Genomic DNA, 68,482 nt, shown 5'->3' with positions numbered 1-68,482 from the left:
AAACATAAATTTTGGTTTTTCAAAAAAAAACAAAAAATTAACCGTCGGTTATTGCTTCGGTTCGGTTTTTTTGGTGCGGTTTTTTCGATTAATTCGGTTTTCTGCTCAACCCTACTACAAATGGATAGGCGTGCTCTTTTGGATCTGAAGCAAGGTTACCAAGTGTTGACTTCATTTGCAGATCCAAAAAAGCACGCCCATCCACTTGCAGAACAGTAGCAATGTTTTATATTATTTAATCTTAAAAAAATAGATAGACAGGTAATAAAAGTGGTTGTTTAATATGAATACTTATAGAAAAATAATGGAAAATTAAAAGTGATGAAAAACTAATTTTAAAGAGAATTGGAAAAACTATATTTAGTAGTCATGAATGAAAGGAAAATTTTAGGAAGGAATAATAAAAGGTTAAATATGGTAGTTATTACAAGATCAATGTAATTAATATACAATTGTAATTTCAACAAAAATATTCAATAATAAATGTTTCTTACATGTGCCCTTAGGGACATGTTAGAAAATTCCAAAATAATATTAACTAAAAACAAACAAACTTCACTAACATTAGTTTGGAAAGCAAGCAAATCAGAAAATAAGCATCTAGAAAAGATTCCCGATAAATATCATATAGGAAGGCTTCCCGATAAATATCCAAGAATGATTCGGGCTTCATTTCTTCCTGGACTAGGAACACAGTTGATGACACAAACATTCATATACCAATCTAACAAACATAGTGACTAACTAACTAAAAAATTGTTTGTACATTTCATGTGAAAAGTCTTACACCATTATAAACTAACTAAAGCGCGTTTAAAGCGTATTTAAGAACCATAACAAAATCGAAACTTTTTTAAAATGATATGTTTTGACCAGAATCAAAGCGATATGTTTTTAGAATGACCCATTTTAAGTTGAACCAAATCAATATCTTCTAAAACTGACCCATTATGACCTGAACAAAATCGATACGATTTTAAAAAGACCCGTTGAAATCCAAACGAAATCAATACCTTTTTATGTTGACTCGTTGACCAGAACTAAACTAAACTGATACTCTATTAAAATGACCTATTTTGACCTAAGCCAAAGCAAATAAAAACATTTCTAAAATGACTCATTATCATAAATGAAAATTGAAATAACACACTTGAAGATTAAGAAGAAAAATGAAGGGTAACACATACTACATTCTTAGCTTTTGAAATCCTTTCTACCAAGTGCAAATTAATTATTACTGGTTTTGAAGATCCAAAAAAGAATATAAAGCTTCAATGACTTTAACCTACTTGAAAGTTGAAACTCATGTGAACCTTTCACTTAATTTGTGAATCCTCTATATTCTTTCATTTTTCAATATACACTAAAACCAAACACCAAATAAACTAAATACAAATTAAAACGAAACTAAATTGAAAACATAAAACAAAACCAAAACCAAAACCAAAACCAAAACCGAAAACCTAAATAAAACCAAATACCAATAAAACTAAAACAAAAACCAAAATGAAACTTAAAAACTAAAACCGATAAATATGAAATGAACCAAAAACAAAAAATGTAAAAACCAAAAAAGAAAAACTGAATAAATTTAAACCCATCTAAAATGAAACTAATAAACAACAAAAGAAAATCGAACTCGAATGAAACTGAAACGAAACAAATTTATAAAAACTAAAACCGAACAAAAACCAACAAATCGAAATGAAGCTTTAAAAAATAACTATCATGAAACTTTGAAAAGAAAAACCCGAACTCATTAAGGAACACATGTATTATTAATATTATAGTAGATTAAAATATTTATTATGGGGCAACTTCATAGAATAGTAACCAACTTTCAAAAGTGTTCCAATTAGGTCACTTAACTCTAAAAAGTGTTCCAATTAAGTCACTTAACTTTCATGTTTGATTAAATTAAAGGCTTTAACATGTTTTTTTTAGCTTTTTCTTTTTTATTTCAGAATGGAATCTTTTTATCTTTTTTTTTTTAAGTTGGCGTTGAGTAACGACGTGAATTTTATTTTTTATTTTTAAATTTTAATATAATTAACGTTTTTTAAAATTTTTTAAATTTAACTGCATATATTGTAAATTCCGACCCACACGTCTTATCCTTCATTTCTTTCTTGATGCACAAAAAAATCGGTGAGATTTGATTTGAAGATTTAGTGATCCGATTGGGGAAAATATACATCAATGACCTAATTGGAACACTTTTGAAAATTAGTTACTATTCTATGAATTTTTCCATTTATTAATAGTATAGTAGATTAAAATATGTTGAATATAATTTAATTTAATTTTGAATTATTTTATTAGCAAGAAATTATAAGAATACATGTTATTTATTGAAAGAGCTATTGTTTTAATAGTATAATAGATCGGTTGTAAAGTAACTATATTTGCAGTTACATTAATCGTGTGTTTATGTTAAATAATTAACAAGGCTATCATAAATTAGTACTCTGTTTTGATTATATTTGGTCCTTAGAAGCCTATACACTTTTTGGTGAAATAATCATACACACGGACACTTTGATTTGTGATCTGCTGCCGCAACAAGGAAAAAGAGGGATTTGAATAAGAAAAAAAAGTATGGGGTGCGGATTAATGGTTTTGGTGTGTTTAGAATGAATTATAACCCTTATTTAATAGGTGATTGTATTCCAATAATCAACCAAACGCCCATTATTTTCATTCCATCAAAATTGATGTGTTTTTGCATCCAGTTGGTGTTTTTCTTTCCTTCGGTTTTCATAATCTGAATGTATTTGTTTTTGCATCTATTAATTGATGTGCCCCTTTTGGTTGTTTCTTAAGATTGATCGTTGTGAATATTTTTTAGAATCAATTGAAGGCAACGATGTTGTTTGAGCTTTTTTAATAAATTAGTTTATGACTGAGAAACATTCACGTCTTTTTGACAGAGAAAGAAATAGAGAAAACGGTTGTTGCCCGATCTCGTAGGCTGTCATTGAAGTAGTTGGTTTATGTCTAATAGAATACTAAACCAAGTGTTTTATGGATTATACATATGTGCTTGGTTTGCAGTGATATTCGTTATTAGACAGTTAATGACATAACTTAATATTAGATTGATACAAAGTGTAAATATGAATTCTATATATATCCCATGAATATGCAGCCTTGATTAGGAATGCCACATGGTCCCTTGTTCCACCAGTTTCTAATGCAAATGTGGTTGATTGTAAATGGGTTTACAAACTAAAACGGGATCAAACATGTGCCATTACTCGCTACAAAGAACGCCTAGTGGCCAAAGGGTTTAAACAACAACAAGGAGTGGACTATCATAAAACATTTAGTCCAATTATTAAGTCCACCACCATTCGCACGGTTCTATCTCTTGCCGTGACACAACGGTAGACACTTCGACAATTGGATGTTCAAAATGCATTTTTGCAAGGAGACCTTACTGAGACAGTTTATTTAAGACAGTCACAAGGCTTTATTGATCCACAGAGACCAAATCGTGTGTGTTTGCTTCATAAAGCCCTTTATGGACTCAAGCAAGCTCCACGTGCATGGTTCAATTGTCTAACCCGGACCTTAGATTCTATTGGGTTCGGAGGATCTAAAACAAATCCCTCTCTTTTTATTTATTCCTCTCATGGAAGTCTCCTATACATGTTGGTTTACGTTGATGACATAATTCTTATGGGCAACAATCCTTATGTGATTAATCAGATCATTCAATGTTTGGGCCAAACATTTGCCATACAGGATTTGGGATATCTTTCATATTTTTGGGGGTTGAAGTTGTTCCTCGGGGTTCGAATATTATTCTATCTCAAAAGAAATACATTTTGGAATTACTGCATCGGGCCGGTCTTTCACAGACAAGACCGGTCACATCCCTGATTACTCCCACTGCTAATTTGTCTCTTGGTGACAGCCCTTTGTTTGACAATCCAGTTCGCTATCGTTAGATTGTTGGTGCCCTACAATATGTCACCTTGTCTCACCTGGACATTACTTTTTCAGTTAATAAGGTTTGTCAGTTTATGCATGCTCCAACTGAAAACCATTGGTCCGCAGTCAAAAGAATTCTTCGGTATCTCCAAGGAACGTTTAATTATGGCCTCCTAATTATCCAACAAGCCTTAGGTTCCATTCTTCACCTATACTGATGCTCATAATTCCTCTCTGAATGCCTTCTCGGATGCGGACTAGGCTTGTTGTCCTGATGACTGACGATCCACCGGGGGATTTGCAATCTATCTTAGTTCCAATCTTATTTCATGGTCAGCCAAGAAACAACAAGCGGTCTCTCGGTCATCAACAGGATCTGAGTACAAAGCCTTAGCTGATACAGTAGCCGAGCTCACCTGGCTTGAGGCTTTTCTTCGAGAACCTAAGGTTCATAGGTCATCGGTTCCGGTTCTATGGTGTGATAACTTGGGTGCTACATATTTATCTAAGAATCCTGTATTTCATGCTCGCACGAAACATGCTGAGGTTGATTTCCACTTTGTCCGAGAAAAGGTTGCTGAAGGAAAACTCGTCGTGTAATTCATTTCCACACATGACCAGATTGCAGACGTCTTTACCAAGCCGTTGTCATCACAACGATTTTCCGAGTTACGTTCCAAGCTACAGGTCGTTACCCGGCCTTAGCTTGCGAGGGAATATTAGACAGTTAATGACATAACTTAATATTAGATGGATACAAAGTGTAAGAATGTATTTTATATATATCCCATGTAATCATCATATTATTATATACAATATACGTACAATTACTTTGTTCAACTTTCGTCATCAAGAGGTAATGATGACTAAAGTCAAGATCGTTTCTTGGAGTGGCATAATCGGAGGATGGAAAGTGCGAGGCTCTCCACTTGCAACCCCTGTTGCAGCCATGATGATTTAATAGACATTGCTGAGCCAGACTGGTAATAATTTGCAGGCAGGGTTAGAAGCTAAACCTACTCTTATGGCCCTTGGATTTGTTATTTGTATGTACTGATGCTCAATAATCATTAGCCTACGCTCATTTAAGACATGCCTTACTTTGTTACATTGGCTCAACAGATTTTTCAATGTTAATATGTGTAAACCCAAGTATGTGTTCAAGGTATGCCTCATTGGAAATGAAAAGATACCTGGAAATATATGACGTCAGCCTCAGTTACCGAGTTCAACGGTTAGTAGTTCACATCATATGTTAGTCATTTACTTTAGTAATATACTAATATATAAAAATAAGATTAGAATAGCATAACCTTGAAAAGTACATATTTTCATAAGCCATATATTTTGCTAAAACTAAAATATTAAGTCATCATTGCCACTGAATTTTTACTCGTTGTTAAAGTGCATTTGTTAGAATTGGAAAATCAAATGAAACCCTTTGGTAAATAAACTAAAACACAATTCTGTCCACAAAGTATATATTCTTTGAATTAACTGATTTAAGGTTATACACATTAAGAGTACAACTCGGTTAAATTTCAACCTATAACCAATTTGACCTGTTAGAGATAATATGTTGTTCCTTAAATGGTATATATATGGTGTGTCCTGATTCAACGCGTCATTACTGTTTTACAAATATTAATCTGAGTTTCTCTTATGAGGACTTGGACTTTCATACAAGATTTGAAATAAAGCTAACGTGGCTTCTAACCCAGCCACTTAGGCTGCAATATATGTGCGACCCAATGATCTGCAGCATCGTTAAAACTAATCTTATTAATCTTCATCAAGCAAGTTTGCATTAAAACTACATCAAACTTGACGTGTTTTCAATACATTCAACCAAGACAAAAACACGTACATGACAACTAGTATCAAGAGGCATGCTCTTAACGAAATCACTAATTCTATTCCTCAACATATCTAAAGCAGCTGGAATCCACATATGCAACTCACAATTTTGTCAACCCAATGTTCCCCGACATCATCATTGCATACAACCCAAGACAAAAGGGTCAAGCGGTTGAACACCTTTAGTAGCAACCATGTTTTTTGGCATCACAATGTGCAGGTAAACACACAATCCCACATAAAAGACTCCAACAAGCATACAATTATTTGCCACTGCAGGTACATGCTCTTAGACAACATGTGTTTGCATCTAATATTGAAGACCATCACCAGATGTACAAGACACATTCCTATTGTATTTTGTAAAAAAGAGATGGCTAAATGTATAAGAACTTTGTAGGTAAAAAGAACACAATGAATTGCTACATTTATGGAAAATAGTAGCAAAATAAGCTGGTAATAAGTTTTGTATCATATTATACAAGATCAAATACTAACAGTCAGTCACATAGTTGCAAGCATCCATACACAAAGAAATACAACAAAATTACACCAAACCTCACCGCATCGCGGCGGGTCATCCAACTAGTTTCTTATTAAATTAAACCATGATTAATGAAAATAAGTTCAATGGTTCTCGACTCACCACATAAAATCCCCCAAGCAATCAATCTAAAACGATTACAAAGTATTTCTAACAGAGATCTAAAGATACTATAGAACTGATAACTTAGTCCTTAACTTATTAGACTATATAGTCCATGTTGTCCTAAAATCCCACAAGCAGTAACTCCTCATCAGCACAAAGTCTTTCTTAGCATAAGGTCATACTAACACCTATTAGCTACAAAGAATTTCAGTTATTATGGAACAACATTCCACGTAAACTATTTGTTAATTTATGTTTTGAGTCTTAGCAATACATTTCAACCTACCTTAAGCTTAGTTCAAGCCATGTTGAGTTCTAATCCATAGATAAATAAATAATGCAAAATACAGTTGACTCGTGTAGCTTCTGTTGGTGTGTTAAGAAATCTATGAATCTCGCTTCACTCTTGTATGCAAAAGATGAAAAATAAGAATCCAAGATTAACCGTATGAGCATGAATAAACACACATAAAAGGGTTCAACGATTCTTAAGAGTAAAATGACAAAATCATCCTCAAGGTTTGCTCAATTATGCGACTTTCATTCAAAAAGTTTCTTTTTTGCAACCGAACAATCGAGGTTTCTTAATTGTTGCCAATATCGTCCAAATCACTAACTCCGTTAGTATTTTAACATTAAGTGAAGGGTAAAGCCGTCTATTTAGTTCTTTGGTTATTTTAATGGATGAATGATAACATTATATGTCATTATCATCATCATCTAGTCATCACCATCCTCTCTATTGTCCACAAACACCACCCACCACAAACACCACCCACCACAATCTAATCAGGCTATATGCTATGGTGAGGAGCATCGAAGCCCCTCCATGGTGCCACGTCAACGCCTCGTAAAAGACGGGGCATCGAAGCCCGTCCCGCTATGGTTTAATGCCCCTTGGGCGCCCCAATATATACATATATGCATATATATATGTGTGTGTGTGTGTGAGGAGAGAGAGAGCCCCCTTTCCGCGCCCATCTTCACGACCACCGTTCCCCCTTCCGCGCCCCCACCGACGGCGCCCCGCGGTCGGCGCCCCATTCCTCCCCCTTCCGCGCCCCATAGCGACCAGACTCAATAGTTCAGCACTCATCTCCAGTTCTCCACCAATAGTTTAACACCACTCAGCCACTCACTACTACAATATTACCGCCGACAACAAGCCACCCTGCCCACCCATCACTACTCATCTTCATTTTCATCAATCTACCACCGCATCCACTCCTTCGCTTCTTTACAACCTTTCTTCTTCCCCTAATTTCAAAATCCCTAATTTCAAAATCCAAAAATCGATTCAAGAGACCGACAATTACACCCGATCAGAATTGTTTCAATCGTTTATCTGGAGATGGTGTGAATACAAATCAATCACGAAATCTTGCCACTCGTTTTTCCGGCAATGGTGTATCATGTGTGTGTCGGAGATGATGATGGCGGTGCACTAACCGTTGAAGCGAAGAGAAACCGGAGATGGAGATGGTGATGGCAATGCATAGCAGGACGATGGTAGGGTACGGCGGCAACCTTAGATCTAATGGTGGTGGTAAGGTACGACGGCGGTGGTGCAGATTCTTTCGTGGTGGTGGTGGTCTTTAACGGTGGACTGAGATTGGTCAGGTATATAAGGGATATAGTGGGATGGGTTATTATCTTTTTTTGTGTTTTGTTTTTTTTATTTGTTAGTAGTTTTATAAGGTTTGTTAAGATTTTAATATATTTAAAAAATAAAGATATTTTGGTCTTTTTATAAAAAGTTAACGGAAATTTTGAATGGAGTTAGTGATTTGGACGTAATTGGCAAAAAGTAAGAAACATCGATGGTCTAGACGCACAAAAAATGTTTTTTGGATGAAAATCGCATCATTTACCAAACCTCAGGGACGATTTTGTCACTTTACTCGATTCTTAATGTATTATCATAAAACATGGTACAAACAAAGTTGTTGGTACACGTCATATATTATATATACAATAGTTTGACCGGTAGTTAGTGATGATCAGTAGTTAAAATTTTTATTTTAACTGCCAAACTAACTTACCTAATCCTTCAACAAATATTACGAAATAAGGCCATATGTTACGTAAATACATGAAATACAAACAACAACAACCCTAATAATAAGAAACCCTAGTAAAGTTTAGTTTAAATAAATAAGTTTATTAATCAGATAACCCCCCCCCCCCCCCCCCCCCTCCTCTTCCAAAGTGAACTTTAGACAGGGTCTTCTGGTAATGTATCATTTGTTTTATTCAATGCCTTTGTTGCTATTTGAAAGTTAAAACGTTTGCTTTTTAATAACATATTTGCCCTTATACGATCATTTCCATCATAAAGTGTGTAGTCTACATTAAAAAAAAAGAAAAAAAAGTTGCTTTGTATTATAGAACACATTTCCAAAATTACCTCTGGGAAAATGGAATACATCACGGATTAACTACTAGTTACACGCTTACACCCCAACATAACGGAGTGCCCAAAAGAAAGAATAGAACCTTATTGGCATTCAGTCAAAGTATGCCGAAAAGTAAAATTCTTTCAAATCAATATTAGACCACAGCAGTCTCATGTGCTGCATATGTGATAAATTGAACCTCCACAGTAGCTATGGAGTGGAGTAAAACCAAATGTGCTTCATTTGAGTATGTTCAGGTGCCTGGCTTATGTTACATGTTCAGATCATAAACGAAGCAAGCTACACAACAAATCCAAGAAGGCCTGTTAGAAATAATGAAAATAGCAAGGCATATAAATTATGAAGTCCAATTACTAAGACAATTATTAGTCTTGATGCTTTGTTTGTACCAGGATTTCATTGGTTATTTAACTTAAATTGTTAAATCGGTCTTTAGTTTGCTTTTTCGGTCGGTTTCTTTAAAGGCTTTGTCATTTTTTATAGTTCTCTTATTGTATTGGCTAGAGATGTTCACGGTTTAGTTGGACCGGTTTTAACGGAATTTTTTTATCAAACCGGTATATAAAGCGTTTAGAAAAACTAAACCGAACCAGCCAAACCAGTCAACACAGTTCCATTTTAGCACAGGTTAATAAAAAGTAGTTAAAAACATGTTTTAAAAAAGATCAAACGCGAAAATAATGAAATTCTTGTATTGTGATCGATCACAACCCACAATAATATCATCATCAAATAATATACAATAGATCCCAAAAGATTCTTGCTATATTCACATCTATAACTCAACCAATTTTTCTTCCAGACGAAGGATATCATTAAAGACACTTTCCACAAAATATTAAAACACTGCTAAAAACGCTTTTCACTCATCAACAAGTGACCGGTTAAACTCGACGACTCAAAAGTCCAAAACACGCGTTGTGTATACAAATCAAACCCGTGTTGACCGGCTACAGCCGGTAACCAAACCTATAATCTCCCTGGTTTCCGTTTCAAAATCTCAAAACCTCAAAAGTGCTCGCTCGCTCGCGTATTCTTCTTCTTCTTCTTCTTCTTCACAGATTCAACTCTTTTCTCTCTCGTCAACACACACAAATTGATTAATAATATCCAATGGCTTTACTTTAATCCACACTGACTTCGTTTTGAGTTCGTGAATCCAGATCTGCAAGTTTCACATATTCAATTCGGTTAGTTTTCGGTTTATGCTTCTGCTTATTATTGGTGTTTGTAGTTTGTGTGTGTGAATTTGATCTAATTGTTAGGTTTACTCGAGCTCGTATGTGCTGCTTAGGGTTTTAGTGTGTGAATTGGTTCAGTTTTTGTACGGCGTGATTTTGAATCGCACGCATTTACGTTTGAATTGAGCCGAGTTTGATGATTAGACATTAGGTTTAGGAGATGTAGTGTGTTAAATTAATTCATGATATTATAAGATTACTATATGCCAGTGTGTTCTTATTGGCTTGGGTTTGTTATGAATAGATAGAACTAAATTACGGCTGCTTTCTAGGCTTGAGCTCCGCTATCAAGCTCTATTTCTAGAGCTCGAGCTCAGCTAGCTGAGGTCGTGAGTAGGGACACCGAGCTTGTTTCAGTACCGGTGCCGAAAATACAAAATCCTCAAAAATGGGTACAGGTGCCAGTAACGAAAATACTTGGTACGTTACCGGTATCGAAGGCAAAAATTCGGTTAAATACAGTACCGAATCGTATTGGTATCGGTACCGTACCGATCTCGAAACCTCAAAAAGTGGGTACCGAATCGGTACCAATGGTACCATTTGCTCATCCCTAGTTGTGAGTGGTTTTTCAAGTGTCGACTTGTTTATTAGTTATTCATTATTTTACTTATAGTTATACTTATTATTTTTGTACTTATTATTTTTATATATAACATGATGTATGCTATCTACTTATTTTTTCATAATTTTTTATATAATAATTATCATAAATATATATTAAATAAAAGTTATATAAATAACGGCCTTGTTTAGGCTCACGAGCCGGCGTGAGCTTGACAAGTGAAGCTTGGGCTTGTTTTTTCAAACAAGCTTATTTCTAGGCTTGAGCTTGTTTAAGCTTTTAACGTCCCTATCTCGAGTAGCTCACTAGTGGCTTGGCTCATATGCCCCCCCAATTGTTCAGACTTTCCCGGTTAGTAATTTTTGAGGAGATAATAACATCCAGATGGCATACTTATTGTTGTTGCATGGAGTTAGTTATTTTATTTTATTATTCTTTTTTTTTTGGGGGGGGGGGTGGGGTTGGTGCTTCTGTGTTTATATGGGATTTAATTTGTCACTTTTGAGTTTGATATTTTGGCTTACATAATAAGAAAATATTGGGGCATATATGTCCCTTTTATATGTTTCTTGCTTTCTGCTTGTAGAGTGTATTGAAAGGCTATATGTCTTACGCATACAGGGGCATAAATGTCTAACGTGGGGCCACTTTGGGAGCGTTTGGTTCGTGCTGCACTTCGAAGGGAAAGGACAGGAGTTGATGCTTATGGGCGACCAGCTGGCGGCATTGCTGGCAATGTTCCATCTTCACTTTCAAACAGTCGAGACATCGATCCCATTTTAAGAGCAGCTGATGAAATTCAAGATGAAGATCCTAATATCTCTAGAATTCGTATGTATTTCAATCTACTTGATTTTGTATGTTTTGCATTATCAATAAATAATAATCGTTTGCTCTGTTATTTTGTTTCAGTATGTGAGCATGCTTATACACTTGCTCAAAGTCTTGATCCCAACAGTGAAGGTAGAGGCGTGCTACAGTTCAAAACCGGTTTGATGTCAGTAATCAAGGTATGGTTTCATATCAATTAGAAAACGTTCTTTACTTTGTTGACTGATTGTGCAAAATGACATGTTTGCCCTTTTGTTCATTAACAGCAAAAACTAGCAAAGAGAGAAGGTGCTGATTTTGACCGAAGTCAAGATATAGCTCGCTTACGTGAGTTTTATAAGCTTTATAGAGAAAAGAATAACGTAGACAAACTCCGGGAGGAGGAAATGGAGTTGAGAGAATCCGGTGCTTTTAGCGGAAATTTCCAAGAGTATAATTTTTTTTCTTCATATATTAATATCTTATCTCTATTTGTTTCAAATCACCTCTTCGTATTAAAGGTGTCAATTGTGTTTGGTTACGGATTGAATTGTGGAATCTGTTCACGACCCATATTTTTACTCGTGTCAGAGATTGTAACTTAATCTGGATCTACATAAATTCGGGTCAACCCGAATTTAAACTTTTTATTCAAACCCAAGATAAGTTACTCTGATAATATCTAATATTTGGATAATAACTTCGATAATAAATCAATTCAGTTACAATAGTTGTTGGACTTAATTGTGCTGTTCACATGTAAAACGGGCCGGTGCACTGAAAGAACCGAATTTGGTCAGGGGCATATAGTCTTTTGGTGTTTTCGGTCTGTTGGTTAAATACAGAGCCGTTTAGTCTATTATTTAAATAGTTAAGCTATTTATTTTTATACTCTTTTTGTTATATAAAACAGACTAGAACGTAAAACCCTTAAGAGAAAAAGGGTTTTTGCAACTCTTAAAGTCTTGGGAACTGTGTTAGAGCAGCTTTCTAAGGAAGTTTCTTCCGAGGAAGCAGAAGGATTAATTCCTGAAGAGGTCTGTCTACTTATAACAACTTTTATAATATAATTTTTTAGAAATTTTAATTCACGCATAAACAGGATTCTAATGGTTTGGTCCAATTTTTCAGTTAAAACGGGTGATGGAATCTGATGCAGCTATGACAGAAGACCTAATTGCTTATAATATTATTCCTCTTGATGCTCCTGCTACCACCAATGCGATCACCTCGTTCCCCGAGGTGAATTTGGTTTATTTTATATCTTCGTTTGATTATTATGTACATTCTTTTATTATTATGATTGTTACTGTTACATAATTTTTAATGAATTTATGCGTAGGTACGCGCGGCAGTTGCATCGTTGAAGTACTTTAGAGGTCTCCCACCACTGCCGGGAAATTTTCCGATACCTGCTACTCGGAGTGCTGATGTTCTTGACTTTCTGCACTATGTTTTTGGATTCCAGGTTAGTAGTTGATGATAATCTTATTAATATGGATACTAGAGTTGTGTTTAAGAATTAGAAAATGGTATTTCTGAGAATTACCTTTTCAATATTTTTGTGCAAGTGAGTCAAAACAGAGTTCTACACTCTTAAGATTTGTAATTTCGGTATTCCTAGAACGTGAGTAAATTACACGGATGGTTTATATGGTATGTTCAGATTTCATATGTTATGCATAAACATAACATAAAATGGTCACTGACGTGGATGAAGGTTAACTTTTTCTGTTAAGTGGGTGAGAAATGACTAAAATGCCCTTTGCAGTTTAAAATATAAAATAAAAAATAAGTAAAATTAAAGTTGTATATTATAACATATAAGTTAGTGGGCCCCACTATTAAACATGCTAACAGGCCAACCCAAACACAACCCGTTTGTGGAAGTTCATGATGATATATAGTTATTGACCCTGTTAATATATTTTTTTTGTTATTGGCAGCAAGGTAACGTGTCGAATCAACGGGAGAATATAGTCAATCTTCTTTCAAACGAGCAAAGTCGACTCGGTACTCCTGACTTACATGACCCGGTATACAGTTAAGTTAACAAAAAAAATTCAATAAGATATCGATACTAAGGTGTTTGTATTTTTTTTCTAGAAACTGGATGGGACTGCTGTGGATAATGTTTTTTTGAAGACTCTTGATAACTACATCAAGTGGTGCAACTACTTGGGTATCCCACCAATGTGGAGCAAGTATGTCATTTAAAACCATTTTAAATAATAATAATATAATAATTAATTAAACTCTTTTTTAAGTTTTTAAATCCCTTTGTTTTTTGCAGTATGGATGTTAACAAGGAAAGGAAATTACTTTTTATCTCATTATACTTTTTGATATGGGGTGAAGCTGCAAATGTTAGATTCCTTCCGGAATGTTTATGCTACATATTCCATCGTGTAAGAATCTTTTCTGTTTGGATTTAATTATTGGCTTATGTTTTGGATTGGCATAAAAAGTTTAATAATAAGCAGATGGTGGAAGAAATGGAACGTGATATATTGGGGCAGCAACTTGCAAAACCAGCAGCCAGCTGTGTTGCTGAAAACGGTGTTTCGTTTCTGGAACAAGTTATTTGCCTTATTTATAATGTTATTGCTATGGTATGTTATGTGTATTTTCTATTATTTTAATTGTCACCTGGCAATATTCAGATCTGTGTTTATACTAAGGGTGCTAAACCGGTCGTGTTTGCGGGTTGGTGGGTCCATCCCAACACGAACCCAAAAATTTGACACAAGCTTGAAATCGTACACGATTTTTTGAGCGTTTAACCCGAAACTGACCCGAGTCCGTTTATACTTAACCTGAACCTGCAAATTTTGTTATAGGTTTGTGTCGGAATGTCACACCCCTAGTTTATACTAGTATGTATTTGGACTTTGGAGCACCTTATACCATTTTCTTGTTTTTACTTGCTTTTAAGTGAAAATTTGAGATTTTGGTGAATTGTTAAAGTCACTGTTGCCATTTTAAGATTTTAGTTTTGTAGCTTGTGAAGAATTTTATTGAAGTTGGTAATTCAACACCTTCTTTTACAAATAGGTTGATTTGGGTTATGACTAAGGCGAAAAAGGCTGAATGTTGCTCAAATTGTATCATTGTAGTTTTTAAACCTTTGAAATCATTGTTTTTGAAAAAGGTTATTCTTGTATTAATATTTGACACACTAATTCTTTAAAACTGAATTTTTAGACAAAGGGTGTTTTTGGTCTGCCCAAACTGACCCATACTCAACAATTGATCTTTGTGATGTCAACCCTTTTTACTCAATTTCACAGGAGGCTAATAACAATGAAAACGGAAAGGCTCCCCATTCCGCATGGAGAAATTATGATGATTTTAATGAATACTTCTGGTGAGCTTTACGTTTTTACATATATTCAGCATAACGGTTTATATTATTTTTTCCAATTTCATGCTGTTTTACATCCTTTTTCAGGTCCCAAACTTGTCTTAAGCTTGGTTGGCCATTAGACACGACTTCATCATTTCTTTTGAAGCCTACACCAAGGTCAAAGGTATTTTGAACAATAAAACATATTTTCTTTCAAAAAGCACATGTTGTGACTTTTTTTGACCGCCTTTGACTTTCTCTGTTGCAGAATATATTGAAAACAAATGTTACTAAGCGACGTGGAAAAACCTCGTTTGTTGAACACCGGACATTTTTTCATCTTTACCATAGTTTTCACCGTTTGTGGATCTTCCTTTTCATGATGTTTCAGGTTGACCCCATTATCAAAACATTTTATTTGACTTTTCAAATACTTGACTTTCTTCTTCTTCACAGGCACTTACCATAATAGCATTCAATGACGGAAACATCGACTCCAAGGCAATACGCTTATTGCTTAGTCTCGGCCCTACATTTTTTGTTATGAAACTTTTTCAAAGTAGGTTTTTGTGTTTATATTTTTCTATCTTTAATAAATGATGTATCATTAATTCTTATTATCTAATTTTAGGTGCATTGGATATTGTGATAATGTATGGCGCCTATTCAACAACACGGGTTTTAGCGGTTTCAAGGATATTTGTTCGGTTTATTTGGTTTAGCTTTGTTACTATCTTCGTATGCTTCCTTTACGTGTAAGTACTAAGTACTTATTTTGTTCATTTTTATTTGAGGTTTTAATCATAACAAGATTTCCTATATGCTGTCTTATATCAGGAAAGGTCTTCAAGATACAACTAATTCAATTTCGGGATCGATTGTTTTCAAAGTATACATAATTATTTTAGGCATCTATGCTGGAATTCAGTTCTGTTGGAGCTCTTTGGCACGGTTGCCAGCATGTCACCATTTGTTCAACCGGTGTGATAATTCATCTGTGGTTCGTTTAGTCAAGTGGATTCATCAGGTTGACATTATGTATTTTATTATTTTATCTGATTCTGTTTTATAATCTGTTACTGAAAATGATAATGTTTCTTATCTGATTTGTAATTGAAGGAACATTATTATGTTGGACGTGGCATGTACGAAGCAACAACTGATTATATCATGTAATGATGTCATAAATTCTTATTTATCCCTTTGTTTCTGTTCTAACCCTTGCTTTTTATAACTAATAATCGTATTGGCAATGTATTGTAATTTTTAAATTCAGGTATATGCTTTTTTGGCTTGTTGTATTGGGAGGCAAGTTTGCATTTGCCTATTTTCTTCAAGTAAGTAATAAAGTAAATAGTTTTAATCTTCTACATGTAATAATATTTTTGCTTTATTGATTTTTATATATGTGTCATTGAATGATTATGCAGGTCAAACCTTTGGTCGAACCAACAAGAACTATCATTGATATTAAAGATGTGCGTTACTCTTGGCATGATTTTGTATCGAAAAGTAAGTCATTTTGTGGAACATTTAAGATATAATTGAAATTATCAACTTGAACCCCTTTTGAAGATTCGTGACTTAATGATATGATGTACAGACAACCATAATGCTCTGACTATTGCTAGCTTGTGGGCTCCGGTGTTTAGTGTAAGTTGGCATCCTGCTGTTATTTATGAAAGATGCAACACTATTAGTTGTTAATTATAATAACTTCAATATTGTGTTTACTGCAGATCTATCTTTTAGACATCCACATCTTTTACACCATCATATCTGCTGTTGTTGGTTTCTTGCTAGGAGCTAGAGATCGTCTTGGAGAGGTAGGCATGATGAAAGAAATGACGTGTTTACCCTTTTTTTGTATGTGTTTGTTGACTTAATGTTTGACTTTATCTTTGTTTTTTAATGCTTTCAGATTAGGTCTCTGGAGGCTGTACACAAACTCTTTGAGAGGTTCCCTGATGCATTTATGAATAATCTTCACATTCCTTTATCTAAAAGGTGCTCTTGATAGTTCTCTCTGTTACTAATATATTTTATTTCTGATGATGTTTTGTGGTATTAATATTCAATTATGTTTTACAGGAATTCCCATGTGATAACTGGTCAGGTAAGTTTACCATGATCATCTGATTATCCTTATCACTTTGATTGTATGGACATTAATTTATTTATTACATTTTTAAGGTTCAGGAGAAAGATAAGTTTGACGCTGCTCGGTTCTCACCCTTTTGGAATGAGATAGTGAATAATCTGCGAGAAGAAGATTATATAACTAATTTGTGAGTACATTATATTCTTATTTTCAGTCTCATTAAATGTTTCTTTCTTTTCACATTACGTTACAATGCATTTTGTTTTCAGGGAAATGGAATTGCTTCAAATGCCAAAAAACACTGACTTTGTTCCCATGGTTCAATGGCCTCTTTTTCTCTTAGCCAGCAAGGTTATTAAAATTTTTGAATTTTCAGTCCATATCCTTTTCCCTTATATTATGTGAGTTTCATCATTGAAGTCATATATTTTTTATTATTATGTTTAGATATTCATAGCTAAAGATATGGCAGCTGAGAGTGACTCGCAAGAAGAACTGTGGGACCGGATTTCACGAGATGATTACATGAAATATGCAGTTATTGAGTGTTTTTACACCATCAAGATGATTTTGACCTCGGTTTTTGACAAAGATGGCAAGGCGTGGTAAGTGCATAGATAATGTGTTAAAAATGATTAAACATCACTATATTTCTACATTGATAATCTCAATTTTGAAATAAAATGATTAAGGAGGTAATTATGCATTTTGAATGCAGGGTTGAAAGAATATATGAAGATATTTCAGCAAGTATTGGGAAGGGAACCATTCAATTTGACTTTCAACTGAAAAAACTGGCTCTTATTATTCAAAAAGTTACTGCACTTACGGGAATTTTGGTTAGCATTTATCTATCTCCTTTTCATTTTAGACAATATATATTCTCACTTGTATCTTAATATTTAATTTTTACTGTAATAATGTGGTTTGGATGCGCATACGCAGAAAGAAGTCGGGACACCTGAACTGGAGACAGGTGCAATTAATGCTGCTCTAGATCTTTATGATGTCATCATGCTTGATTTTTGTAGTGTGAATATGAGGTGTGTACCATGTGTGTCAATAATAAGTTTTAATTTCTTATATGTTTTAAACTCTGAAGTTACTTTGTTAACATTGCTTGATGGAATTTTTGTATTGTGTAACAGAGGAAATTATGCCCAATGGAGTAGGTTGATAAAAGCACGGAAAGAGGGTCTGTTGTTTGCAAAAATTAAGTGGCCAAGAGACCCTGAACTGGTACGTTTGACTTTTGTACAAGTCAAACTTAAATTTTTTCATATTAAATTCTGTTTTATCTTAAAATTTGTTTAAATTTATGAAGCGGTTACAAATTCGGAGGTTACATTCACTTTTCACTATTAAAGATTCAGCAGTAAACGTTCCTAGAAACCTCGAGGCGAGACGTCGGTTGGAGTTTTTCACAAATTCTCTTTTCATGTCTATGCCCAAAGCCAAACCGGTTAGGGAAATGTTGTCTTTCTGGTAAAATCTTTCTTTTGTTTTTGTTTTTAATTTATAATATATATATATATATACACGTATACATATATATACTCATTGGAGCTGATTAAGTTTTTTAATGTTTCCAGTGTTTTTACTCCATATTATTCGGAGACAGTTCTATATAGCATCAACGAGCTTCTTAAAAAAAATGAAGACGGGATTTCGATTTTGTTTTACCTCCAAAAGATTTATCCAGGTGTCCATTATGATTATTAAAAATAATTAGTAGATAGACTTGAAGTAACATTATTGTATGGAAATCGATGTCTAATTATGTCAAACACTAACGTTAATCCTTTTTACCTTCTGAAAATCAGTTTACACAATTTAGGTTAATTATTCCTTGATTTTGTTACCAAAATGCCAATGTTGTATTTTGCAGACGAATGGAAAAACTTTCTTGCTCGAATCGGGCGTGAGGAAAATACGCATGAGTCGGTTCTTATTGATAATGAAGATGATAACCTTGAACTTAGGTTTTGGGCATCATATCGTGGACAAACGTTATCAAGAACTGGTATAAATCATTATTTATTACATAATTATAAAACCCACATCGTTATTAATAACTTTCATCTTTAACTTATGTTTAATAATGTATCCAGTTAGAGGAATGATGTACTATCGAAAAGCCCTAATGCTTCAAGCTTATTTGGAAAGAAAGACTGTTGGAGGTTAGGGTTTTTTTTTCTCTCTTTTTTAAATAATTTTGCTGTACATATTCTTTTTTTAATTTTATATTTTTATTAATCTAGATATCGAAGAGGTAGGTCCTGCTAATGAAACGACTGATACTGAAGGATTTGAGTTTTCACCCGAAGCACGAGCTCATGCTGACCTAAAGTTTACTTATGTTGTCACGTGTCAAATATACGGGAAACAAAAAGAAGAGCAAAAACCTGAGGCTGCTGATATTGCATTATTAATGCAAAGGTTTAATAAGTTCTTATATGTTATTCATTATTAATGCAAAGGTTTAATAAGTTCTTATATGTTATTCTTAATGTGTTGATATTATAAATTTTCTAATGTTAAGAGTGTATTTTTTAGAAATGAAGCGCTTCGAGTTGCTTTTATTGATGAGGTGGAGACTATGAAGGCTGGTGAAGTGCACAAAGAATATCATTCCAAACTTGTGAAAGGCGATATTAACGGAAAAGACAAGGTCAAGATTTATCATTTTCTTTTTAGATTTTTTGTTGGTGTGGACTGTTTTGGTCTTAAACCGAACCGAAGACCAAAAAATTGGTTTTATGTTTTTAAAAACCATTTGGTTTCGTTTTTTTTTTCAGTTTTCGCAGTGGGGTTTGTTTTACTTTTCCCATTTGGGTTTGAAATTTTGGAGCAAATAAATGGCCAAAATAACGAATTTGGGCCCAAAACTTTGAGCCTAAAGTTTTTATTTTGCAAATATTGCTTGATTATTACCCATTTGGGCCTAAAAAGTTTTTTTTTATTATTATTTATTATTTGATCATTACACATTTTGGCCTAAAATTTTTGGGCTACATCATTTATTAATTTTTTCTATAAGTTACTCAATATTCAAAAATAAAATTTATAGTCCATAAATTCAATAACAAACTTTTTTTTTTGTTTGTACACGTTTGGTTCAAGTATTAAAGTCAGTTTGATTTTTGTTTTTGTTTTTGGTACATGCAAAACCAAAACCGAACCAGAAATTTGGTTTTTGAATAGCAGAAAACCAAATCGTTGGTTTTGGGTTGGGTTAGGTTATTTTTTGGTTCGGTTATTTTGGTCACGGGTCGGTTTACTTTGGTTTCATTTTTTCTGCTAGTTGTGGGTCTGATAAATGTTGTGCAGGAAGTTTATTCTATAAAATTGCCCGGGAATCCCAAACTTGGTGAAGGAAAACCTGAAAATCAAAACCATGCGGTTATCTTTACCCGGGGAAATGCGGTCCAAACAATTGATATGAATCAGGTATGCAACTAAAATAACGAATTTATAATACTAATAATAAAATTTCTGAATATATAAATTGAATATATAAATATTAATTATAAAATTTCCTATCAACTTTTGTAATATACATCAGGATAATTATTTTGAGGAAGCTTTAAAGATGAGAAACCTTCTAGAAGAATTCCATGGTAATCATGGTATCCGTCTTCCTACCATTCTTGGTGTTCGGGAGCATGTATTTACCGGAAGGTATATTTATATTGTATATTATAAATCAGTTATCAAAAAAGTTACTTTTTTATTTTACTATTTTCATGTCATTTGTGCAGTGTTTCTTCCTTAGCATCTTTCATGTCCAATCAAGAAACTAGTTTTGTAACTCTTGGCCAGCGTGTTCTTGCAAGTCCATTAAAGTAAGTTTTTTTATGTAAATAATATTATCTTGTTTAAAAAATATAATATTTGGTTAACCTCTTATGTGATGATGCCACTTTAATATATGTTCAGAGTTCGCATGCATTATGGTCATCCTGATGTGTTTGATCGCGTGTTCCACATAACACGCGGTGGTATTAGCAAAGCCTCGCGTGTCATCAACATTAGTGAAGATATTTTTGCTGGTATGCCTTCTTTGAAGATATTTTTATCTGTGACTTTTATTAATGGTTATAAATATTAATTTGTGTTTAAATGCAGGATTTAATTCAACTTTGAGGCAAGGAAATATCACTCATCATGAATATATTCAAGTTGGAAAGGGACGAGATGTCGGGTTGAATCAAATTGCTTTATTTGAAGGAAAAGTGGCTGGCGGAAACGGTGAGCAGGTCTTAAGTAGAGACATTTACAGACTTGGTCAACTGTTTGACTTCTTCCGAATGCTTTCATTCTACTTTACAACCGTCGGATTCTATTTCTGTACCATGGTATGCCCTTTTTTGATAGTTATAATTTTTAATATAAAAAAGCTAATTTTTGATTTGTGGGCAGTTAACTGTGATGACGGTGTGGCTTTTTCTATACGGAAAGTTGTATTTGGTAAGATTTGAGATTATATTAGAAAATTCTTATTAGGGCTTTGTAAACGTTTTGAGATTGTTATATTTTTAATTGTATCAGGCGCTATCTGGAGTTGGTGAAGATATTCAAGATCGAGCTACGGTGTTAGACAACAAGGCGTTAAATACAGCTTTAAATACACAGTTTCTGTTTCAAATTGGTGTGTTTACAGCTATACCCATGGTTTTGGGTTTTATTTTAGAGCAAGGGTTCTTAAGGGTATGTCTATACTTTTTTAATCATTTATCATCATATATCATCATCATCAACGTACTCAGTATATCCCACCAATAGCAAAGCTATAGTAGGGTCTGAGGAGGGTAAGATGTAGACAGCCTTACCTCTACCCCATAGGAATAGAGAGGCTACTTCCGGTGAGACCCCCGGCTCGAAAGTAGTTTTGTATCAAGCCTTAGACATAAGGCACATACACTCAGCCACTGGCACACCGGCCGATTGGTGCATGTACCCTTGTCTTTCAGCTATCAACGCCACTACATGATGCCTGATTAACCTTCCGCCACTTTTAACGTTATTTTCACGAGATTAGTAAAATAACGTCAAAATTAGTGCAATTTCACTTTTGCCCACCCGAGGGTTCACACATATATACGTTATATGCGCGCACCGCAAGTAGGGCTTTTTTTTTAATCATTTATATAATATTTAAATATATCATTTTTTATAGTTTTTTTTTAAATCTTGAATGATGTGTTTGCAGGCGGTTGTTAGTTTCATCACAATGCAATTTCAACTCTGTACTGTTTTCTTCACATTTTCTTTGGGCACAAGAACACATTACTTTGGACGGACAATTCTTCACGGTGGTGCCAAGGTTTGATCTTACTTTCTCTTCTAAATGGGGTCATACGGGTGGATAAAGGGTCAAGTTTTATAAATATAGGCTAGGCAAGCCAGCTTGAGCTCGGTCTCAAGTTTGTTTAAGCTCAGCTCAGTTTGAGATTTTGTCGAACCAATTTTGAGTAGCTCTGGTGCGGTTTGGCTTGTTTATATCTCTACCTGTTTGAGAGATTAAACATTACCTGAATCAACCCATTCATAGCCAAACGGGTCAAAGTTTTTGTGTGTACTGTGTACTCTATTCAATTGATGTAATGAAATCTAACAAAACTTGATTCCACAACAGTATCATGCAACTGGACGGGGATTTGTTGTGCGCCACATCAGATTTGCAGAGAATTACAGGCTTTATTCACGCAGTCATTTCGTCAAAGGGTTCGTCTCTCTCTCTCACACACACACGCGTGTGCGTGCATTTGTGTGTTAATCTGTTTGATATTTTTATGTATTGAAACAGATTGGAAGTGGTTCTTTTGTTAGTGGTGTACCTTTCTTACGGGTACAACGATGGCATGATAGGATACATACTTCTTAGTGTTAGCAGTTGGTTCATGGCACTCTCATGGCTTTTTGCTCCATATTTGTTCAATCCATCTGGTTTCGAGTGGCAAAAGTAAGTTTTCATTTCATAGAAATCAATCCTTTTCATAAAAACCTTTGATATTTATCTTCACTTTATGATATTTTAGGACGGTTGAGGACTTTCGGGATTGGACAAATTGGCTCTTTTATAGAGGAGGTATTGGTGTCAAAGGAGAAGAAAGTTGGGAAACATGGTGGGATGAGGAACTGGTATGCTGCGTGTCCCATTTTGTTTTTCCATTTATAAGAATTCACTTTTTTCCGCTAAGTATTGTGAAACATAATTTGCAGTCTCATATCCGCACACTTGGAGGAAGGGTTATGGAGACTATTTTGAGCCTTCGGTTTTTCATTTTCCAGTACGGCATTGTTTACAAATTGGATGTGCAGGGAACAAATACGTCTTTATCGGTATAGTACTAATTATTAATTGTATCTATTTTAATATATATCTTCAGAGTGCTAAATAGTGTATATTTATATTTGTCCAGGTGTATGGATTTTCATGGGCAGTGCTTGTGGTGCTCATATTACTCTTTAAGGTATAACATTCATTAAATCCTAAATTTGCAAAGATTAAATATTAAAATAATGCTGCTTATTAATATTATCTTTTTTGTTTATAGATTTTTACATTCAGCCAGAAGGTATCAGTGAACTTTCAACTGATCTTGCGGTTCATACAAGGCGTTGCTTTCATGCTAGCGATTGCTGGTATAGCCGTTGCTGTTGTACTTACTTCCCTTACTATGACCGACATATTTGCTGCCATATTGGCTTTCATACCCACCGGCTGGGGTATACTTTCGGTATATATTCTTGGTCCCACCTTGGATTAAAAACACTTGGTTATGATTTAGGTATAATTGACTAACTGGTATGATTTTGTTCCAGATCTGTGTGGCTTGGAAACCCGTGTTGAAAAAGACAGGATTATGGAAATCAGTGAGGTCGCTTGCTCGGTTATTCGATGCTGGAATGGGCATGCTCATATTCATTCCCATTGCCTTCTGTTCATGGTTCCCTTTCATCTCGACATTCCAAACTCGGTTAATGTTCAATCAGGCTTTCAGCAGAGGTTTGGAAATTTCCCTTATCCTTGCAGGAAACAACCCGAATTCTGGTTTGTAGTTACATTTATGTCGGCTTTTGTACATGTAGAATACGTGCTTAACTTTTGACATACTAGTTGTTCAGAGGTCTTTTATTAGCAGTTTGTATGTAAAACAGTGCTGTAAATTTAGTCGTGTTCGTCGGATCATGAAACTTGAATGTGTGCTATTTTTGGTGTCGTTATCTTAGAAATGTGGCCTATAAGATTACTTTTACAAATGTTCTCAAAATTTGATATGGACATTCCTGAATTTAAGTTAAGACATAAAAAAACATATTTTACAAAAGTGATAATATAAATTCTAGTTATCCTTCTTTGAAATAAAAATACATATTTTACATCAAACAATGAAAGAATCAGTTAAACTAATTTACACACCAAAATAACAACCACAATCTAATCAAACTTATAAAAGTCTTCTGAATTCGAGACCGGAAACCCCCTTACGGATGACGACGAGGGGGATGCCTCACCGCCAGAAGGCATATCCGCGATGGCAGCAAACATCCTGCGAATGCTAACCGATCGTGCAGGCTTGAAGCTAAACGACCTCACCATCTTCGACTTCGAAAACAAATCAGACGAGCTCGATAATATTAAATAAACAAGAGCTTGAACAAGAACGAAAGCAGCGCCTTTGATTAACATATTTTCTAACGGAAATTCCATCGATGCCATGAAGTATATTTTTCGATCAGATGATTAAATATTAATGTAAGTTGTTTGTAAGAGAAGTTGAAGTGTGTGTCTTGTAAGAAGGTTGAATGCATGAAGAGGTATTTATATAGAGGATGTGTGTGGTGGAAGACGGTGGCTATATTTGACCGGAGATGGGTTTGGTATGAATATGGAAAGAGGAAGGATGGTGGTGATCAAAAGGGTTCACATTCAAAATACCAACTTGCATTCCCAATGGACTGATTTTAAAATTTTAATTAATGTTATGGCCTATGGGGATAGTTTGACTGGTTCACTGATTAAGATATGTATGGGTAATGTCATACACAATTAAAATTAATATATTAATATTTTTAGGATTTTTAATGTTAACAATTGCTTCAACGTGTCATCGAATAATCTCATGCGATCAGCCTCAGTCATGTTAGAAAGAACGATGTGAATAGGGATGAATACTTGAGAAGTGTTCAAGGTGTGTTGACGTTATACAACACTCGTCTGGCGTCTAGGGCATGATCTCAATAAGGGCATAAACTTGTTTTTTTATAAAAAAGTTGTATATATATAATTGTTAGGAGGGTCTCTTGAGTCTTTAACTTTGTTTTGTTTAGCGCTTAACTTTATTTTGTATGTGCTATTGCCACAATAAGTGAATAATTTTGTTTTGTTTATTCGTATTATAATTATCATTGATCTTTTGAAAAAGAAAATGTTTTTATAAAAGGGCCGTTTTTTTAGTACTTATTTTAGATATTCGAATTCTCAGATACGGCTCTGCCCAAAGCCGGGCCCAAGAAGCTTGAGTTCTTCTCCCTTCAATTTAGGGTGGGGAGGCAAATGTATTATTTGTGAGATGTTATTGAGTGTTGAGACTTTCTCTTTGGTTTAAGATGTTGACTTAGTTTTTCCTAAGAAAAAGTTGTGTACATCATTCATCTTATGATTCCGCACTAGGTTTGAGGTGAACTACCCTTCATGGTTATGCCAATGCTAATATCGACATAACTTCTAAAACAACTAAGTTACTAAGACATCTACATATTCAAGTTTGAAAAGTAAAGCAAAGCTCAGACATATTTATTAACCAAGTTTATTTTTTAGGTTGGGATTGAGTTCTAGGACATTTAAATTATGCTCAATTCGAGCTTTGATAAAACCGATTTTCAATAGCTTACATACATCCCATAACGTTGGACAATTATATTTTCTTTTAAGTGTCTTCATAAACCATTATTTTTTTTGTAAGAAAATGAATAATGAATATATATTTGATGAACATATTTCTTAATTTATAATGTTTATTAGACGACAATCAAAAGGAAATGATTATGAAAATATGTATCATAATATTGAGGCATTGTTGAATTTTAATTTCCTCTAGATTTGGATGTGGATTAGGTTTTTACTGGTTGAATTTTTGTAAGACAATATAATAATATATTATTATTATAAGGTTGGTTTTTCTTGTATCAAAATTTCAGTATTGAATTTCTTGTTATACACAATTAATCTTTGTTTGTGTAATAATTTGGAAGGCAGTATTTTAAATACTTCATTATTTGTTAATTTTGTGTAAAACAATACAAGTGAACATGGATGGTTCAATTTGGTATATAGGGATTAAAACCGAAGCTATAACTGATGTTTTGATTTTCATAACCGGTCAGTTTTAGTTATAAAAGGTTTAGTGAATTTGGTTATTGGACACGATGATTCGGTTAATTCAATTAATAGTATGTTATCCTCTTGATTTGCACATAAATAGATTTCAGTTAATCAATCAAGTCACATCTTATTCATCTAGAATATTAACAATAATTTTAATTTGGAAAGATTCTCAAACTAAACGTTTATGAATACGTTTTTCAGGTTTTATGTGTCATTTCCAACAAATTTCAAAAACATGTATTATAAACTAGTCGTGACGAATAGTTTACGATTAACCACGAGTATTTTGAATAACCAATTAAAACTTGTCACGTGTTTATAAACTAACAATAACGACCAATTTTACTAATGATCTACTCGTTAAAACCTCGTAATCAACGCCCACGAGCAAATAAGATATCCTTTAGTCGCGACGAGTAAATTTTAAAATTTCACGAGTCACGAGTAGTTTATCAAACTAACCACGACGATGCGTTTAATTACCAAATGCATCGAACCAGTTAGTTTTACAAAATACTAACCGGAATGGTTAGTTTGATTGGTCAACTAGTCTTTACGAGTAGATATTGGTCAACGACTACTTTACATTCACCATAAGAGTATTTTATTAGTAATTAACTCGTCTCTATAAGTTTACCTGGTAAACATTACGCATACGAGTAGTTTGTATGTAGTTAACTCTTCGTGACTACTTTACCTTGTTTACATTCTCGATACGAATATTTTATTAGTATTTAACTCGTTCTGATAAGTTTACCTGATTTACATTACCCATACGAGTAGTTTGTAGGTAGTTAACTCGTCGTGTCTAATATCTTGCAAATTCTCCATAGTCATCCTCAACAACGTAGACATAAACGACTTCATTTGGTCTTCCTTTAGCACGTTTTAGAAAAAGCTTTATGTCATAGTCTTCGTATATATCCACCGAATATGAGTAATTACATAACTTATAAGATAATCGTTTAACATGACCTAACGACTAGTAACAAAATCTATAAACTCACAATAACCAAACCTCGAAGATAGAGATATACCTTGTCGTTCACCATCAAACGGAACATACTCGGTAGCTCCTTTTGTTTCTTCCCACTTTCCGTCGTAACAAACTACAATATTATCAATTTCCCCATCCATTGATGTGCGGGTTCAAAACAACAAGAACATGACGTTTATATAAATCCAACTACTTCAAAACAACATTGTAACTAATAGGTTAGACTATAAAGTAATGAGAAGAGTAGATTGTTATGTTAAACTAGCCAAGACGAGTTAGTTAATTAACTACTCGTATTGGAATGTAAACTAGACACGACGAGTTAACTACCTATAAACTACTCGTATGGGTAATGTAAATCAGGTAAACTTATCAGAACGAGTTAATTACTAATAAAATATTCGTATCGGGAATGTAAACAAGGTAAAGTAGTCACGGCGAGTTAACTACATATAAACTACTCGTATGCGTAATGTTTACCAGGTAACTTATCGAGACGAGTAAATTTCTAATAAAATACGCTTATTGCTTAGTCTCGGCCCTACATTTTTTGTTATGAAACTTTTTCAAAGTAGGTTTTTGTGTTTATATTTTCTATCTTTAATAAATGATATATTATTAATTCTTATTATCTAATTTTAGGTGCATTGGATATTGTGATAATGTATGGCGCCTATTCAACAACACGGGTTTTAGCGGTTTCAAGGATAATTGTTCGGTTTATTTGGTTTAGCTTTGTTACCATCTTCGTATGCTTCCTTTACGTGTAAGTACTTATATATATTGTTTTCAAAATATATATAATTGGTTTAGGCATCTATGCTGGAATTCAGTTCTGTTGGAGCTCTTTGCCAGCATGTCACCATTTGTTCAACCGGTGTGATAATTCATCTGTGGATTCATCAGGTTGACGTTATGTATTTTATTATTTTATCTGATTCTGTTTTATAATATATTACTGAAAATGATAATGTTTCTTATTTGGTTTGTAATTTAAGGAGCATTATTATGTTGGACGTGGCATGTACGAAGCAACAACTGATTATATCATGTAATGATGATGTCATAAATTCATTATTCATCCCTTTGTTTATTTTCTAACCCTTGCTTTTTATAACTAATAATCATATTGGCAATGTGTTGTAATTTTTAAATTCAGGTATATGCTTTTTTGGCTTGTTGTATTGGGATTTGGGAGGCAAGTTTGCATTTGCATATTTTCTTCAAGTAAGTAATAAAGTAAATTGATTTATACATGCAATACATTATTTTTGATTTATTATATTTTTATATTTGTGTCATTGAATGATTATGCAGGTCAAACCTTTGGTCAAACCAACAAGAACCATCATTGATATTAAAGATGTGCGTTAGGCTGAGGGGTGTGGAGCGCGACAGGGGGCGCGTGAGCCCATCCTCTCGCGCCCCGGGGCGCGAGCACCACACCACCGAGGCGTGAGAGGGGCGCGAGCGCGGAAAAAGAGACAGGCGCAAGAGGGGTAGCGGCTGGGAATACGCGTGAAGGAGTCTTGGGATGCGTAAATAGAGCCGTTGGGCTCATTGTTCTTCTTTTCTTCTCCTGCTACACACATAATATATAATATATATTAATATATACAATATATACATATTGTACCTGCATATATATAATACGTACATATTGTACCTGCATATATATAATATATACATACACAAAAAGACAAAGCCTAAGAGATTAAGCACAAGCCAAGACAAGTTTACACACAGTCTAGTGTGTAATTGTGTGTATTCTTTAATAATACGTTTAAGCACAGTCCAGTTTTTTTAATAATACGTTTTTTGAATACATTTATAAAAAAATAAAAAAAAAATCCGCTCGCGCCCCCTGCTCGCGCCCCTCCACACCAGGGCCAGGGGCGCGAGCGGGGGCTCCAACACCCATCTTATCAAGTTTCTCTCTCTGCCACACGTCACAATATTATTGGCTGGAGCCCCCACTCGCGCCCCCTCTCGCGCCCCCCACACCCCTCAGCCTTACTCTTGGCATGATTTTGTATCGAAAAGTAAGTCACTTTGTGAGCATTTAAGATATGATTGAAATTATCAACTTGAACCCCTTTTGAAGATTTGTGACTTAATGATATGATGTACAGACAACCATAATGCTCTGACTATTGCTAGCTTGTGGGCTCCGGTGTTTAGTGTAAGTTGGCGTTCTGCTGTTATTTATGAAAGATGCAACACTTATTAGTTGTTAATAATAATAACTTCAATATTGTGTTTACTGCAGATCTATCTTTTAGACATCCACATCTTTTACACCATCATATCTGCTGTTGTTGGTTTCTTGCTAGGAGCTAGAGATCTTCTTGGAGAGGTAGGCATGATGAAAGAAATGACATGTTTACTCTTTTTCTCTTAGCCAGCAAGGTTATCAAAATTTTTTAATTTTTAATCCATATCTTTTTCCCTTATATTATGTGAGTTTCATCATTAAAGTTATATATTTCTTATTGTTATGTTTAGATATTCATTGCTAAAGATATGGCAGCCGAGAGCGACTCACAAGAAGAACTGTGGGACCGGATTTCACGAGATGATTACATGAAATATGCAGTTATTGAGTGTTTTTACACTATCAAGATGTTTTTGACAAAGATGGCAAGGCGTGGTAAGTGCATAGATGCTTAATGTGTTAAAAATGATTAAACATCACTATGTTTTTACATTGATAATCTCAATTTTGAAATAAAATAATTTAGGAGATAATTATGCATTTTGAACGCAGGGTTGAAAGAATATATGAAGACATTTCAGCAAGTATTGGGAAAGGAACCATTCAATTTGACTCCCAACTGAATAAACTGGCTCTTATTATTCAAAAAGTTACTGCAGTTACGGGAATTTTGGTCAGCATTTATCTAATAACTTTTCATTTTGGACAATATATTCTCACTTGTATCTTAATATTTAACTTTTACTGTAATAATGTGGTTTGGATGCGCATACGCAGAAAGAAGTCGGGACACCTGAACTGGAGACGGGTGCAATTAATGCTGCTCTAGATCTTTATGATGTCATCATGCTTGACTTTTGTAGTGTGAATATGAGGTGTGTACCGTGTGTGTCAATAATAAGTTTTAATTTCGTATATGTTTTAAACTTTTAAGTTACATTGCTTGATGGGATTTTTGTATTGTATAACAGAGGAAATTATGCCCAATGGAGTATGTTGATAAAAGCACGGCAAGAAGGTCGTTTGTTTGCAAACATTAAGTGGCCAAGAGACCCTGAATTGGTACATTTGACTTTTGTACAAGTCAAAATTTTATATTTTCATATTAAATTCTGTTTAATCTTAAAAGTTGTTTAAATTTATGAAGCGGTTACAAATTCGGAGGTTACATTCACTTTTCACTATCAAAGATTCAGCAGTAAATGTTCCTAGAAACCTCGAGGCGAGACGTCGGTTGGAGTTTTTCACAAATGCTGTCTTTCTGGTAAAGTCTTTCTTTTGTTTTATACACACACATACACATACATTGGGTGCTGATTAAGTTTTTTAATGTTTCTAGTGTTTTTACTCCATATTATTCGGAGACAGTTCTTTATAGCATCAACGAGCTTCTTTAAAAAAATGAAGATGGGGTTTTGGATTTTGTTTTACCTCCAAAAGATCTATCCATTCTGATTATTAGATCAATGGTAACATTATTGTATGGAAATTGATGTCTAATTAGGTCAAACACTAAAGTTAATTTTTTTTATCTTCTGATAATCAGTTTTTCACAACTTAGGTTAATTATTCCTTGATTTTATTACAAAAATGGCAGCGTTGTATTTTGCAGATGAATGGAAAAACTTTCTTGCTCGAATCGGGCGTGATGAAAATACACACGAGTCGGTTCTTATTGATAATGAAGATGATAACCTTGAACTTAGGTTTTGGGCATCATATCGTGGACAAACTTTATCAAGAACCGGTAACTCATTATTTTATTACATAATTTTAAAACCTACATCGTTATTAATAACTTTCATCATTAACTTATGTTTAATAATGTATCCAGTTAGAGGAATGATGTACTACAGAAAAGCCTTAATGCTTCAAGCTTATTTGGAAAGAAAGACTGTTGGAGGTTAGGGTTTCTTTTTTCCTTTTTTTTTAAAAATAATTTTACTGTTCATATATTTTTTTAAATTTTATATTTTATGTATTCTAGATATCGAAGAGATAGTTCCTGCAAATGAAACAATTGATACTGAAGGATTTGAGTTTTCACCCGAAGCACGAGCTCATGCTGACCTAAAGTTTACTTATGTTGTCACGTGTCAAATATACGGGAAACAAAAAGAAGAGCAAAGCCTGAGGCTGCTGATATTGCATTATTAATGCAAAGGTTTAATAAGTTCACATTAGTTATACCAGTTGTGTAGATATTATAGATTTTCTAATGTTGAGTTTATTTTTAGAAATGAAGCGCTTCGAGTTGCTTTTATTGATGAGGTGGAGACTATGAAGGCTGGTGAAGTGCATAAAGAATATTATTCCAAACTTGTGAAAGGCGATATTAACGGAAAAGACAAGGTCAGTATTTATCTTTTTTTTTTTTCCTTTTTAGTTTTTTGTTGGTGTGGATTGTTTTGGTCTTAACCGAACCAAAAACCAAAAAATTGGTTTTTTGTTTTTAAAAACCTTTTTGGTTTTGTTTTATTTTTTTTTTTTTTCAGTTTTCTGTGTGGGTTTGTTTTGCTTTTCCTATTAGGCTTTGAAATTTTGGAGCGAATAAATGGCCAAAATAATGAATTTGGGCCCAAATCTTTGGGCCTAAAGTTTTGTTTTTCAATTATTACTTGATTATTACACATTTGGGCCTAAAAAGTTTTTTTTAATTATTTATTGTTTGATTATTACACATTTTGGCCTACAATTTTTGGGCTACATCATTTATTAATTTTTTCTATAAGCTACTCAGTATTCAAAAATAAAATTTATAATCCATAAATTCAATTTCAAACTTTTTTTTTTCTTTGTACAGGTTTGGCTCAAGTATTAATGTCGGTTTTTTTTTTGGTACATGCAAAACAAAAACTGAAACTGAACCTGAAATTTTGGTTTTTGAATAGCATAAAACCAAATCGTCTGTTTTGGGTTGGGTTAGGTTATATTTTGGTTTGGTTGTTTTGGTCATGGGTCGGTTATTTTGGTTTCATTCTTTCTGCTAGTTGTGGGTCTGATATTGCACACATATTAGGTAAATTTTTATTTACCCGATTCACAAATAAATGTTGTGCAGGAAGTTTATTCTATAAAATTGCCCGGAAATCCCAAACTTGGTGAAGGAAAACCTGAAAATCAAAACCATGCGGTTATCTTTACCCGTGGAAATGCGGTCCAAACAATTGATATGAATCAAGTATGCAACTAAAATAACGAATTTATAATATTAATAATAAAATTTCTGAATATATAATATTAATTATAAAATGTCCTATCAACTTTTTTAATATACATCAGGATAATTATTTTGAGGAAGCTTTAAAGATGAGAAACCTACTAGAGGAATTCCATGGTAATCATGGTATCCGTTTTCCTACCATTCTTGGTGTTCGGGAGCATGTATTTACCGGAAGGTATATTTATATTGTATATTTTAAATCAGTTATTAAAAGAGTTACTTTTTTTTATTTTACCATTTTCATGTCATTGATGCAGTGTTTCTTCCTTGGCATCCTTCATGTCCAATCAAGAAACTAGTTTTGTAACTCTTGGCCAGCGTGTTCTTGCAAGTCCATTAAAGTAAGTTTTTTTTATGTAAATAATATTATCTTGTTTAAAAAGTTTAATATTTGCTTAACCGCTTATGTCATGATGTCACTTTAATATATGTTCAGGGTCCGCATGCATTATGGCCATCCTGATGTGTTCGATCGCGTGTTCCACATAACGCGCGGTGGTATTAGCAAAGCCTCACGTGTCATCAACATCAGTGAAGATATTTTTGCTGGTATGCCTTCTTTGAAGATATTTTTATCTGTAACTTTTTATAATGGTTATTATAATATTAAATCATGTTTAAATGCAGGATTTAATTCTACTTTGAGGCAAGGAAATATCACTCATCATGAATATATTCAAGTTGGAAAGGGACGAGATGTCGGGTTGAATCAAATTGCTTTATTTGAAGGAAAAGTGGCTGGTGGAAACGGTGAGCAGGTCTTAAGTAGAGACATTTACAGACTTGGTCAACTGTTTGACTTCTTCCGAATGCTTTCATTCTACTTTACAACCGTTGGATTCTATTTCTGTACCATGGTATGCCCTTTTTTGATAGTTATATTTTGTAATTTAAAGAAGCTAATTTTTTATTTGGGGCAGTTAACTGTGATAACGGTGTGGCTTTTTCTATACGGAAAGTTGTATTTGGTAAGATTTGAGATTATAGTTGACAATTCTTATTAGGGCTTTGTAAATGTTTTGAGATTGTTGTATTTTTAATTGTATCAGGCGCTATCTGGAGTTGGTGAAGATATTCAAGACCGAGCTACGGTCTTAGACAACAAGGCGTTAAATACAGCGTTGAATACACAGTTTCTGTTTCAAATTGGTGTGTTTACAGCTATACCCATGGTTTTGGGTTTTATTTTAGAGCAAGGGTTCTTAAGGGTACGTCTAATCATTTATATTATATTTAAACATATTCTTTTTTATAGTTTTTTTTTTTTTTGTTAAATGTTGAATGATGCATTTTCAGGCGGTTGTTAGTTTCATCACAATGCAATTTCAACTCTGTACTGTTTTCTTCACATTTTCTTTGGGCACTAGAACACATTACTTTGGACGGACAATTCTTCACGGTGGTGCCAAGGTTTGATCTTACTTTCTCTTCTAAATGCGGTCATATGGGTGGATAAAGGGTCAAGTTCTACAAATATAGGCTAGGCAAGCCAGCTTGAGCTCGGGCTTAAGTTGTTTAAGCTTGGTTCAGTTTGAGATTTTATCGAGCCAATTTCGAGTGGCTCAGGAGCGGCTTGGCTCGTTTACATCACTACCTGTTTGAGAGATTAAAATATAACCCGAATTAACCCATTCATAGCCAAGCGGGTCAAAGTTTTTGCGTGTACTCTATTCAATTGCTGTAATGAAATCTAACGAAACTTGATTCCACAACAGTATCATGCAACTGGGCGGGGATTTGTTGTGCGCCACATCAGATTTGCAGAGAATTACAGGCTTTATTCACGCAGTCATTTCGTCAAAGGGTCCGTCTCTCCCTCTCCCTCTCCCTCTCCCTCTCCCTCTCTTTCACACACACAAGCATGCGCACACATGCACATTTTTTTGGTTATCTGTCTGATATTTAATATTTATTGAAACAGATTGGAAGTGGTTCTGTTGTTAGTGGTGTACCTTTCTTACGGGTACAACACTGGCATGATAGGATACGTACTTCTTAGCGTTAGCAGTTGGTTCATGGCACTCTCATGGCTTTTTGCTCCATATTTGTTCAATCCATCTGGTTTCGAGTGGCAAAAGTAAGTTTTCATTTCATAAAAATCAATCCTTTTCATAAAACCTTTGATATTTATCTTCATTTTATTAATTTTTAGGACAGTTGAGGACTTTCGGGATTGGACAAATTGGCTCTTTTATAGAGGAGGAATTGGAGTCAAAGGAGAAGAAAGTTGGGAAACATGGTGGGATGAGGAACTGGTACGTTGCGAGTCACATTTTGTCTTTCCATTTATAATAGTTAAAAAAAAATTTCCTGCTAAGTATTATGAAACATAATGTGCAGTCTCATATCCGAACACTTGGAGGTAGGGTTATGGAGACTATTTTGAGCCTTCGGTTTTTCATTTTCCAGTACGGGGTTGTTTACAAATTGGATGTGCAGGGAACAAATACGTCTTTATCGGTATAGTACTAATTATTAATTGTATCTATTTTAATATATATTCAGAGTGCTAAATAGTATTTATATTTGTCCAGGTGTATGGATTTTCATGGGCAGTGCTTGTGGTGCTTATATTGCTCTTTAAGGTATAAACATTCATTAAATCCTAACTTGGCAAAGATTGAATATTAAAATAATGCTGTGTTTTTTTTTTTTGTTTATAGATTTTTACATTCAGCCAGAAGGTATCAGTGAACTTTCAACTGATTTTGCGGTTCATACAAGGCATTGCTTTCATGCTAGCGGTTGCTGGTATAGCCGTTGCTGTCGTACTTACTTCCCTTACTATGACTGACATATTTGCTGCCATTTTGGCTTTCATACCCACTGGTTGGGGTATACTTTCGGTATATATTCTTGGTCCCACCTTGGTTTTAATTAAAACAATTGGTCATGGTTTAGATATAATTAACTAACTGATATGATTTTGTTCCAGATCTGTGTGGCTTGGAAACCCGTGTTGAAAAAGACTGGATTATGGAAATCAGTAAGATCGCTTGCTCGTTTATACGATGCGGGAATGGGCATGCTCATATTCATTCCCATTGCCTTTTGTTCGTGGTTCCCTTTCATCTCAACATTCCAAACCCGGTTAATGTTCAATCAGGCTTTCAGCAGAGGTTTGGAAATTTCTCTTATCCTTGCAGGAAACAACCCGAATTCTGGTTTGTAGTTACATTTATGTCGGCTTATGTACATGTAGATTACATGTTTAACTTTTGACATACTAGTTCAGAGAGGTCTTTTATTAGCAGTTTGTATGTAAAACATTGTGCTGTAAATTTAGTCGTGTTCGTCGGATCATGAAACTTGAATGTGTGATATTTAATGGTATCATTATTGAGAAATGTGGCCTATAAAATAACTTGATGTGTAATGTTGGAACCTAGAGTTTAGAGAAAAGGCAATGTCACAATATAAACATAATGATTTATGATGTTAACTAATTAATTATCTTAACTAAACTTGAAAACTGGGGTAAATATTAATTATCTTGACTAAATTTATTTATCCACTTATGATTAAAACATGATTATAATTATCCTCCCTTGAAACAAAAAACATATTTTACATCAAACAATGAAAGAATCAATTATATACTAATTTACACACCAAACTAACAATATCCAGAATCTAATCAAACTTATAAATGTCTTCTTCCGAATTTGAGAACGGAAACCCCCTTGTGGATGGCGACGGAGACACCTCACCGCCAGCAGGAATATCTGCAATGGCAGCAAACATCCTGCGAATGCTAACTGACCGTGCAGGCTTGAAGCTAAACGACCTCACCATCTTCGACTTGGAAAACAAATCAGACGAGCTCGATAATATTAAATAAACAAGAGCTTGAACTAGAACGAAAGCAGCGCCTTTGATTAACATATTTTCTAACGGAAATTCCATCGATGCCATGAAGTATATTTTTCGATCAGATGATTAAATATTAATGTAAGTTGTTTGTAAGAGAAGTTGAAGTGTGTGTCTTGTAAGAAGGTTGAATGCATGAAGAGGTATTTATATAGAGGATGTGTGTGGTGGAAGACGGTGGCTAAATTTGACCGGAGATGGGTTTGGCTTGAATATGGAAAGAGGAAGGATGGTGGTGATCAAAAGGGCTCACATTCAAAACACCAACTTGTATGCCCAATGGACTGATTTTATTAATTTTATGGCCTATGGGGATAGTTTGACTAGTTCACTGATTAGACATTTATGATATGCATGGGTTACGTCATATTGCGTTTTAATAATAATAATTCATATTTATTTTGTCGTGGTCCTAAATTTAAAAAAACTGTCCCTCGTTGTTTCTCCGTTAAACGGCGTTATACAATTTTCAGAATTTCAAACTAATTTTTAATGCTTCTCATCGGAAGGAGGCAAGCCTGGCTCCAAGAAAGCTAAAAAAAAAAATTGGGCCGAAGGCGAAAATTTTTTTAGGCCTTAAATAAAAGTAGTATTTTGTTAGGTTTAAACAATTTAACTTTGATATGAGCTTAATTGGTTATAATTTAGGATGTGTAAAAATTTTTTATAAAAATATGATTAAACATGTCTCATATGATGAGACTAGAACCCATAGTAATACCTCTTTACCACTAGATCAAACTAATGTTTATGCAAATGAGTTTAAACACTAAATATACATATTGTTTTAATAAAAATACATATAAATTTTTTTAAAAAAAAATTCAGGCCTAGCAGGATGTCGGGCCTGTGGCCGTCGACCACCCAGCCCCCCCTTTGAGAATTTCAGAATTTCAAACTAATTTTTAATGCTTCTCATCGGAAGGAGGCAGGCTTGGCTCCAAGAAAGCTAAAAAAAAAATTGGGCCGAAGGCGAAAATTTTTTTAGGCCTTAAATAAAAGTAGTATTTTGTTAGGTTTAAACAATTTAACTTTGATATGAGCTTAATTGGTTATAATTTAGGATGTGTAAAAATTTTTTTATAAAAATATGATTAAACATGTCTCATATGATGAGACTAGAACCCATAGTAATACCTCTTTGCCACTAGATCAAACTAATGTTTATGCAAATGAGTTTAAACACTAAATATACATATTGTTTTAATAAAAATACATATAAATTTTAAAAAAAAAAAATTCAGGCCTAGCAGGATGTCGGGCCTGTGGCCGTCGACCACCCAGCCCCCCCTTTGAGCTGGCCCAGAAAAAAGGATACGAGTCGATTTAACATATTTTTTTTATTCATAATGACAGTATGTATAATGTTTATTAGACGACAATTAAAAGGAAATCACTATGAAAATATGTATCATTTATTGAGGCGTTGTGGAATTTTAATTTCTTCTAGATTTGGATGCGGATTAGGTTTTGACTGGTCGGATTTACACGACAATATATTATTATAAGGTTGGTTTTTCTTGTATCAAAATTTCAATATTGAATTTCTTGTTATACACAATTAATCTTTGTGTAATAATTTGGAAGGCGGTATTTTAAATACTTGATTGTTGGTTAAATTTGTGTAAAGCAATACAAGTGAATATGGTTGGTTCAATTTGGTTTATATGGATTAAAACCGCAGCTATAACTGATGTTTTGATTTTTAGATTTTCACAACCGACCAATTTTAGTTATAAAAAGTTTGATGAATTTAGTTATTGGACAAGATGATTTGGTTATTAGGTTAATAGTATGTTATCCTCTCGATTTGCACATAAATAGATTTAAACCAATTTCACTTAAATCAATCAAATCACATCTTATTCAACTAAAAATATTAACAATAATTTTAATTTATATAGGAGAGTAAGCAACAAACTTTTCTGACATATAACATATTACTTATAAAGAATAAAAAAAAAGTAATATTAATTCAGTCATTTATACATGTATAATCATAATTACCCAAAAACACCAATTGATAGAAAAGTTACAATTTAACAAAGGTTTCCCAAGTGATTCGATTATGTTTGATATTTTTTAGTTACTATTCGATTATTTGTTTTTTTCCCCTCTAAATAATATATTATACAGAATGGGAATAAAACTAAAACAAATTCATAAACGCTCAAAGAATTCCAAGTGCCAAAACAGAGCAAGAAAGTGAAAGTGCCCGCCGATAGAAATATATTAGAATCAAGTAAAACCAATAGCAGGAAAATGAAGCGGAAAGTGGTAGTTACAAACGATATTATTAAATAACAAAACAAAAAAGTATTTATACACGCATTACAAGCAAGTGATTAATGCTATTATTTATAACTTTAGAATAGCTCCCAAAATCAAACCATCCTTCAACGAATCATCAAATGACCGTTTAAATTTTTAAAAATCTTTAACACGTAAACAATTATTTCCTTCCTAAATTATTATCAAAAGATTACAATTCTTTTCCCGCCAACACTTCCCAAAATCATCAATTACCCCCAAATTCACCAAAAACACAAAGCTAGGGTTTCGTTTTGGTAGATGGCGCCGTTATCGTGGAGACACCATACGCTGATTCAGGCCGTGTTATCTCGTGGCCCACTGAAGGAGAACGAGTTTCAATCCATCTTCTCTGACGTCACCGGCAAAAGCTTAGGTTATTTATTCAACTCTTTATACACCATCCGTTTGTTTGTTTGTAGTGCTTGAAATTGTCTAGTTGAAGCTGAATCTTTATGGGTTTTTTGTTCCTTAAAGTATAAGTGCGATTGATGCTATTATTTGTAGCTGAAACCATTGTTATAAGTCAATATTTGAATTTTGAAATTTTGTTTTTGTGGGATAGAATTGAATTAATCAACCGATCCGAGACCAAAAAAAATCAAACTGAACCGAAATGAAAACAGTAGTTTTGGTTTTATGTTTTTGTGAAAACCCAAGTTACGGTTCGCTTTAGGTGTTGCATTAATAAAATAAAAGCCAAAAGAATCGGATCAAATCGAACCGAATTTATTGATTTTTGCCTTTTTCTTAAGTAATTTGTAAGAATTTAATAAATATGTAACTCAAAATATTTTAGCCCAAATGTATGATACTCAATTAGTTGTTAATTAACAAAATGATTTAGGCCCAAATTCTCAAGCTCAAATGGCAAAACCGAAACCGAACATGTTCAAAATGCCAAAAAGTTTCGGTTTTTGGTTCTGTTTTAGCCCAAATCCGGCCTAAGCCGAATCATGCGCACCCCTAGCTTTTAGTTATGCATTTTACATAATAGAATAGAATAATCTAGATGCTTTTTATTTTTTTGATGTTAAGAACTAGCAATTATAAACAACTAACGATAAATTTGTATTAAAGATTGTGATATTTGATTATAAATTGGTATGAGAATTTTTGTTATTTTGCTCTTTTTTTTATTTATTTTTATTCATGGGTCTGCTTGGACTGGATTTGAATTGTAGAATGTAGACTGCATGCTCTCTGTAAAAACTTTGTCATCTGTTTTTTCAGATTCTCATAAACAATTATTCAACGAGTATCTAGGAAAGATAAACATGGAGCTGTCATACGTTCAGTTTGAGTTACGGGCATGCAGAAATCAGTATGATGGTTCTGTATATTATGGAGTAATCAACACTGTTGCAGATGAACAATCAAAGCTTGGAACGAAGTATACTGTACCTCAGATTGCATTCTATAAGGGCATTGTAAGTTACCTTGCATTTTTAAATCAATGAACTTTACATCGCTAAATGTTATAAATTATATATATATATATATATATATATATATATATATTCAGTTTCGTTAGCTGCATGAATTTTTTTAAAGTAAGGATTTCACTAAGTATTTAGTGAAATCGCATATAGTTCTATAAATGTTATAGAGGTTCTTATGTTAGAATCATATTTGAGACCAATTATATAAGCTTAATGAAGAGGTATGTACCCGCCTCAACACCGAGCGAGGCGGGTCAACCCACAAGATATGGACAAGAGGCTTGAAATCAAGACATTATGAAGGCACAAAAGCCAAAACCTACGCGCATGGCGCATATCACATATGCTCAGGCATCATATGCTCAAGCACCACAGATGCTCAGGTACCACAGATGCTCAGGCATCACATATGCTCACGCATCACATATGCTCACGCATATCACATATGCGCGTGGCGCATCCGCGCGTGGCGCATATCACATCTGCGCATGAAACATCTGCGCGTGAGAATAAAGAGAAGACCTCGCGCATCCTCAGGATAGGCGCGTATCACACATGCACATAATCAACCTCGTCCTTATCCAAATCAGGATTAGGGCAACCTTGATTGTGCACGTCAGACAACCTTCAAGAAGGTATCTTTTTAAGGAATAAGAATATGCTGATGTTGACAGCTGCCAATGAAAGGTGGACAACTCAGCAAAACCCATGTGCTACTACGTGATTATAACCAATGAAAAAGCACCAGGTGTCCCAAAGGACACGTGGCGCAAAGCAACTGGAAGAGGCCAACAAAGCCCTAACTGGGTCTAAGCCCAATCAGTGGAAACCCTAGCACTATAAATACCACATCAACTCCACAAGGAAGGAAGATCCAATAACATCCAATTACAGAGTATTCAGCTATTAAGCAATACATTCAATTTCCTTACTCTCATATCATTATCTTCTCCTACACACACTTATTCTCACACTGGAGGGTTACCCCAAAGAGGATCCCTCTGTCCCTTTCTGAGGGGTAAGTTTACGGTGCTGTTCATTTTGTAGGTGGAAGAACCCAGATCCAAGAGAACCATCGGTGAAACATCATAATCACACCCGAGGAAAGTAGATCGTCTACCAGTGAGTCGATCCACGTTTCTTCACTTAATAAGTCAAGGTTATCTCATTAAGGTTAAAATACCTGCGCAAGGATGGGAATGAGAGTATTCAAATACTTCTCCCCCATCGCGGCCATGTCCGCGCAGGCAACGTCGCTCTGATAAGGGTACTCGGATGGGTTCTTCTTCAACATGCCATATTCATAACCATCCGTGAACCCTTCAGCTCGACTCACCAAGCGCGCGGCAGCGTTGCAATCAATCACAAGGGCCTGAAACTCGTCTGAGTATTTCATCGCGTAAGCGCAACGAGTCATGCCCTGTGAGATTAGCCATTGGCAATCCTGCGCGAGGGAAGCAACAGACGTCTCGAGGGCAGGAATCTGAGAGTTTAACAACTCAACAGTTTCCTTAGTCTGTTTCAGCTCCTCTTTGTCGGACGCTGCTGCTGCCAAGGCTTCTTCCTTTTTCGCCCGCGCAGCATCAAGTGCTTCCTGGCTAGACGCTGCCGTCGCCAAGGCTTCATCTTTCTCGGCCTGCGCGGCCGCCAGCTCCTTCTTCAGGCGGGAAACCTCACTCTCCAGCGATGATTTGTCAGTTATAGACTGGACAAGAGCTTGGTCACGCGCCTCCGCGTCAAGCTCCAAGTCGCGCACTCTACGCGCGTACTTGGCCGCGTCCGCCTCGGCCGCCTGCAGCTTCTCCCGCGCAGCCTGTAGCTCATGCCCGCGCTTAACGAACGCGGTGTTGGCACTTGCTCTGTTCTCACTGAGCTCTGCTTGGAGCTTCTCAGCTCTCTCTCGAGCATCAGAAAGATGCCAAGCAGATACTTTAGCCTCTTGCTTGGCTTCCGCAAGAGCATCACGTACCTTTACGTAATCATGGCGAAGCTCTTGGGAGGCAGCAAAGAAAGCCGACCCAGCAAACAGATGATCTTTGAGCAAGTCATCGCGAGCGCGGGCCTCCTGAAACCTCCTTTCAGCTGGAGGCACAGAATGAGCCCAGAAGTCCTCACACACACCCATGGACTGAAATGAGCTGTCCTCAGTAATGTTCAATCTCGGGCGGTAAATGTGATCGGCTTCCTGCAAACACAAAGTAATGATCTAAGTCATCAAAACACTAATATGAAAGTCCGCGCAGCGGAGCAAAAACGAACTTATACCTGCGGGGAAGAAGCAGAAAAGTCAGCGGCAGGCCCACGAGAAGACGGCGCCGCGAAACCTCGAGGCGCTGCAGGGCTGGCGCGGCCGCCGTCAGAGTCTTCAACTTCAAACTCCTCATCCTCCTCTGAAACAGGCCTTTTCTCCTGCGACCTCGAACCAAAATCAGTCTCGCGAGGAGGGCTGTGCGCAGGAGGAGGTGAGGGAGGTCTCGACGCCGCCAGATCGGCGCGTAAAACAGTCTCCTGCTCCTTAGTAATCCCGATGAGGGGAGATTCAGCGCTTGCAGGAGCAGGAGCAGAACCAACGGCGCTGGCACCGGCGCCAGGAGTGCCGCTAGCAGCTTGCACGCCAGCAATGACTCCTGTGAAAAAATCAACAAAAAGAAATGGTTCATGACTTGATCTAAAAGAAAGTCAGAAAATAAAAGCGCAATACGTACCTTGGCGCAACTCCGTTCGCGAGGCAAACATCGCCATGAAGTCCATTCTACCCTTTTTCGAGGGTAAAACAGGGGACTTCGAAGCGACCTCCGGCGCAGCCTCGGCATCTTGTTGCGCTTGAGGTTGATCCACCAAGGTCGCCGGCTCTACAAACATTTGAGTGAGCAAAGATTCATTAGTAATTCTATCAGAATCGCGCTCATAGAACCATGAAAGATAAGCAAAGGATAAGCAAAGTATACCTGTCGAAGGCGCAACGCCGCTTCCCTTTTCTACCGCGCGAAGGGTGGAGGTAGTAGCACCATACCTCGTGTGGACAGGAGGTCTGCCCACTTTTTTGAGGCAGGGAAGACAAGGAAAACTTGAGGGGAAATTCCTGGGTTTTCTCAAATCCCCTCGCCTGAGTAGGAGGATACTGAGCAACAGGGGCAACATCTTTCTTCTGTTTCTTACTGGCCCCTGCGCCAGTTTTCCCCTTAGCTTTACGCTTTAGTTGGGGCGCCTCCTCCTCCTCCTCCTCTTCCGCGAGCTCCAGCTCGTAGTTCTCAAGCGCGTCTACAATACGTGCAAAAGAAATGTTAGCCAAATTTGGTATTATAAAGGCAAATGTATAAGTACAAAGGCTTACCAGGCGCATCGCTGTCAAAGAGAAATCCCAGATCAACAGGGATGAACATGTCATCGAAGCGATCGGGGAAGCCAACCTCCCCAGCGCCCAGCGCGACGGAGCCACCCTCCATATGCTCATCATAGGCGGCGTGGACATACTCCTTGCTGACTGCACAAAACAAGTCAAATGATATCAGCAAAAAGAATTATATTCGCGCAGAAGTAATGCAATGAGATTAACTTACACAAGCCGTCAACTTGGATAACGGGCTCAGTCGCGCTGTCAGCCCACCTACTGCTCATACCAACCCCCACCAGCGCCTCCTCGCAAATTTTCTTGGCGGGGGATGGTTCAGCAGTCAACTTTTTCACCCAGGCGCCAGTTGGGTTCTTGAAGACACCCACATTCGCAGGCGCAGAAGAGATAGCGCGCATGGTCATGCGGATGGGGATCACACCAGCCCTGATGTAAAAAAATCTCTCAGACCAGTCATGAAGGCTCTTGAATGAAACAGTGCAGCACTTGACCTTCTGACTGCGAGGAATAAATGAGAACCAAGAATCTTGGATCTTGGGCTTATAAAAAAACTGAAAGCGCCGAGTGGTGGGCTCCTCGCGCTGGGATTTGCACATGAACTCAAAGTGAGTCATGCGCACGAGTCCAAACGGATGGACTTGGGATATATGAATCCCATAGAACCTAAGCACCGCACCCACAAACCTTGTCATCGGGAGACGAAGGTTGCAGTGGGTGAAAAAATGGCAGTAAAGGGATATATAGCCGGTAGGCGGGTCCGCCGCCGTTTGGCCGGCCCCAGGCAACATGCAGCCAAACTCAGGGAGAAAACCCTGAGAGGCGATAAGGCTGTCAAAATCGGACTGCCTAAGTTTGCAGGGGATCTCATCCCACTTCTTCACGGCCTTGGTCCTCCCTACCTCCTCCGATGAGGCCTCAGCAGCCCTTTTCCCCTTGCCGGTCTTCTTCAACGTAGACATCACTAACGATTTAACACGGCGATTGATGGGGGAGATTGTGTTGTCTGAGCTATCAGACATACAACTGTAAAAACGGACAAAGGATGATCTGAAGAACAGAGATCTGGAAGCAGAAGACAGCTAATCGGAGTACAATGAAAGAAACGAAAGCTCTGAATAAACAAGAAGATGAAGAATAAAAACTCTAAGGGCTGGCTTTTATAGGCCCAGGAGAGAGAAAAATTGGTGCTGATCGGACTTCACGCGCTCCCACTCGCAGGTGTAAGCCAACGCAAGCGCGACACGTGTCCCTGACACTGTGTGAGGGGACACGAAAAGAAACTATACAGCTGCTGCCAGAATTCACGCACCACCACTCGCACGAACGGACCAACGCGAGCGCGACACGTGTCCCTGACACTATGAATAATAAGAAGAAAAAGACAAACCCCTACTAAAAGAGCAAACTGTTAAGTCTAATATCTATCTTGCCTCGCTCGCGCGAGACAAGACACACATTAGACTGGGGGGCTTGAAGAGGTATGTACCCGCCTCAACACCGAGCGAGGCGGGTCAACCCACAAGATATGGACAAGAGGCTTGAAATCAAGACATTATGAAGGCACAAAGCCAAAACCTACGCGCATGGCGCATATCACATATGCTCACGCATATCACATATGCTCAGGCACCACAGATGCTCAGGCATCACATATGCTCACGCATATCACATATGCGCGTGGCGCATCCGCGCGTGGCGCATATCACATCTGCGCATGAAACATCTGCGCGTGAGAATAAAGAGAAGACCTCGCGCATCCTCAGGATAGGCGCGTATCACACATGCACATAATCAACCTCGTCCTTATCCAAATCAGGATTAGGGCAACCTTGATTGTGCACGTCAGACAACCTTCCAGAAGGTATCTTTTTAAGGAATAAGAATATGCTGATGTTGACAGCTGCCAATGAAAGGTGGACAACTCAGCAAAACCCATGTGCTACCACGTGATTATAACCAATGAAAAAGCACCAGGTGTCCCAAAGGACACGTGGCGCAAAGCAACTGGAAGAGGCCAACAAAGCCCTAACTGGGTCTAAGCCCAATCAGTGGAAACCCTAGCACTATAAATACCACATCAACTCCACAAGGAAGGAAGATCCAATAACATCCAATTACAGAGTATTCAGCTATTAAGCAATACATTCCATTTCCTTACTCTCATATCATTATCTTCTCCTACACACACTTATTCTCACACCGGAGGGTTACCCCAAAGAGGATCCCTCTGTCCCTTTCTGAGGGGTAAGTTTACGGTGCTGTTCATTTTGTAGGTGGAAGAACCCAGATCCAAGAGAACCATCGGTGAAATATCATAATCACACCCGAGGAAAGTAGATCGTCTACTAGTGAGTCAATCCACGTTTCTTCACTTAATACTTGTGTTATAACTTATAACTTATAAGTATAGTCGGGAAACTTGTTTTTTAAAATCTTGTTGATGTTTGAATATAATGAATGATTTGCAACAGATTGAAGCCATAGTTCAAGATTCTTCAGCTCAGGGCACTATTTCTAACATTGAAGCTCTAAATATTCGGCTAGAAAACCAGGTTTTTTATTTTTTATTATTTATTTATTGATTATTTTTAGTTTTCTACATTTCTGCAAGAAAATGAATTATAGCAATCAAATTTGAGTTTATGCATCACAGTTTCAGGGTAGTAGTTCAACTGAAATCCCTGCAGCACTCAGGAACTTTTCTCTGTCTCAAAAAGAGAAAGCTATACACGAGTTTATTCAGGACCAATGGTTGTGTGCCACATCAGATGGTAATATTGGACTTGGTGTTAGATCATTCTTGGATCTTAGGAGCTGGTTTCATAATAATGAAGTTCCTCCATGTGATGTCTGCAATGAAGCTGGAATTAAGGTTCTTTTATAACTTAAGACCGTTAATTTTTTAAAAACGGTATATTATGTAGTTAGACTAAATCGTGTCTTTTGTGTACGTTATTATCAGGCAGATTTATGCCCGAATGAAACCTGTAGTGTTCGGATTCATAAGTACTGTCTAAAAGCGAAATTCTCTCAAGCTAGGGTATATTTCCTTACTGGTTTTTGATTAAATAATATTTAATTTGTAGTTATTGTTGATTATATTAATAAATGTAGAATGAAAAAGTCTGCCCTGGCTGTGGTACGCAATGGCCGTATGTGATGACAAAAGCCGAAGCTGTTGAAGAAGAGGATACAGAGGTCCATCCGGAACCCTTAAGGCGAAAGAGGTCGAGGGGTTCAAAACAAGTTCAAGAGGAGGGGCCAAGTGAACCCTCGCGTGGAAGGGTAAACAGATCTGGAAACAATGAAGATCAAGACTTGACCGGTCAAACTCAGAGTCAACCATCAACACAGGCCGCTCGTAAAGCGAAGCTTGAAAAAGTAACAACTGTCAAGGTTGATAATGCTGCGCCAGGCCCATCGACAAGGAGAGCTACCCGAACTTCGGCCCGATTACAACGTTAAGCAAGTTACAAATAGAATATTATTTTGTACTAGAAACTAAGCCAGTTAGTTATCGACTGTGAATGGTTATTTTATACATTTGTTGGCAACGATTTCTACATGTGAAACCTAGTATGCTTCTTTCTTTTTTGTTTTGAGAAGTTTGTTAAATTCTATTTAGTGATTGGAATGATTGTTGTAAAAGTTACTTGCGATTATGGTCCTTTTGGTGGACATAGGTTTCAACCTTGTGGTTGTGGTGATATTTTTGCATATATGGTCCTGTGGTATTCATTTTTTTGTAATTGGGTCCTGCTGCTAGTTAATGGTTGTTACTTCCAGTAGTTTAAGGGGTATTAATGTATTTTCACCCCTAACCAAAACCTGGCTCCATATAACCCCCCCACCTTCCAACTTACAACCCTAAATTAACGTTTCTATCGTCGTCGTCTTCCACCATCCCAATCGTAAAAATGGCTTGGATTTTTTATGAAATCCTTAGTACCACGTTTTTCATAGGTATCGGAGTTCACATTTTTCCTCGTTAGTTCGTTTGTTCAATTAAATTTAGTTTTAGGTCGATGCTCTGTAATTGAGACGATTATGTTGGTTTTATAGCCGCGATTTGGCTGGATGTTAGCTTTGACCACCTGAAACTTGAGTTGATGGTGCAATTTTCAGTTTCAAGCAGGTGGCCAGGATCAAATTGGGTAGGGTTTAAGTAGTTGGTGGTTTAGGTGTTTTGTATATTATTAACTTAACTAATAATGACCTAGATTAGTAATCATGTATTTTGTATTATATTTATATCAACAACTAATTACGGCAATTTGTATCAACTAGAATGGTAATCTATTTATGCAGGGGCAATGTTGTATTAACTTATGAGGTTAGGCTATAATAGAAAGTATGGTTTTTGTAGGAAGAATAAGAAGTAATATTGTCTATTGATTCTGAACATGAAGGGTTGAGATTAGTTTAGAGAGGAAATCAAGTGTGAAACAAGGGGAATGTCATAATAGGGATAACCATAGTCACATAAATCGCGGTTCACTCCGGTACAGGAACGCGGTACGAGTACGCAATTCTCTAAGCTAGACGAATTCGGTACGGAGGAGGGTAGGTTCATTTCGGTACGAACTAGTACGGTGTACCATATAGTCCGGTTCAAGGTGTATTTAAAAAATTAATATATAAGTTATATATCTTATAAAAAGTAAAAGTTATATATTTAAAAAATTATTTTCAGTTTATTATATATATACACACACAAATATTTATATGCAATTTCATGAAATAGGCAAGTTTCTATATTATATTGCAAAATATAAATTTAAGTAGTAAAATATAGGGTTAAATTTAATAAAAATACAAACTTAAGGGTTAAAAATGAAGTTTTATGGAAGATAAAACTGAAAGAAAGCAGTGACGCTTCATTTCGGTTTTAGGGTTTTGGTCATGGGGAGCCAGATCTGAAACCCAATTCAAGATCGATTTCCGAAAACCCCAGTCGAATTGGAATGTTGTACCATCGATTCCTAATGCGCGAATTAGGGTTCAATTGAATCGGCGAACCAGCGATTCCGATGCATGTTTTAGAGTTCAATTGAATCGACGACTGTTGTTCTTGGTTCGCGAATTGAACCCACGATCGGAAAGAAAACGAACTCCGACCCGATACATTTCGTACCAATACAAAATTCGTGGCAGTATGAGCGATTTCTGTGACTATGGGGATAACGCATTTGTTGACTTTCTCTCCTCACATTCAAGGCACATGCCAAATTCCCCCATCATTTTAAAACGTCCATAATTTTTTTTACCACATTTTTTTTTGAAAAACAAATTAACCATAATAGCGAGTGCGTTTTTATCTCTTATATGAGTTCCATATTGTTATATAAAATAAAAAAAATAGTGGGTTTTTTACAAATTGTGTACCAAAATTGTTTTTTTACAAAATTGTGTTATACAATTGTATTTTTCATTGTGTTTTTTTCATTGTATTTTTTACATTGTATCATACAATTATGCTTTTTGTTGTGTTTTTGCCGTTGTGTTTTTTTTTTCATAGTATTTTCTTCATTATGTTTTTTACATTGTGTTTTTTTCATAGTGTTTTCTATAGTGTTTTCCATTGTGGGTTTTTACAGTAGCCGTTTTCCGGTGACTGTTTTTCGGCAACTTTTCGGTGATTTTTTTGACGAAATTTCCCGGGAATTGTTATCTGGTGACTTTCCGACGATCTTCCAGCGAAATTTCCAAAGATTTTCCAGCGAGCTGGTGGCGGTGGGTGATGGTTGTGTGGCGGTGGGCGGTGGAATGATGGTGGCTGTAGGAGGTGAGTGAAGATATAAGTGGGTTTTATGTAAGTGGATTTTTGAGATTAATGTAAGTGGGTTTTGAGATTAAAATAGTAAACTAAAATACGCTTCTTCCTAGCCTTTTTAGGAAAATCAAATTTCTTGTTTGAACATAACCCTTAACTTATGCATGATTAATGTGGGTGTATAATTAGTATGTATAATTAGATGAATGCATAGATTTATACATAGATATATGCATGTATATAATCAGTATGTATAATTAGATGTATGCATAGATATATACATGTATGTATAACTAGTATGTATAATTATATGTATGTATGTATGTATGTATAATTAGTATACTTAATTAGATGCATCTGTTGACTTTGTAGAACAACAATAACAAACTAATTAGTTAAGGAATCAAGTGCTTGCAATCAGGGCTGACTTCAAGAATTGAAAAAAAAATTTTGGGCCGAAGGCGAAAAATATTTTGGAACTTAAGTAAAATGAGTATTTTGTTGGCTTAAACAATTTAATTTTTAAATTGGCTTACTTGGTTATGATTTCCGTTGTGTAAAAAACTTTTGTATAAAAATAGGCTTACATGTCTCAAATAGGTATGTGTTTGGGTAACTAGCCGTCGGGTATCGGGTACCCGGTTAATTTTTAAATTGGCTTACTTGGTTTAAACTGGCTTACTAGCCGTCGGGTATCAGGTACGTGTATCGGGTACCCGGTTATAAAATTCGGTCCCACACCCGACCCATTACCCGTCGGGTATGTGTTTGGGTAACTAGCCGTCGGGTATTGGGTATACCCTCGGGTTTCAGGTATACCCATTAGATAGTTAAAAAAAATTCTTTAGGATTTTTAAGTAGATTTTTGTACCATTATAATTGTGTATATTTATATTTATATTTATATTTATATACAAGCTGTTAAAAACTAGAGTATGACACATTACATCTATATAAACGTTATCATAAATAAATAATAATACTATAACTTTATATACCTTTATGTATAAACTTGATAGCATATAAAACATAAATGATATTTTTTAATACATATCTTAAATACAAAAGGTTAAGAAAAAATGAAATTAATACTAAAAAATTTTCGGGTTTTCATTTCGGGTATATAGTTCGGGTAACGGGTATGTCTTTTCGGGTAATCGGGCCGGATATCACCAAATCCCGTACCCGGCACGTACCCGAGAAAAATTTTCAAAACTAATCCCATACCCGGCCCAATACCCGTTGGGCTTCGGGTTATTTTGTCATCCCTAGTCTCAAATGAGACTATAACCCACAACCTTTTGGTTGGGAGTCATACTCCTTTACCACTAGTCCAAGGTAGTTGTTATGTTATTGAATTTAAACATTAAACACACATATCGTCTTCTATAAAAAAACATATAATCTTTTTAAAAAAATCAGGTCTAGCTGGGTGTCGGGCCGGGGGCCATCGACCACCCAGCCCCACCCTAGGGTTGGCCTTGCTTGCAATGGGTGTATGTGTCTTTATCCTGGGTCATAACAGTCTTTTTTTATATGTATCTATGTATATGCGTATGCATGGTTGTGTGTGTGTGTATAACTGTATGCATGTATATGTCTATGTATATATATATATATATGTATGTGTATGCATCTGTGAATGCATAAATGTATATATGTATGTGTGTATATGTATGTATGTATCTGTATATATATATATGTGTATATGGATTTGAATGTATGTAAATTCACAGTTGACCTCGGAAAGTCAAACTCTGTGTATATACATGTATGCGTGCACCTTGTGTTTCAATTGGTTAATGTAGTGTAAAGTTATAGTTGACTTAGGAAAGTCAAACTATGTCAAAATTTTGATTTCATGTCAATTTGATTAATTTTATTCAAATAATCATAGTCAATATTATAATTATTTATGTTTAGTAGATTGTAATAAGCAGCTTACAATAAAGGTTAACAGGTCAAAAATAGTCAACCATAAAAAGTCAACATACAGTTGGTTAAAACTAATGGGGGAAATATATGTTAACAGACCGAGGGTCCAAATTGTATGTATTTAAAACCACAGGGTTGCAAATTGCAAGGGTTGAACGATATTTTCGCAGAAAAACAAACTTTGGGTTCACGACGGGGTTCCGATTGCAAAAAAAATGACAACCACAGGGCCATATTTGCAAAAATTTCACCACGGAATTGAAACCTGTGTTTTGGTTTCCACCATGAAGACCATAATTACAATTAACTCTTGTTGTAATTTAAATAAGTGGAAAATGTTCAATTGATGTTTGTTTAGGTACAATATTAGATTGGTATATGTCTAGTTTCTGTCTTTTAAGGTTATAATTGCTAAGATTAAAGAAAGCACATGGGCTGTTTTGTGTGAAGTGTCATGTTAAGGATATAATTGTTATGTGTTAGGAAAACTGTGAACTATTTTGTGTCTAGTGTTGTTAAATCATATTAGCATGGTCTTGGTTTTTTGGAAAAATATATTAGCATGGTCTTGTGTTTTACCAATGTCAAATATAAATATAATGAAATAATTAAATTAATTATGTTAAATTTTAATGGATTTATGAATCACGTGTTAGTGTAACATGGTCACCACGGTGTAAGTGATTTGGTGTACTTTATTATGTACATCATGGGATGAATATGATTCAAGTTTCAATTAAAAAATTACAATCCTAATCACATAGTCTTACCATCAATCATTGAGGGTGCTAAAACAGTAAAACACATTATTAGTTTAACTACCCCAAGTGTAATTACTATTTTAATATTCTAAAACTTTTCTATAGCACAAAAATGAGGTTTTGAATATAGCATGTGAATTAATCATGTCAATTTGTTGGGACGCTATTGTTACAAAGAGCTACGGATTATAATACGTATCTATTAAAATCCAAAATCCAGGACACTTAATTGAGGTCACCGCACCTAGAGATGGTAAAAAAGCCCAAGCCCAACTGGTATGCCTGACATTCGAAACATATGGGTCGAGTATAGAAGGTATAAAAGAATTTGTAATAGTTGTTATATGAATAAAAGGTATAAAAGAATTATAATGGTAAAAGAATATACTTGAAAAACCCAACGGACTTTAACAAACTAGCGGGTATACCTGATACCTGATGGGTAATTATCCAACAAATACCCAACGGGTAATAGGCCAGGAATAAGACAAAGTTTTACAAACGGGTATGATATTGGGATTACCAATACCTGACCCGAGTCATTGCAATCGGTTTATTAAATATATACAAGCAAGTTATATATAATTTTTAGGCACGGTGTAGTAGCATCCAAGAAACTTTTAGGTATTAACCATTTGGTTGGGGATGATAAAAAGTGAATCATACTGAACTTTTGTGAGTTGTTATTAGTCTTAGACATGATATTGGCGGGATGATTCTAATTGCCAAATATTATGATTTTTTTTACCAGATATATGTGAAATAGTAGTAATTTTTTTAACTTACTGCGACCATTATATATATCTCTACTATATATAAAGAGTGAGTGAATGATCTCTTAAATTTTAAGAGATCCAATCAATTATGCAACATATATAACTTTAAATGCTTATATTTTTAAAATTTTGAGGGTATTTATGTATTTACTTAACCAATAACCTTACTTTTCATTTTAATTTTATAGTTACATTAATTACTCTTCTATATTTACAATAATTACCCTAAAAACTTTAGATAACTCTTGTAAAATCTAAGAATAGTTACACACCTAACCCCTCATCTTTATCTAGAAAATTGACAAGTTTAATTGTTTTTTGTTTCCGTCTATATCTTTAAATATATTATGTTTTAAAAAAAAACTGAACCTACCATTACAACGTGCTTATTTTTGTCGACGTTTAGATATAAAAAATTTTCCAAACCGATGTATAGATTATAATGTACAAGTCAACGAAGCATTAAAGTACAACTTAGATATGCAACTATAAACCTATAGATAAATTTTCAATCTCATTCTATAGTTACAATAATTACCTTTAATCTTTTTATAACTTTTGTAATATATATGAATGGTTGCATATTTAACCCCTCATTTTTAGCCAGTATTTGACAAATTTATTTATTTATTCCCTCAATATCTTTAAATATATTATGTTTTTAAATTAAAACAAAACCTACATTACGACATGCATGTTTTTGTCGCCGTTTAGATATAAAAAAATTACAAAATTGGTGTGTATATTATAATTTGCAAGTCAATGAAACATTAAAGTACAACTTAGATATGCATTATGAACCTATAAATATTTAAACGCATAAATATGCTCTCTGTTTTACATTATCAAATCAGAATTTTCAAAACCACTCTTCCCATTGATATAATTCAAATTACAAAATAAAAAAAAATAAAATCAGCTCCAACTAATATTATTTTAGATATGAGTTGTAATTCTTTTGGTGGCATATACATTTATGGGTGCCCAAAAACCTCGCGGCTCTCCCAAAGCTTGAAAAAAAAACTTGCTTGAAAAAACTTGATTAGAAATTGAGCCGAGCTTAAACAAGCCAACCGACTCGTTTTGTAATCGAGTCCAGTTGGAGCCAGGTGGCTCGGCTCGTTAGCTCGATTAATCTACCTATGCATAGTATTTAGTTTGTATATTCAACCTTTTAATGTCAAAATTGTTCCAGCTCATTTGGCTTGCTACTTCTCAACACTGGTTCATGCAATGTTGCTTTCCTCCCGAGTTCAAAACATGTTTCTCCCAAATTATTTTTCACAATTTATTTGCATGATTGCATCCCACATAAGCTAGCTCTCATATATACTATTCTACCTCTAAAACTTTGCATCCTTGAATAGTTTCTATAAATAATGGTCATAACAATTAATTCAAGTAAGATCTTATGGTTAAGTTCAAACTAATGAAAAAGTCAAAAACAGCTCAACGGGAAAGGGTTCAAGCCATTTGGAGTTGACCCGAGCTGGCTCGATTTATGAATGAGCCAAGCTCAAGCTCCCGTATTCAGCTCGCTTAAAGTTTCGAGCTCGAGCCGAGCTCGAGCTTGGCCTAGCTCGGCTCGGCTTGTTGACAACCCTACATACACATTATCAACCAAACTAATTAAACAATTAACGTAATAAACTTTTGTAAAATATTACACAATTAAGAAAAATAATCTATGCTATATATAATGCATGAGACCAGGGTAAATTAAGACGTTTGATTTTAAGAGTTTTACACATTTTAATGCATGATGTACATGTATAAAAAGGGGTAAACTTGCCTTTTAAACACAATCAACCAACTTACAAATTTACCCCCTCATCTTTAACCATATTATATTTTTTATTTCAATTTCAAACCAACCACCCTCTATGACTTTTAAAAGACTATAATGTTTTCATACGTTAGTGTTTTTGTACAAAAATTGCACCATAAAAATGAGATTTTTATGCTCTTTAATTTGAGTATGATATTATTATAGTTTTTTCAATTTAAAAAAAATTGATAAGTTACATAAAGGTGCTCAATATCAGTTTTGATATTTTTAAGTTAAACATATGACCTCAACCGTTAGTAACAAATTTTTATTATCGAAAATTAAAACTAAACAATTGAAAATTGAAACTAAACCATTACTAACAGTTTGGTTCTGGTTTGGTTTCACAGTTTAAGCTTCAACAGTAAATTTAGTTTAAGGTAATTATAATCTAATTGCATCATCTATTATAACCAAACACCAACATTAATATTATACTTTATAGGATCATAATATGAATAGGGAAAATGTTTGTCACATATACGGTAAACTTTAATGGAAGACGAAATAAGAATACAGATTATAAAAAAATATATTAGAATTGGGTTAATTTAAAGATGTAATAGTTAAGTTTACTTTTATTAAAAAAAGACTTTGTTCAAGTTTATTTTAATTATATCTAATATATATACAGGATCGAGATCATGTAAGAACCATTTTGAAATTGTTAACTTTCAGAACTTTTTTGGACCACAAAAAAAATTCTTTTTAAGAAAAATAAAAATATATATAAAAAAACACGAAAATAAAAAAAAGAAACAAAAGACAAAAAAAAAATCTTTCATCTCGGTTTCGTAAAAATTTTAAAAAAATATCGGTTTATCAAGATTATACATATATTTGTGTGTGTTATTTGTATTTTTTAATTTTATACATGCTATTTTTATATATATATATGTACAATTAAGATAGATGATAATGTACATATGTGTACATTATGTAAATCGAAATTAAATAAAAATATGCATATGTGTATAGTTAGGGTTTTTTTAATGAAACCTATAATGCAAAATAAAATTTTTGGTTTTTTTACTTTTTTAAAATTTTCTTTTTTTTTTCATTTTATATTTTTTAGGAGGGGGGGGGGGGGGGTTGTGGCATAAAATTGTTCTTAAATATCTCAATTTCAAAAAGTTCTCTTAGGATTCTCACCCTATGTGTGTTTGCGCACGCGTAACAAAACATATCTAATGCGAAACAATCAAAAAGATTAAAATGCATTAAACATTTACAGTATCGTCTGGTTTCATATGGACGTTTTCGTTACAAACTACAAGTTGACATTCACTACATTTTGAAAACTTTGGAATCGACCAACCGACTAAATGTAAATGATAAAACCAACTGTGAAACCAAAATATGACCACGGTTTCAAGATTTTAAACCAAACCATGAACACCCATAATTGTTAAGTGATTACCAAGATATGTTTTCAAATAGCCGCCGCATCACACAGGCACCCACCTAGTATTCCTAATGTGGTCCTTGTTTATCCATTTATGTTTTTGTCTTGTGTCAAAACTATCCTTTTGTGTCTTGAATACTCTTTTAAGACACTGACATGAAGATAAAATCTAAAAGATCATACAAGAGAGGATGAAATATTTGACTTTCATCTTTTATGATAGTAATATAGTATATCAAATATACACAAACAAAAATATACAAGTTATAACAAATCACTTACATATTTGCACTTCTATAAGCAAATAAATTAGTACCACCTCTATTTTTTTGGCTACTATTTTTTTTTATAAAAATAAAAACTAGCTGAACGGACTGTAAACACCAGAAAAAAAAAAATCCAATATTCCCTTTATATTAAATACCAAGGTAGCGTTTGGTACGCAGGAAGGACAATAGGAATGAAATGATTAATTACGTAGGAATGAAAAAAGTGGTATTTGATTGCTCAATGGAATGGAAGCATCCATTACACATGGAATCTCATTCCATCAAATCCATTCCTTCCCACCCCCATTCTTTTTTTTTCATTTCATTCCTCCTTCACCCTACTTTCTCAACAACACTATCACCTAACAACCACCACCACCATCGCTGCCACCACCACCACCATCGCTGCCACCACCACCACCACCGCCACCGCCACCACCATTTTCGTCGCCGGAGCTACCACCGTCGCCATTGTAGGTTTTTTTTTTGGGGGGGGGGGTTTAAAAAGTATTCACTTTTTTGAGATAGAAGTGTTTTTATTATTTCTATTTCATTTCTACAATTTTTTTAGGTACCAAACAATAAAAATTAATAAATGATTTCATTCCTATATGTTAACCAAACAAGGAAAATGAATTGTAATGATCCAGTTCATTCCCTTGTCCATTCTATTTCTTCTTCCATTCCATTCCTCTTTCATTCCATTACCTCCAACCAAACATATACCTCAAGTTTTCTTAAATTATATGGAATTATAATAACCTACACTTTCATGATATGAATTATATATTGTGTTTGTTAACTTAAATAAAAAAGTTAAATACGCGGCTATGATTTTTTTTAAATGTTCCGTCATTTTGATGTAGTAAATTTTATTAAATACAAAGTTGAGTTTAACATTAGGACAATTATAAACACGATGTCTGACTTTTAATCCCATCATGTTTTAACAGTCGGCTGGATAAAGCCTGTACAGTCATTTTAACCAAAAATGTTTAAAATTTGATTGTCTATAGTGCGAATGACTGTCCGAATCAAACCAATACTAAGCAAACAACATAGCTACCAGCATCAATATTATCAAGAGATTCAAGATCGGTACTAGTATTCTTTTCTAGGGGTGTGCAACAAACCGAAATAACCGACCCGAAACCGAAAAGACCGACAAATCCAAACCGAAACAAAACCGACAGTTTGGTTTTATATTTTTGTGAAAACCGAACCGAATTTCTAGATTTTTCTTTTTCTTTTGTAATTTTTATTTAAGTAATTTATAAAAATTTAATAGGTACGTAACTCGGATCCTTTTGGTCGAATGCATAATAGCCTATTAGTTAATATTTCAAACTTATTTATACTTAAATGCATTATTTTCAACCAACTTTCTTTTCGACCTAAAATTTCCAAGCTCAATGGCAAAAACTTAAAAAACCGAAACCGTACCAAAAACCAAAACCGAACCGTTTCAAAAATCCAAACACTGAAGTTATGGTTTTCGGTTTGGTTTCTCCCAAAACCGCACCGAACACCACACACACCCCTATTCTTTTATATGATCCTTGATCAATGTAAACGAGGTGTCGATATCCTTTGCAAAACACGCGTACCGGTCTCGATGCTATGAGAACCAACATTAATATTCATTTTTACAGTTTCCGACCGAAAGACACAAGTTTAATAATGAAAAGTGGAACATTAATTACAATCCAACAATATCACACTCTGTATTGTATACAAGAAATTGACAGCATAACAAGTTCCCCAAATCCTCTTATTAGCTGGACACACACATCATCATCATTCAACTCTAATTCATTTCATTTCATTTCATTCCCGATCTACTGCTACAAATATTAATATTAATATTAATATTAATATCATTTACTTTACTGTTCCATTGATTAGATTATTTATTAATCACCCAAAACCAAATCTTTGACTTTCTGCTTCATCATCTTCAATCAATATTCAATTCAATTGATTATATCTATTCTTTATACCCAACTCCGTTTTCAACACGTCACAACAACACTTACTCCTTACATCAGTTTCATACTCTCCCCCAATTATTGGTCGATTTCGGATTCTAGGGTTTGCGATTTCAGGTCAGTTCTTTGCTAATTTGCTTCCGATTTTGTAATTCGTGTGTTTTATGATCGATTCATAGTGTTTTCGTTTCTGGGTATGTTTTAATTTTGTGAATTTGTGGGTTTTGTTGATCATTTGCTTGTGAATTAGGGTTAGTAGTTTTTGGGTATTTTGCTTTCGATTTCATAATTGTTGTTTTTATGATTGATTCATAGTGTTTTCGTTTCAGGGTATGTTTTATTTTTGTGAATTTGTGGGGTTTGCTGATCATTTGCTTGTGAACTAGCGTTAGTATTTTTTGTGTATTTTGCGCTCGATTTCAAAATTGGTGTGCTTTATGATCGATTCATAGTGTTTTAGCTTCTGGGTGTGTTTTAATTTTGTGAAATTGTGGGTTTTGTTGATCATTTACTTGCGAATTAGGGTTAGCAGTTTTTGTGTATGTATATGCTAGATTTGTGTTAAATAGCTTAACCTTGGTTTATAATCAATTTGGTGAAAAATTACATTTTTTCTAATTACTGTGTTTAGAGATTGGTAGATTCACTAGAAAGGTTGTTACTAATTTGGTTGTGATTTGCAGGCGGGATTTAAGGACGGTAAAAGGTGAAAGTATAAGATCATAAATTATGGGATCTAATGGTAATATTTATCAAGATGTTATTGAATCGGGTGGTGAATATGGTGTTAAATCTGCAAATATTGAAGGCCGGAGTTGCTTAAGATTATGTGTATCGGCTGGCGGAAGACATGGGATGACTTCGAATAGTGCAGTTCATGAGTTACTCGAGTGTCCCGTTTGTCTAAGTATGATGCACCCTCCAATACATCAAGTATGTTCTTTTATAATTTATTATCTAAATCATTATTACATGTGATTATAATCATGTTTATATGGGTGTTATTATTTCATGAAGTGTCCAAACGGTCACACTATATGTGTTGTTTGTAAATCGAAAGTGCACAATGTTTGCCCGATATGTCGGCAAGAGCTTGGAAACATACGGTGTTTAGCGCTGGAGAAAGTTGCAGAGTCGATAGAGTTACCGTGCAAATATCATTATTTGGGATGCCAAGATATTTTTCCTTATCAAAGTAGATTAAGGCATGAGGAAAATTGCAAGTTTCGGGGGTATAATTGTCCGTATGCAGGCACAGAGTGCTTTGTCGCGGGTGATATTCCGTTTCTTGTTGCACATCTAAAGACGGATCATAATGTTGATATGCATGATGGATCCACTTTCAACCACCGTTATGTGAAACCGAATCCTCATGAAATCGAAAATGCTACATGGATGCTGACTGTAAGATCCCTTTTTTGCTCTTTTTATTGTTAAAACCTTAATTGTTTTTTTGCTTATTGTTACCAACTTACTACTTCAAATAGTATAAAATTGTGCTTTTTATTGGAGGCGTTTGGATTTTCATTATGTGATTATTGTGACCGTAAGTTGCAATAGCTTTTTTTCTCCTTTTTATATTGGATAAACAGATACTGGTTTTAAAATAATTGGTAACACACCTCATAATCAAATGGTAAAAATAAAATTATTTATTTGTGCCATATTTAATTCTTTTTTAAGTTTTAACCTATTTCAAGAGGGTGCTACTTTAATTTTACAAAATCTGTTTTTTTTTTAAAAAAAATGGTTCTTGTTCAATTTGATCTATTCATTTTTATTTGTTATATATTAAAGTTCCTAAACTTGTCTGAAACTTACATATATTTTCTTGAGTTAAGTGCCATTTTTGACCATGAGGTTTGATCAACTACGCAACTTTAGTACACTTTTTTTCCTGCAAATGAACACTTGGCGTTTCAAGAATCATGCCATTTACATCCGTTTCACTAACCCCGTCTATTTTGCTCGTTAAGTTAGAGTAAAACGGACATAACGAGCCAAATAGACGGGTTGGTGAAACGAACCTAAATGGCATGATTCTTGAAACGTAAGTGTTCAGTTGCAAAAGAAAATGCCAAATAGATGGGTTAGTGAAAAGGACGTAAATGACATGATTCTTGAAACGTAGGCCTTAAGTTGCAAAAAAAAGAAGAAACAAAGAAAAGTGAACTGATGTTGCCTAGATGACCAAACCTTAGGATGAAAATAGCACTCAACTTTTTCTAAAGTGATGACTTGTTTACTCTTCATTTGATTAAAACAAGTTGGTATAACTTTTTTTCCTTACAAAATGTTGAACATCATTTTATCAAAGTTTTGATCTATTTGAGAGTTAACAGGTTAACAAGTTATATTTAAATTAAAGTTCACAAGATTAGGGGTTTGAATATACAAAAAGTAGCTTAGTGACTTTTTTGTATATTGTTTACATCTTGATAATCTTGTCAAGCACCGTCTATACACTATTTTCAGTAGTTATTTGACTGAGTTTTTAATCTCACATAATCTATTCAAAATATTACCTTTGATTATTCAATGCTGCAAAATCACTTTTCAAAACACACATTATATCAATACCTCAGTTTTCAGTGTATTTTCTTTAAAATCATATAGAATTCCAATTATAGTTGCCTTCTTTTTATTCTTTGTGGAGTGTAGATTTTCAACTGTTATGGATACCAATTCTGTTTGCACTTTGAGGCATTTCATCTCGGGATGGCGCCCATTTACATGGCGTTTTTGCGTTTCATGGGTGATGAAAACGATGCCAGCAAATTCAGTTACAGTCTCGAGGTCGGTGCAAATGGTAGAAAGCTAAAGTGGCAGGGGGTCCCACGAAGTATTCGTGACAGTCACAAAACGGTTAGAGATAGTCTAGACGGGTTGATCATAACAAGGAATATAGCATTGTTCTTTTCGGGTGGTGATAGACGGGAGTTGAAGCTAAAAGTGGCCGGTCGGATTTGGAGAGAACAATCTTAACTGCAGCCATGATCGCCGGGACTGCACCGCCACCGCCATGTTTTTTTTTTTTTTTTTTTTTTTGTAAAATAGGAAAGAAAGAAGGGTGGTTTGAGAGTTTATATCTATCTCTCTGTAAAGGTTTACAATTTTGCTTTGTGGATGATGATCTTAAGCAAGAGGTCACTTTGTTCAGAATATATATATATGATGGTCTTATTTGTTACATATTTAGGATGTCTTCAATTTTTATTTGCCAAAATCATTTTTTTAAGTTTGTTGTGTTCCGATGAATTTCAGTTCTAACCATTGGTTTTGTTTGGACTATGGTTTGGGTTGAAACCGCTTCGTTTTGGTGAACAAAATTATGATCGATCTTGGTTCGGATTGAAGGTACCGAATGTTGGTTTGCTCTCTTTGTATTTGTGGGAAAGTATAACTGGTCCTCTTTGTATTTCGTATAAGATTGCTTGGTTGGTATGCCTGTGTAGTTTTTTCTTTTATTGTGGGTTTTATACTCTCTTGTATTTGTTGATTTGTATTATGTATCGTCTTATCTAATTTCTTCCTAGATAGGTTTATATTACATTTGCCATTCTAAAAAAACCAAACTAAAAACATAAAACGCATGGAACTATTATATTTGTTATAAAGCAATTTAGCATGTGACAAGAAAATTTATTCATGCAATTTATTTTCTTAGATATATTATATTTATTATGTTTTTTTGCCCCTTTCTTTGCATTTCACCTTAAAATTTCATATCTATTATTCAAAAATAAGAAATTATAAATTGACGTCAAAAGGATAAAAGTGCCACCTAAAACACTTAATGACGACAGCCACAAATTTAATCTAGTGACAAAGGTGCATGTCTTGCAACCAAATAGTTGTAGCTTCCTGTGCTTGCAATGGATCTCATCAATTTTGGTCGAAGAAGAAAGAAGCACCGCCACAACACCCTACTGCCGCAGCTGCTTTGCTCCTCTACACATCATCTCTGTGCCCTCCCATAGCAGGAGGGCCTTATTATTGTGAGATTATATATGAATGTTTTCTGTTACGTTCTTTTGTTGAAGGTATCTACGTTTACAACGGAGTTGGCAAATTTCATCGATGGATTTCATTGCCTTCAATAGATAGAGTTTGCGGCCATTGTGTCAAACTGATGACCCTGGCCTATTTTCTTATTTGATTGTCATATGCTAAGAATGTAAATGTAAATGCAAATTATTATTATTATTATTTTGTGTGTCTCGAAGTGATAGCAACCTTTGTGTTTGTGTATCCGCGTTGCCATATTCGTGTCCATTGTCGAGTTCCCCATTCAAAATATGAAAATATTAACCGGTCTGTGATGCAACCAGTAGTTAGAATAAAGTCACCAACATAAATGAGTAAATATATAATAAACGAATCTCGTCTTAAAATGAATAGAGAAATGCCAGCCCGACCGCAAATAAATCTGTTTACAAGATGAAAAGTGCTTAGACAAGGAGCTTGCTTTAAACCATATAACATACGCCTTGGATATATAGTTTACAAACATAGTGAGGAGGAAACTAAGGGTCAATGAAACCCAGTGGTTGTTCCATATACACTATCTATCTCATCTAAATGACCTTGCAAAAATGCATTTTTTACATCCACATCGAACCGACGACATGTCTCCATTTAGGTACGTAGTTCTGGGAGCTACTGCATATGTTCTGTTAATTAATTGATTACTTGGAATAATTCTCGGCACTCTTAGATGAATTAAGTAATACCACTAAACTAAATGACACGCATGCCTAGAGACCCGGACTAGCATGTTCTATTAGTGTATAAACTAAACTTATTAATATTTATATTAAGTATAGGGGTCTGTTTGTAATTATTGTATTTACTAGGGTTAATGTGTAATTATTAAGTCTATAACTTGGGATGATGTTAGACATATTTACATTAACGTTTCAAAATAACAATCGCATATTTCATATTAATATTCATTAATTGATTTCTAACAGTGGTATTTAACGTCAATTGTGTATTGATTTGTTCATTAATTGATTTCTAACAGTGGCATCAGAGCCAAGGTTTTAATCGATTTGAGAATTTTGTTTGTGGACGCCCCAGGTTTAATTGATAAACTAGGAATCTGTGTGATTAATTGGATTTGATCAAAGGAGTTTGTCTCGGTCCACAAAAAAAAATTGATTAGGAAATCAATTCTATTGGATATCATTTGATTGGCAGAAACAAATTGTGTTTTGTTGCCTTGGATCTCGATAAAAAAAAAGGAGTGGTATTGAATTGATTTGTGAAATTGATCACATTGACTTTGGAGGCGTAAACATTTGGTTATTTTTGATCGATCAAATAAAACAAAAAAGGTCTTTTGTTGGGTCTGACCATATATTGAATCCAACACATAAGTGATTTTATCATTTTTTGATTTAAAAAAAAAACAATTCATCAAAGATTGTTTTGGAATCAATTTCGTTTTTGCAGAAATTCTAAAAGGTTGACTTTTGTTTTTGGTTCTGGTGTGAATTGGATTGGTTTGTACAATCTAATCAAGAACCAAATATGTGTTTTGGTTCCCTGTTATATTGCGTGTTTTTCATGATTTTTAAGAAATCATAATTGAAAATTGAAAACCCACTACGTTATTGATTTGGGATATCAATTACAAAATAGTGTTTGTTGTATTCGTACATAATACGAATTGGTATTTAAAGGAAATAGAGGTTCTTGAATTTTCCTCAAGGGGTTGTTTTGTTTTAGACAAAACAAGCAATGAAAGGTTAAAAGAATAGTTGGTTTGATTTGTTTGGCAACCAAAAAACCCATGTATTGTTGTCGGTAGAGACGAACAATTAGTTTTGATTTGCCTTGCAACCGAAAACCTGGATACTATTCTAGGTCGAAACGGTTGGTTTTGATTAAGTTGGTGATTGATAAACCCGAACACCGTTGTGTTTTAGAGTAGTTGGTTTGAGTTGTTTTGGCAACCGAAAACCGTGTATTGTTGCCGGTTGAGACGAACAATTGGTTTTGATTTGCTGTGGGAAACCCGTATACTACTCTCGGTATTAAACGGTTGGTTTTGATTCATTTTGTGACCGAAAAACCCGTAAACCGTTGTTGTTGAAATAGTTGGTTTTGATTTGTCTTAAGTTGTAAGACAACCGAAAAACCGGTAAACTGTTATTGTTAAAGGTTGATATCGTTGTTGTTGAAACAGTTGGTTTTGATTTGTTTTAAGTTGTAAGGCAACCGAAAAAACCGGTGAACTGTTATTGTTAAAGGTTGATATCGATTTGATCCGATACTAGTAAAGTTGAAATCAAAGTCGATCCAAAACCAGTGATAGTAAATTTTGTCAAGATTGGGAAAAAGAAAACTCAGAAAATGGTTGGGTCCAAGGATAAAGAAGTTGTAACTTCAAAGGACGGAGGGACACCCATGAGTTTTCAATACCCTGTGTTAAACTCCACAAATTACACCATTTGGGCTATAAAAATTAGATCGATCTTTAATGTCCATGGAATTTGGGAAGCCGTCGAACCAAAAGAGGGCACCAAAGTTGAAGAGAAAAAGAATAATACCGCGATTGCATTACTATACCAATCGATTCCAGAAAATAAGGTATTGCAAATTGCTAATTTTACTTCGGCCAAAGAAATTTGGGACGCGTTAAAGGTTCGACATGTTGGAGTTGACAGAGTTAAAGAAGAGCGTTTAGAAACACTCGAGTCAGATTTTGAGTCTCTAAAAATGGGTGTTGGTGAGTCGCTTGATGTTTATGTTGGAAAAATTAGTGAGATTGCATCACAAGCAAGCAATCTTGGGCATACAATGAATGACAAGAAACTGGTCTGAAAACTACTCAGTTCGGTGCCAGAAAAGTTCATTCAGATTGTTGCTGCGATCGAGCAGTTTGTTGATTTTGGTGCAATGCCATTCCAAGAAGCCGTTGAAAGATTGAAGGCTTTCGAGGAACGCACCAAGAAGAAAATCAAGGAGGAAGACATGCATGACAAGCTCTTATTCTCTAAAGAGGACGAAAAAAAGAAAGCTAATGACCATAAATGTGAGCATTGTGGTCACGAAAGTTCGAAGTAGAAAAACAACGGACATGGTCAAGGCAAAAATTGGGGGTCATGGAAAAATAAAGGTGGGAAGCATGGTAATCGAAACAAAGATCACATAAGATGCTTCAATTGTAATGAACTTGGACATTTCAAACATGAATGTCCAAAAGGGGAGAAAAGTGTGGAATCAAACCTGATCCGGGAGGAAGATGACGAACCAATGCTACTGTGATGGCAACCGGATCTTGAAGAAACGAAGACCTCACTTAAACGAAGTTTAGTTTAAGGGAGAGTATTAGTGTATAAACTAAACTTATTAATATTTATATTAAGTATAGGAGTCTGTTTGTAATTATTGTATTTACTAGGGTTAATGTGTAATTATTAGGTCTATAAATTGGGATGATGTTAGACATATTTACATTAACGTTTCAAAATAACAATCGCATATTTCATATTAATATTCAAGATTTATGTTATACCATCATCTTGTTCTTGTTCTATTCAATTTATTTGTCAATTGTGTATTGATTTGTTCATTAATTGATTTCTAACATGTTCTAACCATGCTTTGTTAATTAATAAGAATACTTGATGATTAATTTAAGTTAACTTCTTTAACAAATGTCGTGGGATACACTAAACAGAAATAAATTATTTTATATTTTTTTTCTGTATCATGAATTGAGTTGAGCTTGTTGCCTGCTTGCCTTCTGTTTCAGTTTTTTAATTAAAAAAAATTAAATGAAGATCGAATAATAAAACGTGCCGCTAAGCTGACCCCGCATGAGCCAACCTGTCACTGATTGCATTAAAAGGGTTGATCCTAGGCAGCTTGCAGTAGTTTCTGTAATTTTCTTCATAATATCATCATGTCAAGTGCAGCACCAGGATCCGAAGAAGATGCCGAATACAACAATATCTGCGAGAAACACAAGCACTTGATAGAAACACTACCCAAAGGCAATGGATGGTGGACACAACACCTGCATAACTACAATGGCTTCTGGTTAAACCCCGGGATCTTAAAAGCCAGCCTGCTTCTGCATACCTATTTCAAATCTCACCTGACCGATATCTTCCTCGCCTCCTTCATGAAGTCCGGGACCACCTGGCTTAAAGCTCTCATGTTCTCTATCCTTAACCGTCACCGCTACAGCTTCTCCAACCACTATTTGCATAATAACAGCCCACAAAGCACCTTTCCATTACTCGACGTTGAATCCTACCCTATCACCGACTACACCAACTCCACGGCACCTCGACTCTTTGCTACCCACTCTGCTCGCACTCTGCTGCCGGCTTGCATGAGTTCTTGCAAGTTCGTCTACGTCTGCAGGGACCCGAAAGACGTCTTCGTTTCCCTGTGGCATTTCATGAGCAAACTTAAACCCAAAGATCTACCTCCCCTTTCGTTGGATGACGCGTTTGAGCTTTTCTGCCTCGGGGTGTCCGAGTTTGGGCCATTTTGGGAACATGTTCTGTCATATTGGGGAGCCAGCTTGGAATCTCCGGACAAGGTTCTATTCTTGAAGTATGAGGAGCTGAAGAAGCAGCCGGAGGCAGTGGTGAGGAGCCTGGCCGCTTTCATGGGGAAGCCAGTAATGGATGAGGAAGAAGAGAAAGGGGTGGTGAGGGAGATAGTTAAGCTCTGCAGCTTTGAGAATTTGAGTAATCTAGAGGTGAACAACAAGGGTGTTGAAAGGTTTGGCAAACTCGTGTCGATAGAGAGGCAAGATTTCTTCAGAAAAGGAGGGATTGGAGATTGGAAAAACTATCTGAGTCGAGATGAAAGAGCGGATTGATGGAATCACTGCGGAGAAGTTCAAGGGTACAGGCTTGATCCTTACTGCCATGGTTTGAGTTCATATATAAACGGCTGCTTCGTGTTTGAGAATAATTCAAAGAGTAGTGTATCCCTGGTCTCTAGTATGAATTGGTAGAGTTACCGAATAATGTCGATTGTTTCAAGTAGATTTCAGTGTTTTCTTTCAGTTGTATACAATGGCTGTTTAAACAGTCCCTAGCTTTGAATTGAATAATGTAATGAGTTCTAGTATATTTAGTATTACAAATAAACCAACATATATAGTGGTATAAATTGAAGCTAGTGATCGAGTCCATACTAAGTGCTGTGAGAGTACCGCATCGACTGGAACATCGATCTCAACCTCTTCTCCCAACACTCAAGTGGAAAGAGTTGTATGAGTTTTAGAGTATTCGTCGAAACCAAGTTGCAATCTCAAGACCTTTGGGACACATACAGAATGATGGTGCAAATGTAGAACGCCTCAGACAAAATTAAAAGATGGATGCTTGATCGTTGGCACTGCACGATTCCACGAATTATAACCGAATCAACACAATCTTGATCAGGTTTTGATGGATCTGGGTGGATGGAATTCATATTATACATTGCTATTCTTATTTTTGTTAAGTTAGATGTAGTAAGAAAATGATGTTAACAAATTCAAGTGACATGCAAGTTAACCTACAGATTTGGAGTCATAAACGTTGAAAGAAAAAAATGGTTAGCTGCCTTTTGTTCTCTAGATGTTTTTAGAAGTGTTTTTAAGGAGAGATCGAGGAGGTGATGTGAAAGAGCGAGTGATGGTTAGTTCTTCACCAAAAACTAAGTACGTGAATTATTGTGAAAGTGACCATGAGAGAGGAGATTGGTGAGTGTTACGTATCAATTTGGTAATCAAGTGTATGATCGATACAGAGAAAGAAGAAGAACAGAGTAGAAGTTAACTCTCAAATCATCGATATCGTTCTCATTCATGATTCTGGTCGTATATGTATATAAACATGTTACAATATAACCCTACACAACACTTTAGTCTTTCTATTTACTACCAACCAGTGAGAGAAATAAAGTTTTTAAATGGATGTGAGTAGGGCAAGAGAGAGAAAGGTTATGAGGTTGGGCAAATGACACTTTGACACATAAAAACACCATATAAAAATGGCTTATTG

The 68,482-nt window shown here is 35.0% G+C and overlaps 4 protein-coding genes and 2 pseudogenes across 6 annotated transcripts; 5 read left to right on the top strand and 1 right to left on the bottom strand.

Moving 5' to 3' along the window:
• Nucleotides 1–9,912: 9,912 nt before the first annotated feature.
• LOC143570324 (callose synthase 9-like) lies at nt 9,913–24,089 on the top strand. Its single transcript, XM_077056001.1, has 51 exons — nt 9,913–10,049; nt 11,287–11,496; nt 11,578–11,675; nt 11,763–11,926; nt 12,389–12,512; nt 12,607–12,717; nt 12,818–12,943; nt 13,422–13,511; nt 13,582–13,679; nt 13,769–13,883; nt 13,959–14,087; nt 14,766–14,842; nt 14,927–15,005; nt 15,090–15,212; nt 15,278–15,380; nt 15,453–15,576; nt 15,659–15,848; nt 15,941–15,993; nt 16,098–16,158; nt 16,252–16,333; nt 16,425–16,474; nt 16,561–16,647; nt 16,743–16,828; nt 16,913–16,937; nt 17,015–17,109; nt 17,192–17,273; nt 17,370–17,527; nt 17,641–17,761; nt 17,868–17,965; nt 18,071–18,161; nt 18,247–18,407; nt 18,515–18,624; nt 18,811–18,945; nt 19,034–19,102; nt 19,184–19,361; nt 19,479–19,593; nt 20,253–20,372; nt 20,488–20,603; nt 20,684–20,767; nt 20,862–20,974; nt 21,051–21,280; nt 21,345–21,392; nt 21,474–21,632; nt 22,135–22,248; nt 22,561–22,649; nt 22,732–22,887; nt 22,964–23,066; nt 23,148–23,267; nt 23,348–23,398; nt 23,483–23,665; nt 23,751–24,089. Exons 2-51 carry the CDS (start codon nt 11,295–11,297, stop codon nt 23,985–23,987), a joined length of 5,733 nt encoding a protein of 1,910 aa, XP_076912116.1. The 5' UTR covers nt 9,913–10,049; nt 11,287–11,294; the 3' UTR covers nt 23,988–24,089.
• A 3,740-nt stretch (nt 24,090–27,829) lies between these two features.
• Nucleotides 27,830–36,110, top strand: LOC143570327 (callose synthase 9-like; annotated as a pseudogene). The gene is made up of 34 exons (XR_013141909.1): nt 27,830–27,884; nt 27,956–28,079; nt 28,127–28,190; nt 28,312–28,364; nt 28,473–28,540; nt 28,631–28,678; nt 29,325–29,355; nt 29,446–29,495; nt 29,583–29,722; nt 29,819–29,963; nt 30,081–30,201; nt 30,306–30,403; nt 30,500–30,590; nt 30,676–30,797; nt 30,868–30,975; nt 31,138–31,275; nt 31,363–31,431; nt 31,516–31,692; nt 31,766–31,880; nt 32,590–32,709; nt 32,811–32,926; nt 33,009–33,092; nt 33,188–33,300; nt 33,379–33,608; nt 33,672–33,719; nt 33,801–33,959; nt 34,048–34,161; nt 34,467–34,555; nt 34,673–34,828; nt 34,904–35,006; nt 35,092–35,211; nt 35,286–35,336; nt 35,415–35,597; nt 35,687–36,110. The product of XR_013141909.1 is annotated as a callose synthase 9-like (transcript).
• A 199-nt stretch (nt 36,111–36,309) lies between these two features.
• Nucleotides 36,310–36,754, bottom strand: LOC143570310 (uncharacterized). Its single transcript, XM_077055990.1, has one exon. The coding sequence runs from the start codon at nt 36,664–36,666 to the stop codon at nt 36,385–36,387; it is 282 nt and encodes a 93-aa protein (XP_076912105.1). The 5' UTR covers nt 36,667–36,754; the 3' UTR covers nt 36,310–36,384.
• Nucleotides 36,755–39,192: 2,438 nt separating this feature from the next.
• Nucleotides 39,193–47,190, top strand: LOC143570309 (uncharacterized). Its single transcript, XM_077055989.1, has 6 exons — nt 39,193–39,307; nt 40,165–40,361; nt 46,197–46,277; nt 46,379–46,597; nt 46,688–46,765; nt 46,840–47,190. Exons 1-6 carry the CDS (start codon nt 39,193–39,195, stop codon nt 47,188–47,190), a joined length of 1,041 nt encoding a protein of 346 aa, XP_076912104.1.
• An 11,275-nt stretch (nt 47,191–58,465) lies between these two features.
• On the top strand, nt 58,466–61,464 carry LOC143570307 (E3 ubiquitin-protein ligase SINAT2-like). 2 transcript variants are annotated; one of them, XM_077055987.1, is made up of 4 exons: nt 58,466–58,577; nt 59,144–59,393; nt 59,478–59,864; nt 61,122–61,464. In XM_077055987.1, the coding sequence occupies exons 2-4, from the start codon at nt 59,190–59,192 to the stop codon at nt 61,443–61,445; spliced, it is 915 nt and encodes a 304-aa protein (XP_076912102.1). In that variant the 5' UTR covers nt 58,466–58,577; nt 59,144–59,189; the 3' UTR covers nt 61,446–61,464. The 2 variants fall into 2 exon arrangements, with proteins under 2 accessions (XP_076912102.1, XP_076912103.1); XM_077055988.1 differs by having other exon boundaries at nt 58,510–58,715; nt 58,853–59,393.
• A 4,911-nt stretch (nt 61,465–66,375) lies between these two features.
• On the top strand, nt 66,376–67,366 carry LOC143570326 (cytosolic sulfotransferase 12 pseudogene; annotated as a pseudogene).
• The last annotated feature ends 1,116 nt before the right edge of the window (nt 67,367–68,482 follow it).

This window comes from Bidens hawaiensis, unplaced genomic scaffold (genome assembly GCF_021521415.1).
Source record: "Bidens hawaiensis isolate Kalapana, Puna unplaced genomic scaffold, B.hawaiensis_p1.1 tig00024868_1, whole genome shotgun sequence".
Lineage (NCBI taxonomy): Eukaryota > Viridiplantae > Streptophyta > Magnoliopsida > Asterales > Asteraceae > Bidens > Bidens hawaiensis.
This window is presented reverse-complemented; position numbering and strand designations above follow the sequence as displayed.

Excerpts from the sequence above, each read along its gene's own strand:
- LOC143570324 (XM_077056001.1), top strand. The coding sequence starts at position 11,295 with ATGTCTAACGTGGGGCCACTTTGGGAGCGTTTGGTTCGTGCTGCACTT. Across the intron at positions 15,213-15,277 it reads TCCTTTTCATGATGTTTCAG|GCACTTACCATAATAGCATT; the intron begins GTTGACCCCATT and ends TCTTCTTCACAG. Across the intron at positions 19,594-20,252 it reads ATATTAACGGAAAAGACAAG|GAAGTTTATTCTATAAAATT; the intron begins GTCAAGATTTAT and ends AATGTTGTGCAG.
- LOC143570310 (XM_077055990.1), bottom strand. The coding sequence starts at position 36,666 with ATGGCATCGATGGAATTTCCGTTAGAAAATATGTTAATCAAAGGCGCT.
- LOC143570309 (XM_077055989.1), top strand. The coding sequence starts at position 39,193 with ATGGCGCCGTTATCGTGGAGACACCATACGCTGATTCAGGCCGTGTTA. Across the intron at positions 40,362-46,196 it reads TTGCATTCTATAAGGGCATT|ATTGAAGCCATAGTTCAAGA; the intron begins GTAAGTTACCTT and ends GATTTGCAACAG. Across the intron at positions 46,278-46,378 it reads ATATTCGGCTAGAAAACCAG|TTTCAGGGTAGTAGTTCAAC; the intron begins GTTTTTTATTTT and ends TATGCATCACAG.
- LOC143570307 (XM_077055987.1), top strand. The coding sequence starts at position 59,190 with ATGGGATCTAATGGTAATATTTATCAAGATGTTATTGAATCGGGTGGT. Across the intron at positions 59,394-59,477 it reads TGCACCCTCCAATACATCAA|TGTCCAAACGGTCACACTAT; the intron begins GTATGTTCTTTT and ends TATTTCATGAAG. Across the intron at positions 59,865-61,121 it reads ATGCTACATGGATGCTGACT|ATTTTCAACTGTTATGGATA; the intron begins GTAAGATCCCTT and ends TGTGGAGTGTAG.